The 70858-nt window shown below is 46.3% G+C and overlaps 2 protein-coding genes across 4 annotated transcripts; one reads left to right on the forward strand and one right to left on the reverse strand.

The window, feature by feature from the left end:
- The first annotated feature begins 997 nt into the window (after positions 1-997).
- On the forward strand, positions 998-22788 carry GNL3L (G protein nucleolar 3 like). The gene is made up of 16 exons (XM_081024316.1): positions 998-1136; positions 2051-2165; positions 2271-2308; positions 2871-2972; positions 3325-3441; positions 4459-4542; positions 4661-4796; positions 5564-5667; positions 6955-7099; positions 8639-8726; positions 13303-13480; positions 15412-15554; positions 16690-16826; positions 17672-17814; positions 21062-21233; positions 22475-22788. Exons 2-16 carry the CDS (start codon positions 2156-2158, stop codon positions 22540-22542), a joined length of 1665 nt encoding a protein of 554 aa, XP_080880442.1. The 5' UTR covers positions 998-1136; positions 2051-2155; the 3' UTR covers positions 22543-22788.
- A 148-nt stretch (positions 22789-22936) lies between these two features.
- On the reverse strand, positions 22937-50446 carry LOC308468992 (uncharacterized protein). 3 transcript variants are annotated; one of them, XM_081024318.1, is made up of 10 exons: positions 50243-50446; positions 47729-47932; positions 46245-46418; positions 43419-43576; positions 38688-38886; positions 36105-36201; positions 32277-32448; positions 30374-30529; positions 25444-25601; positions 22937-23615 (listed from the first exon to the last, which is right to left on the reverse strand). In XM_081024318.1, exons 2-10 carry the CDS (start codon positions 47824-47826, stop codon positions 23550-23552), a joined length of 1278 nt encoding a protein of 425 aa, XP_080880444.1. In that variant the 5' UTR covers positions 47827-47932; positions 50243-50446; the 3' UTR covers positions 22937-23549. The 3 variants fall into 3 exon arrangements, with proteins under 3 accessions (XP_080880444.1, XP_080880443.1, XP_080880445.1); XM_081024317.1 differs by lacking the exon at positions 50243-50446 and having other exon boundaries at positions 47729-48614; XM_081024319.1 differs by lacking the exons at positions 47729-47932; positions 50243-50446 and adding an exon at positions 47233-47391.
- Between the last annotated feature and the right edge of the window lie 20412 nt (positions 50447-70858).

Genomic DNA, 70858 nt, shown 5'->3' on the forward strand with positions numbered 1-70858 from the left:
CGCTCTCAGGTTAGGGATACAGGACTTGTGCAACTGGCTAGAGACTGCAGGCCTGCCAGAAATGAGTTAGAATATTGTTCAGTATGAACACTACAGAAATACAGTACTGAAGCTATTTTCTGTGTCCTTGCAGAAGCATCTGACACCCTTTGCTCATAGAGTTGAATGCAGGCCATGACTGCCCAGACAACGTTGGGATAAGCCTCACCCCATCAAAGAAGACCCTGGGACCAAATATATTCACACTGGGATTTAACAGGGTCTCCACCGAGCCTTTATTATTCACTCCCACCCATGTACAGGGTATGAATAATTCTCGTTTGAGCCCTTGCCTTTTTCTTGCAATCTGATGCTTAGCATCATCTTTTGCGTTTCCTGCACGGAACTAAAATTCCATTTTTTACATCCCTTCCGCCGTTCTCTCCATCGCCTATAGCGAGCACGGGGGCGATCGCATATCTGGTTTCCAGAATCGCAAAGCTTTCTATTAAACGCAGTTCCTGCAAACCATCGCCGCCTGCCAGTACCGTGCACCACTCAGAAAACCATTTCCTCCGGGCGATTTCACCGCACGTCTTGCAGCTTTGCATCCATGACTTCCTGCAGGTCTGCAACGTGGGGCTGCTCACGTCCTCGAAGGGATTTCTCTGCAATGGGTTCTGCACTGCAAAACTCCCCCCCCCCGTGTCGGCTGGGACAACAACCGAAACCCCCCAGGCCCGCAGTTTTGCAAATCGGGTCGTTCCCCTGGCGGATTTCGCATAGCTCTTTCCGTAAAGCTTTTCCTGCACATTCACACGTGCAAATTTCCCAACGCGCAAGGCGAGGCATTTTTAATACAGGGACAGCCTCAAGGGCTCTCCATGCCTTCGCGCCAGCCTCCCCATCTTTCCCTTCCTCCCTTCCCTGTTTGCTTTGTTCCGATCCCAAGAAATCCCAACCCACAGGCGTGCAAACTCAGCAAAGGGAAGGGAGGGGCGTCCCGGGGTCGCGCGCGCGCGCCGAGCTCCGCCCTCCTCGGGAACGCGCAGGAAACCACGTGCCCCATCCAGGAAGCCGCGTGCGTGGTAGAAAGCAGACGACGCCGCCGCCGCCGCCGCCGCCGCCGCCCTGGAAGGGGAGCTTCGACCTGGAGGGTAAGAAGGAGGATCGGGGCCGGAGTGGGCGGAAGGGCCGGGCATGGGGCACCGCGGCATGCAAGTAGATTGACATGCGCGTGCTGGTTACGCGGGCAGCTTTCAAGCGCGCGACCCCAAGCTGCAGGCTGAAGTTCAGCAGGGGAGGCGGCACATGGGTCCGGCCGATGGAATCAAACAGTTGTGAGATCTAGCATCCTGCTTCGTGAACGATCAAGGGGATCTTTCAGAAGGGTTTCATGGCAAATCTGAAGAATCATGAACTGTGCAGGCTGTTTATGCCAGCCAGATTTAATATGTTTCCCTCGATGACAGTAAGAGGAAGATATTTAGCTCTCCCAGAAGCGTCTCTGCAAGTGTGGTAGGCAGGAACCTGAGACGTTGGAGCCTATTTTCTTTTCTTGTGAGTTTGGCATTTATGCCAGAAGACAATTGTTAGAGGCCTTACAACTTAACAGGCTCGGCTCTATGCTGCCAGTGGTTCAGGACCTGCTCTCGGATGGGAATGATCAAATTACTTTAATAGTGGTTAAATTTTTGAGTGTTGTCCATGTGGAAAGACTGGGCCATTATAGAGAGATTTAGTGGTTCTTGATTGGTCGGTGATGTGGTAGTGTTAGACTGTATTATTTATGCAAATTGTTATGCCGAATTTGTATTTTCCACAATCTGTATACTGTGTTTGTTTTATAATGTGTGGTTTGCTATGCCTAATAAAGGATTGTTTGAATAAGATAAAGGGGATCAAGGAGGTGTGAGTGTCCTGTCCAAGGTTTGTGGGCGCTCTCCGCCTTGTTTGGTTATCGCTGTTCTGTTTCTCCAGCAACAAGAGATCACAAGGTTTCGGTTCTCCTCCGCTCAGATCTTTGGTTCTGAAATAGGGGTGCTGGTGGCACCTTTCCTTCCTTTTCCAGTTGCTGTTAATCAGAAAAGAGAGCAACATAGAAGTTTATCCAGAGGTCACAGAAGCTCTCATCGGACAGAGAAACAAACCTCCGCCTCTCTCAGCTTTTGACGCCATGTCAAAAAGTAAGTCATTTTGCCAGGTTTATGGGTCAAACGTTGCATTCCTACAAACTGGGGAACCCAAATGTAAAATGGTGCTCACCTTTGATTTCATTCCCCCCTCTGCAGAGCAGAAAAAATCCGGGAAGAGACAGAAACATGGCAAGGTGAGCAGAGACTGGCAGCACCAACCGTTCCCACTCTTCATAAGTCCTTTTGAAAAGTGAAATTTAGCAGGTGGAAGCATGAAGGGAGCCAACAAGGAAAAGAAGGGCCAGTTGCACTGAAGGCAGCAGAGGTCAAAAAGTGGAAAGGCAAAGAGACATCTTTGGATTTGGCAGTGCCATAGCTGCCAGTAATTTTAGGGAGCTGAGTTTCATTGGAGGAGAGGACGCAGATTCTGTCTGGGTCAAAATAAGAGTTGCAAAAGACAAAGTAAGTAAGCTTCACTTAAGTTAAAATCCAGAGTACAGTTTGCAGATGTGAAACATAACAAGATTCATGGGCTCAGCAAGGGAGTGGAAAATAACAGGCTGGGAACTGGGAGAACTTTATTCCTAAGTTTTGAGGGGAAGGGAATGAAGCTTCTGACTGTAGCACTAGCTGGAAGAACAAGGGTCTTTTAATTTTTACTTTCAGTGAAGCTAAGGTGAATTTCTAGGGTTTTCTATCTCTGATGTCTCGTCCAGTTCATTGCCTTTACCAGTGTGTCTCCTTTGGCTTTCATAGAGAAGGGATGCAAAGCCTCATGGGAAAAAGGACCCAGGAGTGCCTCAGCTGTCACATTTCAAAGAACATGTCAAGAAAGGAGCAGCACTAAAAGAGAAAAGGGTGAGATTAAGCAGTGGGAAGCCCTGCATGGGGAAATGAAGACTGGCTTCTTCGAGTTCCTGGTTTCATTTCCCAGTTTGGGATCAGTGTTTGGGTACCAAACCTTGGCTCTAGAGCAGCTTTTCTCAACCTGTGGGTCCCCAGATGTTGTTGAACTACAACTCCCATCACCCCTAGCTAGCAAGGCCAGAGCCCAGGGATGATGGGAGTTGTAGTCCAACATCATCTGGGGACCCGCAGGTTGAGAACCGCTGCTGTAGAGTCTTAGGTTTCAAAGAGCCTGAAAAATGGGTCTCTTTTCAATGGGGCTCGTGGCAACCTCTTTGAGTTACGGCTTTGCACATCCTCTCAGGCTACAGAACTGCAGGAGCGGCAGCGAACGGCACGGCAGAAGGAAATCAGCCGGTTCCGGAGTTTAGAAGGGCTGCAGAAGGATGCCTTGGACAGACAGCAGAATTTTGAGCAGAAGGTACTGAAGTTTCAAAGACATCAAAGCCGACTGCAGTGGGACCCTGTTCATTTAGCTGTTTAGAGACTACTTGTCTGCCTCCTTTTTTGGAGACCCTGTAAGGCAGAGCTGGGGAACCTTTTTCAAAACCGAGGGCCATGTTCCCTTCTCTCTGTGGCGCCTTCCAGGGCCATGTGCCAGTGATGTGCGGGGACAGAAGCAGAAGCAACAAATGTGGAGCAACAAATGCACATTTCCCCTATGTACTGTAAACTAGTTTTTACATTCTCAGGCCTCTCTATCCTGTGTTCCATCCACAAACACAGATCATCATCAGCTCCATGTTTTCCCTGTCTTAACAACTTGCTGGTTGTGCCCAGGCATAATAATAATAATAATAATAATTTATTTATACCCCGCCCATCTGGTTGGGTTTCCCCAGCCACTCTGGGCAGCTTCCAACAAAATATTAAAATACAATAATCTGTTAAACATTAAACTTTGGAACAGCCTCCTGAGAGAGGCCCCATCACTGCCTTTGTTTAGACAGCCATTCTCAAAATGTGGATTTACTCCCCAATGTGAATATTCCTGTTGCTCTAAAGTGGCTTGTTTTTAGGTTTTGGTCATATTTTACATTTTGTGTCATGTCGTCTAAACCGCAAGCTCCCTTGTGTATGGTTGTAGATAGGTAGGATAGAAATTATTGTCCTAAACCCAACCCATGGGCTTCTTGGTTTCCAGACAGTGGCTCATAGTGGCAGTCCTTGTAATTCTGCTTATGCTACAAGCAAAATTGCAATTCACTTTCCATGCTGTTCGAAGCATTGGACTTGTTCCTTTATGTATGTCCCACTGGGTTCCATTCGCCCTGCCTTATTTTTTTAATTTATCCTTTACTTAGTGTTAAAATGCTTTCCCAGCTGTAATTATTATTAATAATATCTGTTGTTTATTAAATTTGTATACCAGGGATAATGCTGTAAGGTTATTTAATTTATTTTTAAGCTAAAATATGAACTCTTTCTCTCCCTGCAGGAGATGGATCTGAAGCAACTGGCGAAACATGCCATGCTGGAGAAAGACAGTTCCTGCAAGGCCTATTATAGGGAGTTCAGGAAGGTCAGTGGGACTGTTGTCACTTAGTGTGGGGAAAGATGCATCTGCTCTGAGCGCGACTGTCCTCAGGGGCTGAGCCAGTTGTCAGGTGGCAAACTCTCTTGGCCTTCTCTCCCTTTAGGTGGTGGAAGCAGCTGATGTGATCCTGGAAGTCCTCGACGCACGAGATCCACAAGGCTGCCGCTGTCCCCAGGTTGAGCAGGCCGTGGTGCAAGCTGGAGCTAACAAGAGGCTAGTCCTAGTGTTAAATAAAATAGGCAAGTGTGAAGGCCAGCCATGAACGGCTCTCTGGGAAGGAAAGGGGGTCTGGCACTGGTATGCTATGATTCTAGTCCTCTCTGCTGTGTTACTCAAGGATAGCAGAGTGTTAGACGCTCTCATAGTCAGTGTTCAGCAAGTGTTAACCAGAATCCTGCACTGTTATATTCAGGATCTATGCTTCTCTCCCAAAATTCAAATTCTGGCAGGGCAGTCCAAAGAAGTACATAGAATAAACAGATGAATTACAATAGCTGCTTTTCCATATTGTGATTTCAGGCTTCTTGCATTCAAATAATTTGGAAACATAAGCTTTGGGGAAGCAGAGAAGGGCAAATGAGGGAGTGGTAGAGGCTCATCGACTGATTTTCTGCAACCATAAGCTTAAGAAGCTGAGTTGCAGCCACACAAGCCCTTTGTTCCTTCCCTTGCAGGTGTGAGTGATTGAACAGGCAAGGAAGCCTTCAGTTAACTATGATTTCCCATTTTCACTCAGCTGAGCAACTGTGATTAACAGCTTCAGAACCAGCCATGCTAGGAAGCTTGTTGGGCTACTGCAAAGAGAGGAGGAAAGGGGCTGCGTTCACACCCAGAATGTATTTTTATATCTCAGCTTATTAAACTCAGAGATTACTCAAAGCAGTCCAGAGGGGTTTGGCAAGGCTTGGCAGTTGATGCAGAGATGCTTTGTCCCTGGAGACGTGCTTGGTATTCAAGCTTTGCTGAGGATCCTAAAGTTAACTCTTCTCTTCTGTTCCTGGCCCAGATCTGGTATCTAAGGAAATTGTAGCAAAGTGGCTGAAGTACCTGAGGAACGAATTCCCCACAGTGGCCTTTAAAGCTTCCACTCAGCAGCAGAGCAAAAACCTGGTAAGTGGTGCTGGGATTTTGCAGTGGGGCAAGTGAGTGACAGTTTTGGCCAGTTATTAGTTTTCATTGAAAGCCATTTCGGGAAGAGCGGGCTTCAGCCCTCTCCTCTTAAAGGGCTCTGTCAGCCGGTTCTGTTTCCACTGATTCCTCTTACTCCTTATTACTGTTAACGCAAAGTTAGCAACTCTGAGGCCAAGTGGTGCCTTTCAAGAGGTATCAAGGTGCTGATTCCTCATGGATGAAGGAGCGTCTCCACCCCCAATCATTCTGCCCAGACACTGAGGTCCAACTCCAAGGGCCTTCTGGCGGTTCCCTCACTGTGAGAAGCCAAGTTACAGGGAACCAGGCAGAGGGCCTTCTTGGTAGTGGCACCTGCCCTGTGAAACGCCCTCCCACCAGATGTCAAAGGGAAAAACAACTACCAGACTTTTAGATGACATCTGAAGGCAGCCCTGTTTAGGGAAGCTTTTAATGGTTGATTAATTACTGTATTTTAATATTGTGTTGGAAGCTGCCCAGAGTGGCTGGGGAAACCCAGCCAGATGGGCGGGGTATAAATAAATTATTGTTGTTGTTGTTGTTGTTGTTGTTGTTAAACCACTGAGCCTCTTGGGCTTGCTGAAGGTTGGTAGTTCGAATCCCCGTGACAGGGTCAGCTCCTGTTGCTCGGTCCCAGCTCCTGCCAACCTAGCAGTTTGAAAGCGTGCCAAAAAGTGCAAGTAGATAAATAGGTACCGCTCCAGCGGGAAAGTAAACGGCGTTTCCGTGCACTGCTCTGGTTTTGCCAGAAGTGGCTTAGTCATGACCCGGAAACTGTACGCCGGCTCCCTGTTGGCTTAACTGGACTTAACTGTCAGGGTCCTTTACCTTTACCTTTTTTTAACTGTATGTGAGACTCCAGATTACCAGAGGTGCCAACTTGAATAAAATATTGAGGACAGGTAAGCCCCACCTGGCACAATCAACCGCATGACATGGTGCATGCATACCATTTGAATGGCAATGCCTATTAACTTTGGGGGGACCCGGCCCCCCAAATACTTTATGGGGAGGGGCGAAACCCTGTTGGCCCCTAGGAGTTGGCTCTTATGCAGATTACTATGATCCATGGCCAATATTTCCTTTCTCTTTTATTGTTTATATTCCTTCATTGTATTGATTGTTGGGGGAGGGGGGAAACAGTAAAACAGTAAAGAAGAAAAACAAGCCATTTTTTAAAGCGGCAGAACTTCTGGCTGCAGGTGTGCCTCACCCCCTTTGCCTGCTTCTCTTTTCCCCCACCTCCAGCAACAGAGCCGAGTCCCCGTATCCCAGGCTTCGGGGGAGCTGCTCAGCGGGGGAGCCTGTGTTGGGGCAGACTGCCTCATGAAGGTGCTGGCCAACTACTGCCGGAACCAGGATGTCAGGACGGCCATCAGTGTTGGGGTTGTGGGTGAGTAGGGAGCCCCTCTTGGAGGGAGATGTAAAGCCGGCTGGGGGGGGGGGATCTCTTAAATCCTACCCCCATTGCTCAGAAAGACATTGGGATAATTCGAGGTAATTTAAATATGTTTTGGGACGCGGGTGGCGCTGTGGGTTAAACCACAGAGCCGAAGACTTGCCGATCAGAAGGTCGGCGGTTCGAATCCCTGCAACGGGGTGAGCTCCCGTTGCTTGGTCCCTGCTCCTGGCAACCTAGCAGTTCGAAAGCATGCCAAAGTGCAAGTAGATAAATAGAAACCGCTCTGGTGGGAAGGTAAACGGCATTTCCGTGCACTGCTCTGGTTCGCCAGAAGCGGCTTAGTCATGCTGGCCACACGGCCCGGAAGCTGTACGCCAGCTCCCTCGTCCAGTAAAGCGAGATGAGCATCGCAACCCCAGAGTCGGTCACGACTGGACCTAATGGTCAGGGGTCCCTTTACCTTTAAATACGTTTTAATATTTTAACTTTTGTATGTTTTAAAGCACAGTTGTATTCTTTCTTGACTTTCTCGTGTTATCTTCTTGTAAATGCTTTGAGGGTTTTTTAAAAAAAGTTAAGCGGTGTATAAATTTTGTGAAAATTTATAAAATATGGTAGGAATCAAAGCACTTGGATATCTTTCCTGACCTTGTTAAATATCGGACCTCTTGCCTCTCAGGTCCAGATGACCTGGCAAAGTTGTGCCAAGGCTGCAAGCCCATGATGTGTGGGTACGCACATTGCAAGAATAATATTTATTTATTTATTCCCCACCTTTCCCCCTGGCAGCGATTCAAGGCTGCTTAGAGATAAAAAAAACCAGCTAAAAATGGGGGGGGGGCAGCATTAAAAAATAATTAAGCATTTATAGAATATTATGTATATTCTATTTAAAACATACAATCACAACCAAAACAGTATAGCACCAGCTCCCTCTTTAAAAGCAGCCCATTCCCAAAAGCCTGTTGGAACAAGAAAGTCTTCACCTGCCCATGGAAGGACAGCCAGGAGGGAGCCAGTCTAACTTCTCTAAGGAGGGAGTTCCAAAATTGTCTGGCCACCACCGAAAAGGCCCTCTCCTGCGTCTCCACCTGCGTCTCCCTCAAAGATCTCAAAACCCCGCCGCGGTTGTAGGAGGGAATGCAGCCCTTTAGATAGCTTGGACTTAAGCTGAATAGGGCTTTATAGGTCATAACCAGCACTTTGCGTTGTGCCTGGAAACAGACCGGAGCCGCTGCAATGAGGGAGTCATATGCGGCACATCAGAACGACTTGCTACTGAGCAAGGATCCTGCCTGTTGGTGTTGCTGGACATGAACCTTTGAAGATGCCTTTGTTCTGGCTGCTGGCGCTCATTCATTCAAAGACGAAAGGCGGCTTGTGGGCAGCTGTGCCTTCCTTTTCGGTGCTGCGTTATTTTTGCTATAGGGAGTGGAGAGAAGGAGGTGCTCACATAGGTAGGACTAATCTTGAGTGGGAGCAGGTGCTTTTGCTGATGGCTCTGCCCGCTTCTCCCATATCTCACTGCAGGCTTCCCTAATGTTGGCAAAAGCAGCTTGATCAACAGCTTGAAGAGGAGCCGGGCCTGCGGTGTTGGTGCTACTCCTGGCGTCACCAAGTACGTAGCAGTCCTTCTGTGCATGCTGTAGAAGCCAGGGTTTTGGGGTGGGGGTAGTTCTCCCTTGAGCTTTGTCTATGTATGGCAGCAGTTCTCAACCTGTGGGTCCTCAGATGTCGTTGGACTACAACTCGCATCATCTCTGAGCTCTGGACTTGCTAGCTAGGGGTGATGGGAGTTGTAGTTCAACAACATCCGGGGACCCACAGGTTGAGAAAGGCTGGTGTACGGTGTCTTAAGTTGTTAAGGCCCTTCAGTTCTAGGTTATCTGTAGAACCCGCAACATTTTAGGGTGTTTGTGAGCCAACCAGAGGCGCAGCTGCAGAACAGCATTGGTTGTGCTGGAAAGGAGAGCTTTGGACCTTGTGTGTTCAGGCCAAGTTGGATTTCAGGGCACCGGTATGGAAAGGAAAGGTTGGCTAGACAGTGTGCAAGGAAGGGGAATGATGGAACTGTGGGTGCACTCCAGCTCAGCAGTGGCACATGTGACAAATCCCCAGATGCTGGGAAGGGGCTGTGGGCCTCAGAGACACAGGGAAGAAGATTTGTGCTGTGGGTCTTGAGAGATGAGGCAAGATGCATCCCTCTACCCCCTTTCCTGAGACAGTCTGGACCATAGTTTAGAGGTCCCGGGCCCTAAGGAAGTCAGACTATCCTCCACCAGGGCCAGGGCCTTTTCAGTGATGGCTCCGACCTGGTGGAATGCTCTGTCCCATGAGACTAGGGCCCTTCAGGATTTAACTTCCTTCCGTCGGGCCTGTAAGACAGAGCTATTCCGCCTGGCCTTTAATTTGAATTCAGCCTGATCTTTTATTTCCCTTCTCTTCCCTCCCCCTCCCCTTTTATGAAGATTACCCGCTCTGAGACCCCACAGCTAATTCTCCCTTTGCCTCCTCGCTGGCCCAAGTAGACCAATTCAGCCAGCTAGCCCTGGGGATTATCTAATGCTTATTTCCCCTAAATTGATTTCTGAATTTTATTGTTATGCATGTTTTTATACTTTATTTTATGCTGCTTTTATAATGTAAGTATTAAATTTGTTGTTAGCTGCCCTGAGCCCGGTTTTTGAACCGGGAAGGGTGGGGTAACAACAACAACAACAACAACAACGTAGCTTTGGGGAATTGCAGAGGCCTTTTGAACTTGCACTGCTTTATTATTTACAGCGAGCTCTTTCAAAACAGAAGGATCACTGTGTGGGAGCGCAAGGAATGTTGCAAGATGGAGGAGGTGTTGTGGGGCGGGTATCCTGCCAAAGAGAGATCAAACTGAGTGTTAGGTGGTATCCTATAGTACCTTCGCTATAGGCAGATGGGGGGGGGGATGAATGAGAGACATGCTGGTAACCGTCTTGCTCCTCAGCACTCTGCTTAAACTCCCAATGGAATAAATTAAAACCTCAGAACAATTAAACGGTTAAAATACAGCAGCAAAATAAATAAAAGCCATTTAGTCAGACCAGATAAAGGACTCCTTCAGAGGCACGGACTATTTTGCCTCTAAAGCTCTGTTGAGAAAATGGACTTTGTGCTCTTTTTCTGAAGGCCAGGAGAGATGTCTGGGGGTGGGGATGGTTTTGCAACACTGGGGCTGCAGCTCCGGGTGGACTTTGAACAGAGGCCTGAAATCAGATCCTTCCTCAAATAGTCCACAGATTTGCAGTGAGGATTACAATAGTGGTGGGGGTCCCAGCATATGCACCTCTGAGCTCATTGGATGAAGGGTAGGACAGTTGCGTGTTGAGACCCCGAAGCCACCCCCTTGTTGAGAAAACACACACAAGGACACGGATATTCGGTTAATGTTATTGGGCAAATTTTGGCCACAACTTTATTGATTACAGAATGTGAGTGCTATTGGCTTAGGCACTGAATGGTGATATAATCGTGCTCCGGCAGCGCGGCAGCAGCAGGAGGTCCCATTAGCTAAAGTGGTGCCTCAGGTTAAGAACAGTTTCAGGTTAAGTACGGACCTGTGGAACGAGATACATGACTTTATCTGACTCCTGCCCAATGCGCAGGAAGTCCGGTAAGGGTAAACCACCGGAAGGGGGAGCCCTGTCGATGCAAACCAACTCAAGCTCCCCCTGGTGTTCCCATTGGGGTCGTGTCATGGCCCCAGACCCCAACTTGGGTTTCGGACAAGATCAACACCCCTGGATTCCTTTAACGGAATACCCTTAAGCATGGAGGGGCAGGTGATGGCCACACCTCCCCTCCCCCACACAAGGTCAAACAATGCCTAACCTCAACCCTAACAAAGTTGTGACGATTGCTACGAGGTAGGCGAAAACCAAATGGCCAGCGCCAATTTGCCAAGTGGAAAAATTCCTACCAGGCCCCTTAACGGCGACCAACCGAGGTCCATAGCAAGGCCAGTGCCTAAAACCTGCAAATTAGGGAGGGAGGGTGATTGAGGAATTAAATGGTCCCGGCCACATCCGCCCCCCCCCCCCCCAGCCAGCAGATTGGCTGGCCAGGCTCTGACGTGGCCGGTGTTGTAAACAAAAATTGCCCTTTTCCCCTTATGGGGTATCCAAGAGCCCATATAAAGTCCTTACATAGGTTCCCTATTGGTAGGAGAAAATAACAGAGTCCAACCAGAGAATATTGAGAAGCAAAGCAGTTAGTAAGCTTGATCTTTATTGATCTGTTGCAACAGGCTGCTTCCCTCACCCGCAGGAGAGGAGGAGGAACCCAGAACAATGGCACGCAAGGCCTTATAAAGACTTTTGAAATTGCCACCCTGTAGATCAAGACCCCCCCCCCCGGAAACATCATACATACATCACAGAAGGGGTGTAACCTAAGACCACCCCCCAGATACATCATACCTACATCACAGAAAAGGCGGTCTTAAAACAGAAATTTGAATGTTGTTTATTTCCTGTCTGGCAGGTTACTTGATTGGATTTTCTGGGGAGCCTGGCTAGTCTTTTGTAATGATAAATACTTACTTCCTGGGCCAGGTCACAGGCTCACACCCTATTCATATCTTGAATGTGCCCTTAAGATAGGATTTGTGAGGAAAGAGACAATGGGGAGGTTTCCCACTTTGACCTTGCAGAGAAAACATTTGCTCAGTTTAGGAATCAAAATGGTTCCAGGTTGGTCTTCCTGTGCTGATCTATGTACATGCTTGGTTGGTACGCTTATGAACATTACCATATATCTAAGACCTCAAAATTCCTATCACACCGGGATCCCCCGGGCAATGGGGGACCAAGTCCCCCACCCCCGGAGGGGAGTGGGTGGCCACGCAGTCCAGCGCAACTCCTCCTCACAGGGAAGTGGAGCAGATATGCCTGGAGTACTGTGCCCAGTTCTGCGCTCCACACTTTTAAGATGCGTATTGTAAGAACATAAGAGCCTGGTTGCTGGACCAGTGACCCATCTTGTCCAGCATCCTGTTCCCTCAGTGACTATTCAGATGCCTGTGGGAAACTGACAACCAGGACCTGAACACAAGGGCGGAGCCCCCTCCTGCCTTGTCTGACAAGTGGCCTTCAGAAATACATGGTCTCCAGCCACAGAGGCAGAGCCCTTAGCCATCCAACAGATATGTGTTCAGAGGTGGGTGGCAAAGGTGGTGAGAGGCTGATGCAAGTCCTGTGAGAAAATCTGGGGGTGGCCTGGGGAAGAGACAGTTCAGTGGTGATATGAAAGAAATTTCAGTATTTGAAAGGCTGTTGCACAGCTGACAGAGCAGATTTAATTTCCGTTGCTCTGAAGGGAGAGGAGGGCCAGGCTTAATAGTTGTAGATTCCAGCTAAACACTGGAGTGAGCTTCATTATTTATTCCTACATCATTTTTATTGATTTTCCAAATTTTAATGAATCAACCACAAATTATAACAAATTTAATACATCCCCCCCCCAAAAAATGGCTTTCCACCATCAATGTGTCCATAAATTCCTCTTGTTGCTGCATTTTCTTGGTTATTTCTAATCCACATTCCACTCCCTGTAATTAACCTTACATTACAATATTTTTTGGTTATTTTTAACTTGTCCTTAACCATCAGCTACCCACTTGCCAATTCCTGCAAGGTTTTAACATTTCCAATATCTGCCAGTGAGGTTACTCAACAAATAGATCAGCTGGAGTGAACTTTCTGATGAAAGGAGCTGCTCAGAAATAGGACAGACGATCTCAGAAGATTGTAGGCCAGGCACCCCCAAACTCAGCCCTCCAGATGTGTTGGGACTACAACTCCCATCCCTTGCTAAGAGGAACAGTGGTCAGGGATGATGGGAGTTGTAGTCCCCAAACACTTAGAGGGCTGAGTTTGCCTATGCCTGTCGTAGGTTCTCCTGCACTGGAGAGGGAGCTGTAGGGGGAACATTTCCTGTGTCATCAGGACGTTAAACTAGATGACCTTTGAAGTCCCTGTCAACTCTGATTCCACAATTTATGAAGTGTGGTAAGATATACAGCTGGAGCAATAATGGTTGCTCTGTGCTCTACCTTCATTACAGGAATACAGCACAGTTCTTTAGCAGATGGTGCTAACAGGTGGAGGGGCATTTTTCTTGGAATAAGTTGACTCCCTCCCTCTTGTGCTGTCTCCTTTTAGGTGCCTGCAAGAGGTGCAGCTGGACAAGCACATCAAACTTCTGGACTGTCCAGGGATTGTTGTGGCTTCTCCCACCTCAGATGCCGCCATGATCTTACGAAACTGTGTCAAGATAGAGCAACTGGTTGACCCCGTGAGCCCAGTGGAGGCCATCTTGAAGCGATGCAACAAGCAGCAGGTAGCTGTGGGGCAGGGCAGGGGGAGGCAGACCCTGGTTGTGATGGTGGGCAGACAATTAGGCAGCAGAGAGCCAGGAATTCTGGGCTCCTCTCAAAGCTTTAGGGAGAATTGGGAGAGAAGAGTTGTAGAGTGGCAAACTTCATTCACTTTCACTGATGTTAGCTTCTTAATTCACTTAATTCATTGATGTTAGCTTCTGGGGGAAGGCTTGTTATGGTTTTTCTGGATTAAATCCAAGTTGAAAGGAGCGAGTGTGCCCTCCAGGTTCCATCAGCTCAGATGCAATTTCGGGCAAAGGTCTTAGTTTAGAGCAGGCATCCCCAACCTGCGGTCTCTAGATGTTTTGGCCTACAACTCCCATGATCTCTAGCTAACAGGACCAGTGGTCAGGGTGCTTTTGTTGCAGCAGACTTCGCAGGGCCTTTTCTTTTGGGAAATTAAATTTTAACAGTAGGTAGTAACTGGGTTTCTCAACTGCCCTTGATTTAAATACATTCACAGCACATGTCTTCCTTCCCCAAATCCTGGTAATTGTAGATTTTTACAGGTCTTTGGGACGCGGGTGGCGCTGTGGGTTAAACCACAGAGCCTAGGACTTGCCAATCAGAAGGTCGGCAGTTCGACTCCCCGTGACGGGGTGAGCTCCTGTTGCTCGGTCCCTGCTCCTGCCCACCTAGCGGTTCGAAAGCATGTCAAAGTGCAAGTAGATAAACAGGTACCGCTCCAGCGGGAAGGTAAACAGTGTTTCTGTGTGCTGCTCTGGCTCACCAGAAGCGACTTAGTCCTGCTGGCCACATGACCCGGAAGCTGTACGGTGGCTCCCTCGGCCAGTAAAGCGAGATGAGCGCCGCAACCCCAAAGTCAGTCACGACTGGACCTAATGGTCAGGAGTCCCTTTACCTTTTTGCAGGTCTTTGGAATTGTAGCGCTGTGTGGGATAAACTGCAGTTCCCAGGATTCTTGGGTGTGAGAGAATTTGCTTTAAATTTTTGGTGTGTGCACAGGCATGTGGAGGCTCCCCCCCCCCTTTCAGAGGGCTGAATTCCCTTGAAGCAAACTAATTGGGGGCTGCATATCAGGGGTGAGTGAGAAAGAAGCTGTGCTGAGAAAAGGGAGCCACTTTCTCACGGCACAGAGGCTAGGACCTGAACCCATGGCTTCAAGTTACGAGAAAGGAGATTCTGACCAAATACCAAGAAGAACTTTCTGATGGCAAGAGCTGTTTGACAGTGAAACGGACTCCTGGGAGGTTTTTAAGTAGAGTTTGGATGGCCATCAGTCATGCATGCTTTAGTTGAGATTCCTGCATTGCAGGGGGTTGGACTAGATGACCCTCAGGAACTCTTCCAACCCTACAGTTTTGTGATTCTATTAAAAGTGAGCTGGCAGTGTAGAAAGTGAGTGCAATCTTGCCAGTATTGCACACACCCCTCCCCTGGTTTTCAATGCTGCACAAGTGACTTGAGTGTGCCAGGAAAATTGTGGCTTCTTTGGCTGCCTGAGAAGAAGGGTAGGGGCCAAACTGAGAGGTCTGGCTGGCAGGCTGGACTTAGCCCACTGCTTGGAGATTAATAATAAGAATAATAATAAGAATAATAATAAATTATTTATACCCCGCCCATCTGTCTGGGTTTCCCCAGCCACTCTGGGCGGCTTCCAACATAGCACTAAAATACAATAACAATGGTTTAGGGTATGGTTACCACTATCTTTCCCTCCTCTCTTTCTCCTCAACTCAGTGTTGCATCAGCTTATTTCCCAAGGAGCCAGCAGTACTGTGGCTGAGTGTGCCAGAGGGAAGATTCAAGAGGGGCATTGTGAGCCCCCAGTGCTTGTCAGTCAATCCTGCTCTTTTTGGAGTCATCTGAGGAGGAGGAGGAGGATTACTACTAACTGGGCAATTGGCTTCTCTCTTCTTCTCCCCCCCAGATTATGCAGCACTACCGCGTGCCAGATTTCCAGGACACCATGGAGTTCCTGGCTCATTTGGCCAGGCGGCAGGGAAAGCTGAAGAAAGGAGGGACGCCTGACCACGAGAAGGCAGCCAAAGCCATACTAAGTGACTGGACAAGGTGAGCAAAGAACAGAATTATGTATTATTATTATTATTATTATTATTATTATTATTATTATTAATTGAATTTATATACTGCCCTATACCCAGAGGTCTCAGGGCCGTTCACAGAACAGAATTTCAACAGGATGAAGGAACTTTTGTCTCATGCAGCGGTTGGTGATTATCAAGTGGACCTGGTGGAATGCTCTGTCCCATGTGACCAGGGCCCTGCAGGATTTAACTTTCTTCTGCAGGGCCTATAAGACACAGCTATTCCGCCTGGCTTTCAATCTGAACTTAGCCTGATCTTTTATCCCCCTTCCTTCCCTCCCCCTTCCCTTTTATGAAGATTACCCGCTATGGGATCCCACAGCTAATTCTCCCCTGGTCTCCTCACTGGCCCAAATAGGACTTATTTAGCAAGCTAGCCCTGGTGCTCATCTAATATTGGTTGGATTTTCCCCCTAAATTGATTTTTGAATTCTGAATGTATTGTTATTCACATTTTATACTGTATTTTATGCTGTTTTTTGTTGCATCAATTAAGTGTTTTAAATTTGTTGTTAACCGCCCTGAGCCCAGTTTTCTGAACCGGGAAGGGCGGGGCATAAATAAAAAAAATAATTATTTTGTTTGTGTGTGTGTGTGTGTGTGTGTGTGTTTGCTTGCCATTGTTAGGGCAGTAGTGGGGAATTTCTTCCAGACCGCCTTCCCTTGAGGGCAGCCAGGTAGGCGGGGCCAGAGGCAAAGTGGGCGGAGCAATGAATGTAAATTTTACCTTTTTGCAGTAGGCAGGTTTACACACACACACACACACACACACACTCCTCTGAATCCTCCATAACAGGAAGCAAGAAGCATTATCCGAGTTCAAGAACACATTCCAGCTGGGCAGAAACACTTGAGGGGATGTAAAGCAGGGCTGGTGCCAGATGTGGCCTAGGGAGAGCAGGCAAGGCCAGTGTAAGGTTCTGAGGACTAGATGGAGCAGTCCCAGGCCTGAGTGTTTTGTGGCCCCCAGTTCTAATCTAGTCTCAAGTGAGCAAGGACCAACCATGGGGGGGAAATAGATCTGAAGGGATACTGCCTCCTTCCCTGTAATGCATGCTGCTGATATCAGTGTTCAATGCTTTCCTTTTTGTCCCTGCTAGTGGGAGGATCAGCTATTTTACACACCCGCCTGAGACTCACACGCTCCCCACTCACATCAGCGCCGAGATCGTTGCGGAGATGGGCAAGGCCTTTGATTTTGAGGCACTGGAGCAAGAGAACGAGAAAGTCTTGGCAAGTAAGTGACAGGCAGAGAGAGAAGCCGAGGCACTGTGATTCCGCTTCCAGCCATTCCAGCTATTATTATTAAAATTTCTATACAACCTTTCATCTGAAGATCAGAGGGCAGCTTTCAGTATACAGTGGCACCTTGGTTTAAGAACAGCTTAGTTTATGAACAACTTGGATTAAGAACGTGGCAAACCTGGAAGTAGGTGTTTTGGTTTGTGATCTTTGCCTTGGAATAAGAGCACATTTTGCTTCCTGTTGAGTGTGTCCCATTTGTAAATTGAGTCCCCTGCTGCTATAGAAAAGCATGCCTTGGTTTAAGAACAGATTTTTGTAACGGATTAGGATCATAAACCAAGGTACCACGGTACAAATTACATACCATAGTATCAAACAAAACAATAACACACACACACCCCAGTTTAAAAGGCCATAGATTGTATACTCAAGCAAGGGCCTGAGAGAAAAGGAATGTATTTGCCTGGTGCCTAAAGAGACGTAGGCAAGCCTTGGCCACCCCTACAGTGGTTTCTTGGTGAATAAGAGGCACTGCTCTTCATCCCTTCTTCCCTGGCTGGAGGAAAGGCACCAGTTGTGGTTTGCCTCAGGTGCCTTGGCTGGCCCTGCTCCTGGGTAGCGTGCAAGCTGGCCTTGCCACTGTTTCCTTGGGACGAGGGAGATGGCGATCTATGAAGGTGCCCAGTAGATGGATGACCAGATTTTGCTCCTGTTCTCCTTTGGTCAGAGATGAGTCGCCACCTCAGCGTGTCCTCCTTCCCCACACCGCTGTCCCTTTTCATCAATTCAATCTGTTGCAATTCAAGAGAGGTGTTTCACGGACCTTACCTGTTGCAGACTTGCCCTCGGGCCCTGCTGGCATCACCTTGGAGGGCTCTGGCCTCACCACTGGAGAAGAAGCTGGCATGGAGGAGGAGGAGGAGGAACTCTGTCCTCAGGACCAAGGAGAGGTTAAGATGGAGGAAACTGGGAGTGAGGAGGTAGGCATGAACATAAACACGACCCAGTGACAGGAGCAAGCCTGCAGTAAATCACAGATGCAAAGGAGTCAATTTAAAGGAACAAACTATGTTACTATTGTTATTTACAGATACATGTCTTATATTTATGTTAATTTTCTTCTTCTCTCGTCTTATTACCATGCATTCGACTGCAACATACTACGCATTGATGAAACAGAAAAGCAATTTAAAAAAAAAAGCCTGTAGTAAATCACACTGAGCAAGTTAGCCTTTTATTAGCAAAAACAGGATCTACATCAGAGTGTCAGGTCTATAGTGAATAGCAATTCATTCCCGGGGGTCTTGCCCCCACAAAGCAGTTGTTGAGACTGAAGGCCCCCCCCCCAGCTGCTTAAGTCCCCCTCCTTACCAGGGCTTTCCCCAAGCAATCAGAGACTGCTTGTGTGAAGCTAACGTCTCTTCCGCTCTCTTCCTGCCTTTCCTGGTTCTGGGAGATGTGGGGAGAGGGGGCAGGAGGAGGGGGAATCACCCATGGCTCTTCACCAGCCAGACTCATCTCTGCCTCTTGGCCTCCCTCCTCTCCCGTTTCAGCTTCTGATTCTGCACTTCTCTCTGCCACAGAGTCTCCCAGCTCACTAAGCCCTGTTGCCTCTTCAGCTGCTGCCACTTCCTCCTCCAAGTCTTCTCCCTCTGACCCCTCTTCTCCATCCCACCACCAATCCCTGGGCTCTGAGCCTTCTTCCCTTGGAGGTTCCCAAGCTGGTTCCTCACACCACTCCTCTGTGTCCAATCCGTTTGTGACATCCAACTTCAAGATCCTGGCAGCAGTTAGGGCTTTGGCTTGTCATGGTGCTGTTTTAGGAACTTTATCCTGAGTCAGGGCACTGATCTGCCTGTCAGTCTTGCCTACAACAGGCATGGGGAACCTCTATCCCAGGCATCCCCAAACTCTGCCTTCCAGATGTTTTGGGACTACAATTCCTATCATCCCTGACCACTGGTCCTGTTAGCTAAGGATGATGCCTGCTGTAGCCCATGGGTTGTTTTGGGGAAGCCACACCTGATGTCAGAGGTGGGTAAGGGTAGGGCTTCAGGTTGAGAGCTTGATTGCTAGAACAAGGTGTGTGCTAAACAGCTGATGAAAACGGACACTGCCATAGAGTCCACTTCTCCCTGCCAGGGCTTTTTGTAAATTTCAGAGCCCTTTCTAAGCCTTCCCGCGCTCCTCCTTTACACCTCCAACAATGGAGGCGGAATAGAAAAACACAGGGAGGATTGCTGTTGCAATAGGAAACGAGAGAAAATGCAGGATTCCTTTTCTTGCTTAACAGAGGGTGGTGGTTGTAGGAAAGGACCTAAGGGGAGAAAGACATTCACAGTAGTGGGAAGCTTCTCTCGCTACCTTCTCTCTCTTCCCAGCTGGGGTGGGCAGTAAAAGGGCAAAAGATTCCCCTTGTCATCCTGGCCCCCCCTTCTGCAGCAGGAACCCCACAATATCATGTGATAGGTGGACAGCCCTGCTCACCTGTTAAATTTGGCCCACAAGGCTGACCCTGATAAGGATTTGACGACTTCTTCTTTTATTGGGTTTTATAAACAAGAATAATGTAAAACATTCCCTTTTCCAGTCAGACAGAGGTCTCTCTCAGCCCTCCCTGAAGATTCCAGGGACTGGACCTGGGACGTTCTGCATGCAAAACAAATGTTCTGACACAGAGTTGTCAGGTATCATGTTATGGAATATTTGAAACTTCCCCCCAAAATTCCCAGGTTTTTAAGAATTCCCTTTGTGGTTCAAATTAAATTTTGAACTAACTTGGTGTGTAAAAAGAATACTTGGGTGAATTCAGAATTGTGTGTCTGATATTTGAAGTAGCCATTAGAAGAGCGCAAAAGTGGAAGTGTTGTGGAGTGAGAAAAGGGGCTGCTGGGTCCCCCCCCCCCCAGATGTCCTGCAGCCACAAAAAGTTTTTGTAGGCCGTTTCCTCTCTCTCTCCCCCGCCCCCGGCCAGGTTTTGTCAGGAATCTTGTGACTGTCAGATAGCCAAATCCACAGGCTTGTGGTTTTACCTTCTTGCGATGCCACAGCATAGAAAACACTCAAGGTCTGTTTGGATTTTGGCTAGAAACAGAGGGGCAAACTGGAAGACGGAGGTGCCTGCAATGAGAGAGAGAGAGAGACTCCTTCCTCATACAAATTAGGAACAGCACTGGCAGCTAATGCCAGAATGAGAAAGGAAGAGAATGAGAACTCTCTGCTGCCTAAAAGACAAGATTCCTTTTATTTAACTCCTAGAGTAATGTTCCAAAAAGCACAGGGCAAGATGAAATATATGTCATGTCAGCAGGAACAGTCCCTTGCCAGCTATGGATTGAAACAGAGAGGCAATGTGGTTTAAGGTGAATGCATGCTGGACTTTGAGCAGGGAGGTGGTGAAAAACTCTGGGTGGTCGTGTCTAAGGCTCAGTCTTGCCCATCTTCATTTGGCAAATGATAACCTTTCATGTAGTACTTGTAGCCCTGGATCCACAGTAGGACATATGACAGTAGTGTTACAGACAAGTAGTCGTGATCATAAGCACATGTATGATCTTTGATCTGAATGGCTCCCATTTTGCACTAACTAGCTCAAAGATCTGGGTAAAATTGGATGGGCTATCCATCAAGTTCAGTGCCAGCTCTCCAAATAAATACTTGTAGCCACGGCTGTATGTACTGAAATGTCACAATTCTGCGTCAAGAAAATGTGGGATCTCCAACCTCTATAAATTGGGTCACTCCGTGCTGTTTGCCCAATCCGATCTGTAATTTTATGGGATGTTAAGACCCCGAAGTTGTGGACTTTTGGCAATCTGCTACCACTACTTTTCAACTTTTTTTTTTTTTTTTGCAACCAACAGGGCTAGAAACTTGCTTTCTCTTTTTAAAATGAAAGTTAAGATCAGATTTCTGCATACTGTCCTTCTTTGAAATTGCACAGCATGCACAGTCAAGGTCATAGCACCCAGGATAAGGCCACTTTAAGAGTATTCCAATGAGTGTTTTTTGTTCTTAAATATTTATAGTGCAGTTGTGGCTGCAGTAACTGGGCCATGGCAGTATAACAGTGACTGGGCTCTAACTTGAGTTTAGGCATTGCAACTAATTCCAACCCAGCAGCCTCAAGAACTTAAGCCAACTGCTAGAGGCTGGAATCTTCCTTGTTTTATACATGCTAGAGAATGAAGCTTAAGATGAAGGAGATCTTCCTTTTGCCCTCCCTAGTTTGGCGCAATGACTGTAGAGCTGAAAGCCAAGAACAAGACCCTAGTGGAAGCAGAGAAGTCTGTGCCAAGGGCTCCTAACCTAGCAGAGATCTCCGCCTTGGACCCTCTGCACCAGGGGCAAGGCCTGAAAGCTGCAAGCAAGAGACGCAAAAAACAGCAGAAACGAGCAGGTAAAGGATGCCCAGAGTGGGCTTGCTGAATATCTGCAAATGTTTTTTTCCTCAGTTACTTCCTGGGAATCATCCTTCGAGTAAATTAAGGAACCAGAGCAAGCAAGGCTGTCCTCATGGAAAGATTTAAGAGCTGTCATTTGGTCATATTCCTTTTCCTTGTTGTGGGGGTAGAGTGGGGGTGGGAAGAGTGAAAAGATAAAATTCAAGATCCCCCATTTGGAATCCCCATCCCCAGTAGATGGGGACAGAGCCTTGCCCTCTGTAGCTTCTTCCCGGATCGGGTTCCAGAAGCCCGTGAATGTCCCACAACATAAGATTTCTGTGACAGAGCCTCCACTCTTCATTTTCAGTAGTTCCCAGGCCTCAGGCACCCTTTCCTTGATACCCTTCAGTCCGTACACGGGAATCAGTTATTATGTCCCATTCGTGGAAACGATGTGCAAGGATTTCTGCTTGCACAGCAGGACTCTCCCGCAAATCCTCCCACCATTTGTTCATGGGGTATGGAAGGACCCCCAAAACAGTAAAAAAGGTAAAGGGACCCCTGACCATTAGGTCCAGTCGTGGCTGACTCTGGGGTTGCGGCGCTCATCTCGCTTTATTGGCCGCTTCTGGGTCATGTGACCAGCATGACTAAGCCACTTCTGGCGAACCAGAGCAGCACACGGAAATGCCGTTTACCTTCCCGCCGGAAGTATTTATCTACTTGCACTCTGACATGCTTTTGAACTGCTAGGTTGGCAGGAGCTGGGACCGAGCAACGGGAGCTCACCCCGTCGTGGGGGTTCAAACTGCTGACCTTCTGATTGGCAAGTCCTAGGCTCTGGTTTAACCCACAGCGCCACCCATCCCAAAACAGTATGTGGAGGCATATTGTTTTATTTGGCCAGCCAAAACGATCAGAAAAGCACAACATTGAATTCCTCCCTGTATGATTTTTACTGTCATCTAATCTTCTCCTTCACAGCCAGGAGAAAGGATGAAACATTTGCATGTACATCATTCACCTTTCCTCCCTCTCTTCAAATGCCGAGGGGACAAGACTGTCCTTCCCCAACAGTTTGTTCCATAGCGGCTGTCTGAATCTGATTAGGCTTCTTCCCCGCAAACCTAAAATGGCCAGCCAGCTGCAGCTCCTCCTCCTTTGCTTGCAGCAGCACATTTTAGAAAAGAGACAAGAGGTTTCCAAGGATGCCATTCAGACATCTAACCCCTTTTTATCTTCTCCTCTTCTGCAGAGAAGATCGCCACCAAGCTCTCTGCAACGTTGACGGCAGCCATGAATTTCAGCTTGTCAGATGACTAGGAAAGGGTATTGTGCAGAAGAAGACGGTCGCAGGGAATTTGTTTACCTACCTCAGAAAGGCTGCTATCTGTGGCCTGCCACACTTGGCAGGAGGAGAAATCCCTTGCCTCCTACGATACTCACATAACATTGTGGGAATCGACAGCCTGAAGCCTATGCAAAACGCAGAGTTGTTTCTGTAAGAAACTATTTATTAACAGGTTAAAAATTTGAAAGCGTGAATAAATAAATCATGTCTCTAAAAGACCCTTTCCTCAGCTTTATATATGCTGCAGCAGACTAACTTTCAAGGCATAGCAAAGACTAACTCTGGTCCATATCATCGGTTGTTCTTGGGCTACTGCATCTCTTTGCTTGCAGCTGGGAATGTGTCTCTCTTAAAGGGGCAGGCCTGAGAAGGTGACTCAAGGCACATGTCCATGTTACTTGCCAAAGCTCCACTGAGATGGGGATGGTAGAGGGGAAATGACATTTCTTCTATATTAAGAGTGGAAGTGGTCTTGCTTTCAGTTCTTTCCCTTGAACAGATAAAAATTAAGATTAGCTGGGTTAAATAAAAGGGGGGCACTTCTAGACCCTAGACGCAGTGGTTCTCAACCTGTGGGTCCCCAGATGTTGTTGGACTACAACTCCCATCATCCCCGAGCTCTGGCCTTGCTAGCTGGGGGTGATGGGAGTTGTAGTTCAACAACATCTGGGGGCCCACAGGTTGAGAAAGGCTGCCCTAGAGTGTAATGTCACTGCCTGCTGCAGGTAGTTCAGGATCTTACGGAGAGGAGTCACTTCTATGCTAAGGTCCAGCAAAAGTCATTCCTGCTCTCATCATTGTCCCAATTCAGGGCATGGAATTCCACCAAAACACGCCCCAGAGTATTGTTCCTTTCCAAACTATTCCCACTCTGGCTGGAACTGAGGCTGCTAAGGTCCAGAGCTGGAAGCCGTAAGAGAAATCTCCCCTTCAGCCGCATAGGTGTATCCCTGGAGTCTTCTCATTCGCAAGCCCAGCTTTAATGATGGATTGGAGGGCGAGGCACTTCCAAGGATCTCTGGCTCCGAAGGCTGCACTGCAGAGCCTGCAACAAGTGAGAGATTTGGCTTTAAGTGCCCTTCTGAGCACCTTTGGTTTTGTGGTCCTGCTTTTTGAACCATTATAAGACAAAAAACAGGATTTTCGAAGCTAGAAAACTACATTACTTCCAGTGCATTGTGAGCAGCATTCGAAAGGCAAATTACACATAGCAGAGATATGCTAAAAGAGTACTGAAAACATGCCTGAGATTCCAGGATTGCTTCCTCTGCTGTTTAATTACCACAGCTACACACTATATTGAAGCCTGGTCATAGAGTAGTCCCTGCCCCAAATGTTTAAGGGTCTCTGAACTGATGCTGCAAGAACCTTGTTTCTCAGAATCTGCACTGGACTCCCAAGTTAGAAGCTGTACCACCGGCTGCAGTAGGACTGCAGCAATGCAGTACTGTGTCAACATTTTTTAAAAGTCATCTTCTCTCAAGAACTTTAAACTGTTAGATAAATCAATTAAGTTTACAAGAAGGTGATTTTGTTTTGTTTTTGTATTGGCTACCAATGCAAAATTATTGCATTGGCATGCATAATTCTAAACCCTAAAACTTAACATTTTAGCCATGAGAGGTCTGTTTGCAACAAAACACTGCATTCCGCACTGTGATGACAGACAGCATGCAGCTGGCCCTAGTCTCATGCCACCATTCCACAAAAATACACAAAAAGTACTTTTCACCCTATGGTTCCTAAGTCCCTGTGGCTTGAAATATACACACACCAGGTGTGTGTGTGTGTGTTGAGTTAAGGTTTCCATGGAGGGAGGGAGATTTCAACCTTGTACATCTCCTTCCTCTCACCCTTCCTAGAAAATCTAAATTATGCAAAGCACTGCACCATTATACTAAGTGAATGAAGCTATGCAAGCTAACAGAAGATGAGTCCTGCTGGACTGAAGGGCTCACCTATTCCCATGCTATAACTGGGACAGGAGCTTTGAACTGTCAGCTCAGATTTGCAAAAGAACACACACGATTCAGTCTTGTTCCTGCTTTCCTTAATTGAATAAAGTGACACATCAAAAAAATTATAGATGTAAGGAGGAATTGGGGTCGGGGGAAGTTTGTCCTCACAAACTAATCTCCCTGATAGAATTCTGTGTGTTCTCCTTGTGTCTTGGGAGCCCAATTCTTTGCCGCTTCAGCTTAACACAGGCATTCCCAAACTCTGCCCTCCAGATGCTTTGGGACTACAATTCCCATCATCCCTGACCACTGGTCCTGTTAACTAGGGATGATGGGAGTTGTAGTCCCAAAGCATCTGGAGGGCTGAGTTTGGGGATGCCAGGCTTAACACCCATTCTGCTGTCAGGGCTCCCTGACACCATGCATGTGCACCCCTGCTGCTTTGGGAAGTTTATAAAGGACAAAGAGCCCTGGACAGTTAAGTCCAGCCAAAGGTGAGCAAAAGCTCATCTCGCTTTTCAGGAAGAGGGAGGATTGCTCCAGTCTCCAGGATTCTACTGGACTCCTATCCACTATTACTTTTACCCCCCTTTTTTTGGTTCCAGGTCCCCTCGCACATAATACACCCACTCATGTTAGTAATAAGTGATAGAATCAAAAAGGGGTTCCGAGTTCCGATGCTACCACTTTGATTAATTAGAGTCAAAGTAAAAGGGGTTAGGGGCAAATCCTTTGAAAACCAATTCCTAGTGCTGTGCTTGGAAACAGGAGGCTAATCTTTTCTTGTTCTCTCCCTGCCCGCCTTTGCTCGAGTCTAATCCATAGGGCAGACTTCCTCCAAGTGACCCAAAGTGGAACTTTGGTTTCCAGCTGTTGGGTTTCTGTGCATATCCATAGCAAATGCAGTGAACTCACCTGCTCCAGAGGTACAGGGATTGCCAGTGGCTGGGCAGCAACATTCCTAGTCCGACTGCGCTGGCGGGACCGGGAGCGTCGCGTGCGGGATGGAGAACGTCGCGTGCGGGATGGAGAACGCCCCCTCCGCTTGGGGCAGCTAGCCCACATTTCTTCCACTGAAAGGGAAAAAATGGCAGACTGTTGGTTGCTCCAGAAGTGATATTTAGGCAAGAGAAGCAACTTCACCCCAAAGACAGTTTCAGCGTATCCTCACAGGTGGCTTATGGTTACTATCCCTTTTGAATTACCAAGTCACTACTTTTTCTAGTATCAGCTAGAAGTGGGATTAAAGCAGAAGATCCACAGATCACCTGTTGACAGATCTATATTACCCAGCAATATCCTTCCTTATGGCCAAGAACCTGTTATGGTGCTTACTAAAAAGCTAGTCCCATTCAGCAAAGGTCCTTTGCAACATTCATTAAAAGTTTCCTGCTTGCTGGGGTACTAGTCAACAGGAATAAAAGAAATGGGCAGACCCAGCAAGCAGGAAATTATTTAATGGCACAGGAGCCCTGAAAACACTCAACCACATTTTTGCTGTTGACGTTGGGGGTGGCCGTCATGATGCTGTTCAGATGTTACTGAACTCCCAACTTCCATCAGTCCAAACCAGCATGGTCAAGGGTCAAGGATGATGGGAACTTCACTGGCATCCCTGTACCACACAGCAGTGGTAGGGAGCCTGGTCCCCTCCCCAATTACTGTTGGACCACAACTCCCATCATCCTGATCACTGGGAATGTTGTCTTGTGCTGCTTGAGTTGGGGTCCCAACATCAGGAGGGCCACAGGTTCCCTAGCCCTACTGCAACTGATCTTTTTGAACATGCCACGAACCAGGTGGGTCCAGGACAAGGATACAGAAAACACAAGAGGGAAAGCAGGGATAATGCTGGAATGCAATGTTTTGGAACGGACAGTTTGATGCTCCACAAGAGCAAACAAACAAACAAACAAACAAACAAACAAACGTACAGCAATTCCATAGAAAGGGGCAAGTGTGGATGCAAGCTGTGTCAAAGCCAACTTGTTTTAGCTGGCAGGGTGGGAAAAACAAAAGCCTGCCACAAACCAAAAGTTAAAGCACAACATTTTAGAAATTGATAGGACATGAGTTATTGGATTTCTTCATCTCGCAGGGGGTCGACCTGGCTTGTGTGACGGAGACCTGGGTGTGCGAAGGGGAAACTGTTACCTTACGAGAGATGGCTCCCCCGGGTTTCTCCGTCCTCCACCAGTCGCGGACTGTGGGCCGGGGGGGAGGGGTGGCATTATTAATCCGGGAAGATTGTTCTTTCAGGGCTCTACCATCGCCATCGATCCCCAGCATTGAATGTGTTGGCCTAGTGTGGGGCTCCGAGGTGAGTTTGGCTGTCTGGCTGGTGTACCGGCCACCTAGCGCACCAGCAGCCACCCTGTCAGGCCTATTGGAGGCGGTGGCCGGCTGGGCCTTGGAGTTCCCTAACCTTTTGGTATTGGGGGACTTCAACATCCATGCTGATGCCACTCCCTCCTCACAGGCTCTGGACCTGGTGTCTTCCATGGCAACACTAGGGCTCTCCCAGTTTGTTTCGGGCCCCACACATCAAGCAGGCCACACGCTGGATTTGATCTTTGGCGTCGGTATAGATGTGATCATGTTTCCTTCAATGAAGGTGCCGTGGTCTGATCACTACACTCTGAAAGCCAGGATTGACGTTCCACCCCCACCCTGCTTAGGTGGCAAGCCGATTTGGGCTCGCCCGCAGAAGTTGATGGACCCTGATAGATTCTGTCAAGCCTTGCGGGACCTTTCTCCCCCTGGCGACTCATTGACTGAGCTTGTTGAGGGCTGGAATACCCAGCTCCTGGCAGCCATCAATGAGATTGCACCTAAGCGCCCTCTGCGACCCCGCAGAAACTGGGCTCCCTGGTTTACCGAGGAGCTCCGGAAAATGAAGCGGGACCTCAGACGGCTAGAGCGAGTATGGCGGGGTGCCCGTGACGGAGCCTCAAGAACATCTTATAGGGCTTTTATGAAAACCTACGAGATGGCAGTGAAGGCCGCTAAGAAGTCCTACTTCTCGGCCTCCATTGCATCCGCTAGCTCTTGCCCGGCGCAATTATTTAGTATAATTCGGTCTTTAACATCCCTCGAAGGACAGCCAAATTTAAATAACAATTTGACACACAGCTGTGAGGCATTTGCGAGCTTTTTTGCGGAGAAGGTCCTGTTGCTCCGCCATGACCTCCCTGCCAATTTGGATACAATAAAGGAACTGGAGGCCCCTCGACTGTCCTCGGGTCCAGTATTGGACCACTTTGACCGGATATCCCCAGCCGATGTGGACAGACTCCTCCGAGCTGGAAAGCCCACCACCTGTCCTCTTGACCCGTGCCCGTCCTGGCTGATTAGAGCGTGTCCAGACGAGGTGCGGGCCCCCCTGGGGGGGAATCATCAATTTGTCCCTTGGCACGGGGACATTCCCAGGGGAACTGAAGGAGGCAGTGGTGCGCCCGCTTTTAAAGAAAACATCATTAGATCCCTTAGATCTATCCAATTACCGCCCGGTTTCGAATCTTCCATTCCTGGGTAAGGTGATTGAGAGAGCAGTTGCTGAACAGCTTGGTAGGTTTCTGGATGAAACATCGGCTCTGGATCCATTCCAGTCCGGCTTCCGCGCTGGTCATGGGACCGAGACGGCTCTGGTCGCCCTAACAGATGATCTCCGCAGGCAGCTGGATCGAAGCGAGTCGGGGCTGCTGATTCTTCTAGACCTGTCAGCAGCCTTCGACATGGTCGATCACAAACTCCTGGACCACCGCCTTGCCGACGTGGGGATCCAGGGCACAGTCCTTCAATGGCTGCGCTCGTTTCTCTCTGGTCAGGGACAGAGGGTGGCGCTTGGGGGGGAATTGTCATCCCGCCACTCCTTGGTGTGTGGAGTGCCCCAGGGTGCGATACTCTCCCCGATGCTTTTTAACATCTTTATGCACCCCCTCGCCCAGCTTGTCCGGAGTTTTGGGCTGGGCTGCCACCAGTATGCTGATGACACTCAACTCTATCTGTTGATGGATGGCCATCCTGACTCGGCCCCAGACACACTGATCAGATGCTTGGAAGCTGTGGCTGGATGGTTACGTGGGAGCCGGTTGAAGTTAAATCCTTCGAAGACAGAGGTCCTCTGGCTGGGACGGGACGATATGGGATTGAGGGGGCAACTCCCATCTCTTGCGGGGGTGCAATTAGTGCCAGCACCGTCCGTTAAGAGTTTGGGTGTAATCTTCGATACCTCCCTCTCCATGGAGGCGCAGATTGCAGCTATAACAAAGGCGGCATTTTTTCATCTCCGCCAAGCTAAGTAGTTGGCTCCTTACCTCTCTCGCCCTGACCTAGCCACTGTGATCCACGTGACGGTCACCTCCAGACTGGAGTATTGTAACTCGCTCTATGTGGGGCTGCCCTTGAGACTGACCCAGAAACTCCAGCGGGTGCAGAATGCCGCAGCGAGACTCCTTACGGGGTCTTCGCTGCTAGATCACATTAATCCGGTGCTATACCAGCTGCACTGGCTCCCGGTGGAGTACAGGATCAGGTTTAAGGTGCTGGTTTTAACCTTCAAAGCCCTATACGGCCTAGGACCCTCGTACCTACGGGACCGCCTCTCCTGGTATGCCCCACAGAGGAACTTACGGTCTTCAAATAAAAACATCTTGAAGGTCCCAGGCCACAGAGAGGTTAGGCTGGCCTCAACTAGAGCCAGGGCTTTTTCGACTGCGGCTCCAACCTGGTGGAACGCTCTGTCACAAGAGACAAGGGCCCTGCAGGACTTGACATCTTTCCGCAGGGCCTGCAAGACAGAGCTGTTCCGCCAGGCCTTTGGTCGGGGCGCAGCCTGACTCCCTCCTTTGGCAATCTTTACAGGACTTTAGTTATGGTTGCCATCAATTTTGATTTTAATTAATTTATAATGTTATTATAATGTTGCACTATTTTAGTGTTGTTAGCCGCCCTGAGCCCGGCTTCGGCTGGGGAGGGCGGGATATAAATAAAAATTATTATTACTATTATTATTATTATTATTATTATTATTATTATTGGAACAATCTGGCTGAACAGATAGGTCTTTGCCTGGTACTGAAAAGACCATGGGAATGGTACTAGGTGAATTCTCTCTGGAAAAGCTGTTCCATAACTGGGGGCCACTATTGGAAAGGCCCTTTTCCTGGTGGTTTCATTCGTCAGGGGCAGGATTACATTAACCTGTGGGCCTCCGGATGTTACTAGACTCCAATTTCCAGTAGCCCCAGGCAGCATGGCCAATGGGAGCTGGAGTACCGCACCACCTGGAGACCCCTATGTTCCCCACCTCAGAAGCACAGCAGCAGTAAGAGACAGCTTTCAACACAATTGTGTTTGTGGTCTGTTCTGTCTCCTAAATGCTGCTTCAACCTCCTACAAGGTAGGTTAGGCTGAGAGAGAAAAAGAGAGAATTTGGCTCAAGACCACCCAGTGAGCCTCACTGGGATGTTGGAATTTTAAAGAAAGTTTTTTCTGCTTCAAGACCAGTGCTTCAGCCTCCCCCTTGCCCCAGCACACCAGCTCTCCACCTGCCACCTTCCAGTTCCTTCCTAATACAGTGGACGCTCGGGTTGCGAACATAATGCAAATGTACGGGAGGTACATTTGCAACTCGCAGTGTTTGCAACCCGCAGTGCTGCGTCTGTGCACACGCAGGTTGCAAATTGACGCTTTTGCGCATGCGCAAAGCATGATTTAGCGCTTCTGTGCATGCGCGACCGCCGAAACCCGGAAGTAACCTGTACTTCTGGTTTTGGCGCGTCTGTAACCCGAAAAACGCAACCTGAAGCATCTGTAACCCAAGGTATGACTGTAAGTCACTCACTTTTCTTCTGGTCAGCCCTGCGTTCCTTTACTTCCGTTGCAGTTCTGTGCTGTGAGCAGGGCAGCAGCTTTGGGAATCCTGAGTCCGTGAATTCCTTGTTCTCTGCATTGACCTCAGAGTCCAGAAGCAGGAGCTCTGGTTTCGGCAGTAGCCTCTCTGCAAGCAGAGATCACACACAAGCTGAGCAGAAAACCTCCAAGGTCTGTGGAGTGCAACTGTAAAAGGAAGCTGCAAGCCAAGAGGCTCCTGGGTCAAATATGCTGCATCACTAAGGGAACAATGAGGCTCAACAGTGTGGTGTAGTGGTGAAGAGCAGTGGACTCGTAATCTGGGGAACCGGGTTTGATTCCCTGCTCCTCCACATGCAGCTGCTGGGTGACCTTGGGCCAGTCACACTTCTCTGAAGTCTCTCAGCCCCACTCACCTCACAGAGTGTTTGTTGTGGGGGAAGAAGGGAAAGGAGATTGTGAGCCGCTTTGAGACTCCTCAGGGTAGTGATAAAGCGGGATATCAAATCCAAACTCTTCTTCTATAACTGATCCGAAGGCAACGTGGAGTTTAGGAAAGGCTACTAGAGGGTAACCCATACATAATCCACCCAGACTTGCTCTACTTTCTTCACAGCCCATTTCCTGGTCACTTCTAGAGAGGCAACCTTGCTGTTGCTGGACCTTGAGACCCTGACTCAGCACTTTTGCGAGGCAAGGGGGAAGAGGACATGGGGGGATGCTCTGTGGTGGTTGCTAGGCAACTGCAGCACTCTGTTCTCCAGCCACCCCCACACCTGCTATTTGCAATGAGTTGTGTACATGCATAGGTTCCCTTTCAAAATGGAAAAATGTTCGTCGCGTGAGCACCCAGACTCTTTGAGATGGGGAGGAATCAGTCACTGGGAACGTCAGTGCACACTCAGGAGGAACAGAGTCAGGCCAGGTTGGCCTGGGGTCCCAGTAACAGCTTCTGCCCTTTTCTTAGCTCCCATCTGCTAAGGCACTGCTGTCCAAACTTTTTTCAAAGAGGGCCAGATTTGATGAAGTGAAGCGCTGTGAGGGCCGACCAAACTTGTTGACCTTTTTTGGGGTTGAAATTGTTCAGCTTTTTTAGGGTTGAAGTTGTTGGAGATTTTACTCCAGAAAATAAACTGCCACAGGGGCTGGATTGAACTGACTGGCAGGGTGGATTAGGCCCCCAAAACTGACTTTGGACATGCCTGTGGTAAGGAAAGCCTCACATGCCCTCTCCAGGTCTTATGCGAGGGAATTCAGTGCTGACAGGAGGGCCTACGGGATGGATTTTAATGGCTGGGAGAGGATATATTCATTGCCATTTATCCCTCCAGGCACCCACATGTGTGGGTTGAACAGAGTTTCAAAATCCCACTCTTGGCAGCAAAATTGAAAGCATAGGAATTAGGCTGTAATGCCTTGTTTTGAGCAACTCCAGCTATGAAGGAAGCTGGCACCCTCCTTCTTAAACCACTTAGCAAAGAATCAGGTAAGAACTTGTAAAGCAAGTTTTAAAATAACTTGTACTTACTTTATGATCATGCATTGGTTCACAGCAAAGGCAGCAATAAAAACTATGCAGGCAAAATTATTATATTTACTGTATACCCACTTTAGGAATACACCTTATGCTGGAGCCACCAGAGGCATGTCCACATCCAATAAGAGAGAGAGGAACAGGAAGTACGATACTATATGCTTCTTCCTTTCCAGGAGAGGAGGGGAAATGACATCACACAGAGCCCTCTCTACCAATTGTATTTCTCTGGTCTGAGTGTCTGCCTATCAGCAATACAGCTCTGTGGACTTAGCCCCCTTTCATGCTGACTAGCAAGAATATGCATTTGTTTGGCTTGGTTGCTAATTTCCCAGAGAGCCCTCTCCTAAAACCACCCTACCTGTTTCTTGCAGAAGCCTCTGGATCTCTGTCCGGGTCCGCTGTAGACTTTGCAGTACCTCCTGGTTCTGTTTGGCTGGGTCTTTGTAGATCCAGATAAAATAAGTCACCACAGCGAAGCCCAGACCAGCAAAACCTCGACGGGATAGGCCCACCCAGAAGGAGATTCTCTCCTAAAGTGAAGAGAGACAAGTCAATGCAACCAAAGACACACAGATCATCATATAGTGTAAGAAGGAACACAATCCTTGAGTTCTGCCTAGAACATCAGCCTTCCCAAAGTACCTTTCCAGATCTGGGGCATTCTCATCAGCCAGCTTCATCAGAACCGGCTCTAACCTTAGGGGAGTGAGGCAGCTGCCTCCCTTGCCTCAAGCAAAAGGTGTTGGGGGCAGGCAGTGTGGCAGGAGGGTGTTGTGGAGCAATGCTGTGACAGCCACGTGGCCTGTTCTGCACGTGGCCTGATGCCCTCAGGTACGGTGTTTGGTAGACACGGTCCTGCAGTGTTGCAGTAAGAGTCTACAGCCAGCCCAGTCAACTCTGGTAAAATGGAGGGTGGCGGAAATGCCAGCTTCTCCTTTGCCCCACGAGGCAAAATGTCATGGGTCAGGCCTGGTCCTCATCCTGGTGAGTCAATGTAAAAGAGGACAGGGTTGCTGTGCTTTTTAGTAGTTATAAGGGGTAGAAACCTGACCTACATTATTTCAAGCATCAGCTGGAAAATTAAAATTTAAGCAAATAATAATTAACTTGTAAAATTCACTGGTTGCTAATAGCATGAGTAACTTTTAGCAATAATTAGGCACATGAGCTAGATTCAGGGGTGGCTAACTTGTGGCCCTCAGGTGATGTTGGGACCCCAACTCCCATCAGCCGCAGCTGGCGCAGTCAATAGTGAGGAATTATGGGCGTTTTAGTTCAAGAGCATCTGGAGGGTAACAGGTTGCCCAGCCCCAAGCAAAATGGAACCTACATTTGTGAGTTCCCCAAAGCATCTTGCCTGCCAGTCTAGCCTTGATCCTACTTAGCAAGGTAGTACTTAACAAAAAATATGGTTATTTAAGGCTGCTTAATCTGCATAATTTACACAGGTTGCAAAATCCAGTTTTTCTTGGTGGAAAATGTGGGTCACCTTGGTGCTGAATTTAGATTTTTTTTTTTAAAGAATAACAAAAACAGCACACGCCCAGAACATACACAGCCCTTGGCCCTGTCCTCTGCTGCACTTGCTCAGCTCACCATCATCACAGGCTGCCTTCCACTGATCCAGCCAGATATACAGCTTTAAGAATTCCCTCTCCTTATTTAAACTGCAACATGCAGCCACACCTCTATAGTCCCATTTAATGCAGATTTGGTTGGCAGTGGCGGCAAAACAACTACAGGGACCTAGGAATCTACAACAGCCCAGCCCTTGGAATGCAAGCACAGGGCAGCGCAGGGGTAGGGATGGCCAACTGTGGTCACGTCTAGCTTCCACCTTCAGGAAAACCGGATAAGGTGGGATGGAGAATGGATTTAAGGATATGCTAAACAAAACGCTTATCATCACCAGAGAAGTTTTTACAAAAAACCAACCCAAAACGTTTAAGAGGTTTCTTAAAAGACAGGCTGGTAGTGTTGCCAGATTGTTGAGAAAAAGAAAGATACGAACTGGGCTGCTGTTAATTGGACGGCAGCCTTATTATACAGGTTTTACCACAGAGTTGGTGATTCATGTATATCGGGCATCTTTCAGGAATGCAAACAACAATTAGTGTGTGGGGAACCTCAGGCCCTTCCTCCTCACCTCGCTTCCTCCTCACATGATCAGTGAGCATATTAACCTCAGGACTATTATTGCTCATAGAGATAACAGCACAATTTTCAGCCTGAAAGTACGGTAGATTTGGCTGGGGGCAAAGTCTTGTTGTTGGACTGTAGCCCTGCAGCAGAGGGACCAACAGAGTTGCGATCTGTCCTCCCAACTCCCTCTTCCTCCTCCTCCATCCCTCTTGCTTATTTTTGTTTTGTTCTAACTATAGTGGTTTAAAATCCATTAGCAGCAACCTGAAAGAACAAGGTGAGAGGCAGGAGGGGTGCAATTCAGTGGGACTGCCAGCATTTGGTAGATAATATATTAGCACCTGGACCGGGTCAAGGGGGACACAGCCAGGCCAGATTCGGAGGTGGGGCTAAGAACAAACATGCCTTTGTCCACCCACCCTACATAAGAACCCAGAAGTAACGGAGCGCAGAAGTGGCAAAACGCGACATGCGCAGACGTGCCGTCACGTCTTACGTTCTATTCAGGATGCGAACGGGGCTCAGGAATGGATCCCGTTTGCATCCTGAGGTACCACTGTATATTGTTTTAATTCTAGCTCTTATGGTTACAGAAATGTAACTTGAGAAACAGACTTGGGGAAATAGGATCCAGTCCAAGGGCCAAATCCTTATCTCCCCCATGGGCCAAGTGTCCAAAATGTAACTTGTCATCAGTGTGCAATCAATATTTGTATCCTTGTTTTTCAGAAGAGCTCAGAAGGGGTGTTTTAACCTCACAACAGCCATGTGACATAGATTAGCCAAGAGAGTGTCACCTGCCCAGGACCAAAAATAAAATAAAATAAAATAAAATAAAATAAAATAAAATAAAATAAAAATAAAAAGTAAAAAAGTAAAAAAGTAAAAAAGTAAAAAAGTAAAAAAGCAAAAAAGCAAAAAAGCAAAAAAGTAAAATAAAAGTAAAGTAAAGTAAAGTAAAATAAAATATAAAATAAAATAAAAGTATGGTGTGCCTGGGGCCTGGCTTTTCAGGCCCCATAAGACAAGAATGGACAAACGTCAGTTGTCCCAGATATTGCTGGATTAAAACTCCCATCGCTCCTGGCCACTGGGGCCCCACTGCCTGGGGATGAGGGAGGCTGGGCATCTAAAAGCATCTAGGTAGCACCATGTTTCCCATTCCCTTTGTAACCATTGCGGATGGATAGTACTATCCAGATGCCCTGGAAAAAGTTTCTGCTCAGCACCTGGTGTTCACAAACCTGCCAGTTTTCAGGAACATTGGTAGTGCCAGTGTAATAATTGTTGGCCTGAAACGCTGCATGCACTAAAGCTCTCTGTTGGGTCAGTACTCCAGTCTTTCAAGTCATTGGTGCAGTGGGGAGCGCGATGGGAGATCAGGGTTCAAATCCTCACTCTGCCAAGCAGCTTACTTGGTGACTTTGGGGGCTATTCACTGCCTCTTTGCCTAGCCTACCTCGCAGGGTTGTTACAGGGAATGAACGAAGAGTGGGGAGAACCATGTACACCACCTTGAGATCCTTGGAGGAAGAAGGTGGGACATAAATGCATTAAATAAATACTGTATAAAATAAATACCATGGTTGTTTATCTCCCGCTCTGTTTGGCAAATGTGTCATGTGCAGCAGGGGTCAGGGAGGGAGGGATAGCTTTTATTTAAAAATAAAAATGAAATGAAAAGCCAGTTTTTAGATCTTACGGCATTGAAATAGATGCTTGAAAGTGCCTGCAAAACACTACCTGGCAAAGCTTGACAAGCCAGGAAGGTGGCAGAGAGAGATTTCCCCTCCCCGTCCACCTCCAGTGCGGACGTCTTCCCGTGACAAGTGTGAGGGTGACACCACAGTGCCGTGGGGAAAGAGGGGGGGGGCGAGGCTCCCATCAAGCCACCTACGCTTGAAGGGCGAGACGGGGCCTCACAAGAAATCAGCATCAAATTGTCACTCCAGGGGCAGCTTGTTTGGGGAGATGCACCTTGCCCTGCTCCCTCCCCTGCCCCACACTCCAACTCGGATTCCATTAGTGCAGGAAGAGGGCGTACCGTCAAGTCCTGGCCCCCGTCCCCTTCATCCATCAGAAGGCTGCAGATGACACGCTCTAGGTAAATGTTTGCTCCCACCAATGTCAGCAGAGGAAACCTGGAGACAGAAAGGGGGGGCATTAAGAGAAGGAAGTGCTTTAGGACAGCAGCGAGAATATTGATAGCCAGCTACTGGAAAGGAAATAATATACCAACAAAAAGAGAATGGCTAAATAAACTATGTGAGTACCTGGAGTTAGCTAAATTGACGGACTTAATAAGGCAAAAACCTAAAAACATGGTACAGAAACAGTGGGATTGTTTAAATGAATACTTACATAAACAGGGCTCAACTACGGAAATTTGGTTGTGTTTAGACTAACCTTGTGCGGATCTTAAAGAATGTAAAGAGTTTAATGAATTACAGAAGATCTTAAGGGATGGAAGTAAAGAACAGAGGTAAAGGTGAACTAAATAACAAAAGACGTGTGATTTAGGCGATGGAAGTCTTTTAAAAATATTTTAATTAAGATTTGCATTTTACAATGTGTGTAAGTATAAATTTGGTATTGTTGTTTATGGAAAGTAGCTTTCTTTTTTCTTTTCTTTTTCTTTCTTTTCTCTTTTCGTTTCTTCTTTCTTTTTATCTTTTTTTGCGGTTTTCGTATGCCAAGTATGTAAATAATTGTGTTTTTGCAGATGTGTTTGGAAATTTGATTGTATTATTCAATAAAGTTATTAAAAAAAAAAAGAGGAGGTGGGCATTTTAAGGGCTTGCCCACACTTCTGCTCGTCTCATGCCTAGCAAGCACGGGGCCAAGTGGGTTTTCTTTTCCAAGAGAAAACCCACTCTTTAGCTCTAAGTCAAATGGCAATCCCAAGAAAACGTGATTTGCCCTTTCCTCTAACTAAGCCGTTTCCCCCAATGAAACCCTAAGCTTCACCAGGTCCCTGGCTTGTGCCCAAGCAGGGACTGCTATCTGGTACCCAGGGCCCAATCTTTGCCTTCTGAGAGCCTTAGCTTTCTTTTTAAAGGCAGCTTGTTTCTAGCGCTTATTGTGGGGAAATAAGTTTGGAAATGGGAAACCAGGCTTATGGGACCAGGGGTGCCAACTTGAATAAACTATGGGGGGCTGGAGCAGGTAAGCCCCACCCCACATAACTGATCACAAGACATGGGACATGCACACCATTTGAATGGCAATGCCCATCAACTTGCGGGGGCAGCCCAGTAAAATAATTTATTGGGGAGGACGAAGGGACCTCAGCCCCTAAGAGTTGGCTCCTATGCTAGGGACAATGGACAGTTTAGGTGTGCAAAGTACAGTGGTACATACTGTCTTTCCCCCTCACCCACTGCCACCCACACAAAACTCTAAACACCTAAATATTAGAATCAGAATCTTGCAGTGTTTATCTATGCATAATTTATTGGTCTTGCAAGAATGTATTTAGAATCATGGGCTTTTACTAAGAGCTAGAGCTACTTAACTGCTGAACCACGGTGGGCCAGGCAAGAAATTTCAGGAAAACAGAAATCTGTGTTCTGCACAGTCAGGCCAGCGTTCCTGAACCTGTGGCTCTCCAGATGATGCCAGACTCCAGCTTCCATCACCCATGACCACCACCCATGCAAGTTGGGGATGATGTGATCTAACAACATATGCAGGGCCACAGGCTCCCCATCCCTCCTCGACTGGGTCTTGAATCTATGCTGGCGACCAAAAATGCATCACAAACAAAAGGAGCACATCTCACCAGAGTGGGCAACACTGACCTGTGTGCCTTCTCAGTCTGCTACCCAATTGCTAACTGTTTATTGGCGACTTCAAGGCCCCCTCCTGCTCTCCATTCTTAAGGTTCTTGATCTTTAAAGTGGACCTTCAAGTAGAATAAGGGATCGCCAGGGGTTCATCCTGCTCCTTCCTCTACTGCAATTAGGCTTGAAAAAAAGCCAACTCTTGTTGGTCACAGCTGAAAAGAGGTTCACCCTCCCCTCCCTGGCTGTGGCTCCACCCACCAAACACACCCACCTGGCCTGCAGCAAGTAGGCTCCCCAGAAGCCTTGCAGTGGCATCAAAAGCTTTTTTCAAAGTTAATTGGGAGGGGCATTAGGGGAGAGGAGTGATATTCCTGGGGGAGGATCAACTCTCCTCCCCCTGCTAAAAATATTGGGCTTGGAAAAGTGAAAACACCTTTCTTACACCTAATTGCTGGGAGAACGGAAGAATCAATGCTTTTTTCCAGCCGGAAATCACCTGAACTCAGTTCCGGCACCTCTCAGGTGGGCACCATTTCCATTCTAAGAGAACATGCTGAATTCTGGCACCTCTTTTTCTAGAAAAATAGCACTGAGAAGAATATGTGTGTTTTAGTGGGATATGTTGCCAATGGCAGCTTCTCGGATTTCCATTTGTACACATAGTCCTAATAAGGTGGCCAATGCTGGGAATAAGAGGACTGTTTAAAAAATGAGGTACGCAGCAGCCCTGCCGGGAATCCTCCCATCCCATCTCTCAAGCCAGCCTCCGTGTTTTGATCAGGCTGGAGTGTCTGTCCGCCAGGGGGATCTTTTGCATCTTCCATCCACACCCATTTCCTTACCGTGCTCCTGCAGTCCGTTGGCTAGAGGTCAGCACCAGGCTGGCAGCCCCACTTAGGAGATGGAAGAAGACCGAGTAGAGAGCGCTGGATTCCCCAACGACAAAGCGGTGCAGAAATGTAACCCGGTTGAAGATCTCAGCAAAGGCTACTCGCTGCTCAAAAGCCGAATCCTGCAGTTCTTGGAAGGCCTGGCGCACCCCTGCAGAGGAGAGAGGCAAGCCAGCAAGGTGCCATCCACATTCCTCTCCCAGCTAAAACCAGAAACTAGGTGGAAACAGAACATAAGCATCCCATTTCCATTTGTTCCACTTATTATCTCCCCTCTGTAAGCCATATGTTTTGTCCCACACAGATGATACAGAGCATAGGGCATGCTGATATGTATTTATTTTAAAGTATCACTTCTTTCTCCTGCTTGCTGCAACTCTGAAAAGAAACTCTCTCACATTTTACAGTACTACCAGAGGCAGAGGCAGTGTGTTGTCAGGTGATCTTTGGTAATCTTTCGTAATACAGTGGTACCTTGGGTTACAGACGCTTCAGGTTACAGACTCTGCTAACCCAGAAATAGTACCTCGGGTTAAGAACTTTGTTCTTTTCCCAAAAAAAATTATGAATTTTCCAACAAAATTTAGACAAACAAACAAACAAACAAACATATATCTTAACTGTACTTAATCCAATCTTAATAACATTGCTGAGTGACTTCCTCGAATCCCCATGGCTGAGTTTCAGTGTATATCATTGTAACAATTTTCCAAAACCAATTTTCTCATAAAATTAATTTAATCACTTAACATCTTTCTTTCTTTCCATTTTATCTTTAAACATATTATTCTCTAACATTACATATCTAAATCCTAAGCCTATCTGGTATTTGCAAGTTTTTCCAATTAAGTTATCTTAACATATTTAGCTTCAGGATATTTGCTTCAGGGTGAGAACAGAAATCGTGCAGCAGTGGCATGGCGGCAGTGGGAGGCCCCAGTAGCTAAAGTGGTGCTTCAGGTGCCACGCCCCCCGTCTTGCCCAATATCGTTGCCCCCTTCTACTCTACGCAGACGACGCAGTGATCCTATCCTTTTCAAGAGTCGGCCTTAGGAGGGCATTAAAAATTTTCGATGTTTACTGTAAATCAAATTTTCTTACAATTAACCATGTTAAGTCCAAAGTTCTAATTTTCACCAAGAGTCGAAAAACCTATAATTGGAGAATAGACGGAAAAGCTATTGACCAAGTCTTTAAATTTCAGTACTTGGGAGTCTTCCTCCAACACAACATGGGCTGGAAGGTCCATGTTGCATATGTATTAAACAGAGCTAAAGCCCTTTCCTATGCGCTATTGCGTTTTTTCTTTTCAGATGGGGCTTTCCATATTCCATCAGTGTTAAAAGTTTTCAAGGCAAAGGTGATTGCAACAATAGCATATGCAGTCCCATTATGGGGGTCCTTTGCTAATCTAACCCATTTGGAGGTAATCCAAAACCAGCTTTTAAGAAGATTGTTAAAATTACCCAGGTGTGTAAGCAATACTGCTATACGACTGGAACTAAATGTTACATCTCTAGAAACCACATTATGGAAATGCATCCTCTGTTACTGGTTGGCTTTAAGGCATAAACTTCCAAATCTCCACCTGATACAGTGCCTCTGGAGAGATGACTTCCCTAGCCCCTGGGCAAAAATAATACATGGGAAACTTGTGTCCCTAGGACTATCTCCATCCGAACTATTAAAATTGGATTTAACTTCGGCCAAAAGAATTATAACTCACAAATTAGAGGAGATGGATTTACAATTTAATATTGCGACAGGTGGAGGCACCTGTTCGCCGATAAACCTTGGCTTAACTCCACCAACGAAACTTCCATCTTACTTAACTACCTTATCTGTGGTGACGCACAGGTATGCCTTTATAATGGCTAGATTCAATGTTTTCCCATCAAACGTGTTGGGTAACAGACTCTCCAACGGACAGATCTCACTCCTCTGTGACTGTAAAAGCGGATCTATAGAATCGTTATATCATATAATCTTCTGTTGTCCATTACATTCGGCTTCACGGTCCAAGTTTCTGGCCCCATATTTATCGAGAATTGCTGACAGTCCTCAGGAAGCCCAAATAATATACTTATTAAACGACGAAGATACAAGTAGATCCCTTGCAATCGCTAGATACCTGATTAATGTTTTATTTCAAAAGAGGAGAAATGGATCACTGTATGTTTCTGACAGCTTAGCTAAACTTAAGAACCATCAATAAGTGCCAGAACTAAGACGTATACCCCCCAAAATCTGATGGATCGGAATTGCGGTTTACATAGAGGGAGCTTATTGTGTATAGTGTTTACTTAACTAAAGTAAAATTGGTTTTATAAGGGTGTTTTAACTTGGAACTGTTTAAATTGTATTGTTTATGGATAAATTCTGATGTATTGTTTTTGATATGGGCCAATGGCCGTAATAAATCTAAATCTGAAATCTGAAATGGTGCTTCAGGTTAAGAACAGTTTCAGGTTAAGTATGGACCTCCAGAACAAATTAAGTACTTAACCCGAGGTACCACTGTATAATGCCCTTTGTGAGGCCAAAATTTGGCACCCTCCAAATGGATTTTCTCAGTTATGGCTGCAGTACACATTACTGTACAAAGGTAAGACCTGCATCCTTTGCTTTGCCCACTTTTGATTCTGGCCTCATCCACCCCTGGTATGTGGCCCCACAAAGGTTAGCATGAGGGGAGAAAGGTTCCCAACCCCTGAGATAATTCCCCCAGTATCTGCATATATGAAAGGAGGGTTTTGTTTTTAATACTAGTGCAGCACTGGGGAATGGGTTCTGTTTCAGGAAAAGGGGGTACTAGGGCAGGGATGTCTGTGTAATGCAATAATAATAATAATAATAATAATAATAATAATATATTTATAATAATAATATATAACTCAGGGCGGCTCCCAACCGAATATTAAAAACACAATACAGCATTAAACATTAAAAACTTCCCTAAACAGGGCTGCCTTCAGATGTCTTTTAAAAGTTAAGATAGTTGCTTATTTCCTTGACATCTGATGGGAAGGCGTTCCACAGGGCGTGCGCCACCACCGAGAAGGCCCTCCGAATGGTTCCCTGTAACCTCACTTCTCGTAGTGAAGGAATCGCCAGAAGACCCTCTACGCTGGACCTCAGCTGGACGATGGGAGTGGAGACGCTCCTTCAGGTATACAGGACCGAGGCCATTTAAGGCTTTAAAGGTCAGCACCAACACTTTGAATTGTGCTCGAAACGTACTGGGAGCCGATGTAGGACTCTCAGGACCAGTGTTATATGGTCTCAGCGGCCACTCCCAGTCACAAGTCTAGCTGCCACATTCTGGATTAATTGCAGTTTCCGAGCACCTTCAAAGGTAGCCCCATGTAGAGCACGTTGCAGTAGTCCAAGCGGAAGATAACTAGAGCATGCACCACTCTGGCGAGACAGTCCATGGGCAGATAGGGTCTCAGCCTGCGTACTAGATGAAGCTGGTAAACAGCTGCCCTGGACACAGAATTGACCTGCGCCTCCATGGACAGCTGTGAGTCCAAAATGACTCCTGGTCCTTCAGGGGCACAGTTACCCCATTCAGGACCACACCTGCCCACCCCCTGTCCCCCAAGAACAGTACTTCTGTCTTGTCAGGATTCAACCTCAATCTGTTAGCCACCATCCATCCTCCAACTGCCTCTAGACACTCACACAGGACCTTCACTGCCCTCACTGGTTCTGATTTGAAAGAGAGGTAGAGCTGGGTATCATCCGCATATTGATGAACACCCAGGCCAAACCCCCTGATGATCTCTCCCAGAGGCTTCATGTAGATGATAAAAAGCATGGGGGAGAGGATGGAACCCTGAAGCACCCCATAAGTGAGAGCCCAGGGGCCTGAACACTCATCCCCCAACACCACTTTCTGGACATGGCCCAGGAGAAGGATGAGAACGCAAATAATCTAGCACAGGACTCTGGAAGTCCCTCCCCAAGCTGCTGGACTCCAATTCCCATCACCCTCTTTTAAAAAAAAAAAAAAAATTATTACTTTTCCAAAAAGTTTAAACACTAAAAGAAAAGAAAAAACACATACAATACAATACAATACATTAAACTAACAAAACAATGCAACAACAATAAAATAAATCAAATTTCATTATCCCATCTTTCATTCACTTATTTCCTCGACCTCCTCACACCTCCCTTTTTGTATTCCACTTCTGTTAATTATTTCAGCAATTCCTTTCCATCTACCTCTGTTTTCTATCCTATAATTATCTTAACTCATTCTAACCTTATTTTTCCTTTAATACTCTATTAATCTATTTATACTTAATTCCTTATAACATTTCTACTAAAGCCATGTAACTTCATTCCAACATTTTTCTAACATTCATTAATTTTACAATATTTCTGTAAATACAATTCCTCATCCCCCCAACACCACTTTCTGGACATGGCCCAGGAGAAGGATGAGAACTCAAATAATCTAGCATAGGACTCTGGAAGCCCCTCCTTATGCTGCTGGACTCCAGCTCCCATCACCCTCATCCAGCATGACCAACAGTCAGGGAGGATGTGAGCTGTAGTTCAACAGTGTCTTCAGGGCCCTGGCACATTGTTGTACAACAACTTTTCATTTTAAAATGCAGCTTTGTTTGTTTCTGAGACCATAATCCCTACCCAACCACCCAACTCCCAGCCTACCTTGGGAAGAGTCACGCAGCATCTGATGTAGCAGCTCCCCATCTTGCAGGATCTGCTCCTGAGAGCGCAAGGTGGCATCCTGTGCCCGGGCGATCTCTCCAGCAAGCTGATGGGTGGATTCCAGCTGGCGGGCCACAGTCTCTGAAGAGGACGTCAGCCTGGAACGGGCAGAGATGGCAGGAACCAATTCATTATGACCAGGAACACCTTAACCCCACAACATATCCACCGTGCCAGGAAGGTGCTGAAGCCCAGATATTCTGCTCCGCGGGCAGCCTCCTCGGGTGAAGTCATTACATCCCTTGAAGGAATCTGGCTGCAACTCTATGCGCTCTGACTTGGGAATAAGACCCACTGAACTCAGTACGACTTAATGTCTAGTTAAGCATGCATAGGATCAGAGCATTAATTTCAGAAAGGAGATTAAAAGGGTTCAAGGCCACCTGGAAGTTACAACTTCTAACCTGCCAGCCCTTCAAGGGCTAGATACTTTATTTTTAGATTACAATGGAGGGTTAGGGCGCACAGACCCTAGTTTTCACTTCCAGATACCACACAATAGGTTCCCTATAGTGCCTGCACCATACTGTGTTGGCCAACCATACAGGTTCCAAGTCCATCACACCTCCCCACCCCCCACGTTATAAAAACCCAAAAATATACTTGAGTCTTTTTGGGCAAGCCCAGAGGGCTTCAATGCCACAACCACAATATTTTGGGCAACTTAAGGAAGCAGGAACTGTCATATGCAGGCAGCATCCATTATATCAGTGGCGGGGAACCTGTGCCCCCCTCCCATAAGTTGCTGGACTGCAGCTCCCATCCTTCACTGACCATGGGTTCTGCTGGCTGGGGATGGTGGGAGTTGGCATCCAAGGGTGTATGGAGGGCCACAGGTTCCCCAGCCCTGCTTTGTGCTTCCTTATTTTGGTGAGCTGCAATTACTCCCTAGGGGAAAAGTCAAAATACAGCACACGGCTTTGCTCTTCCCCTCCCTGCTCCAAGTCGCTTGTTCTAGATTTCCACCAAGTGTCAACCAGACAAATGTTGATGTTAAGCGGATCTGATGGTCCACGCTTCCCAAATTAGACTATCCTGTCACACTGAAGCTAGTCTGCTCTGGGAAATGCTGGAATTAAGAGTGTCACTCTGGGGTAGCTCTCCCCATGTAGAACAAGTGCCCTACTTTTTGGTGCTGCCAGTTCCAGTGGCTCAGATGGAAACCCAACGCTTAGCTTGCCTGCTGTCCAGCCCAGCTGCTAGTCAAGGAGCTGTCTTTGAGGAGGGAGCAGACAGGAAAGAGCACTTCATTCATACTGAGAATTGGCAACTTCTTTGCCCTAACAAAGGGTTGGGAAGAGAACAAAATTAGACATACCAAAGACCTCCACCCAACCTCCTTCCCCTCCTATCCTGGTTGTCAGTCCAGGGATAGTGGTAGGGTCAGGCAGCTGCCAATGCTCCAGTTAGGGCCCCCAACACTGAAGCTTCTCCTGGCTCTCCTCCTCTCTGCTGCTGAGCAATGAAAGAAGCAAGCAGAAAGAGCAGGAAACTCCCTACACATTGTCCTCTTGCATGAGTGCTGGTGCTGATTGGATGGGCATCTTTACCTGTTGAGACTGCAGTGTGGTTTTAAAAAGGAGGGGGTTGGAGGAGATTTTTTTTTTTTTTGCTATGGGCATCTGGAAAAGTTCCCCCCCAAAACCCCCACTTGACCCACTCTCTTTTCATCGGTTTCCTCCCACGGTAACAACTCACTCTTCCTTTCTATCTTCTTCCTTGATGTCTGGGGATGCTTCCAAAGGAGCTGTTATTGAGCTTTCATCCTGATTTGTTTGCAGGAGGTTAAATGACAAGACATCAAAGCAAGTCTTATCCCATGCTTCGCTGTGCACTTTCCCACCCCTTTGTATCTCACAAAAAGCCCAATCTTTTGGGGAGGTGAGTTTGCAATGCAATACCTCCCAATCAACTACAGTTATGCAATCTGAGTTTGCCGGTATGTGATTGAATCCATCCTAAAGATAGTCACACTCAGGAAGTGCACTGAATGATATTGATTGAGAGAGAGAGAGAGAGAGAGAGAGAGAGAGAGAGAGAGAGAGAGTAATCCTGTGTAGGTCTGCTTAGTGCACTGAGATCAGAGGTACAGTATAAGCGTGCATAGGATTAGCATCTTTCTAAGGGAAGAGGATAGTGAGAAAACCAGTTAGTTGGCTCTGCCAGCTGTGATCTCTGATTCCACCTACTGAACTCAACCTATTATTAGTTGCTCTTCTGGTGCTTCACTAGGCCCAAAGGGCATCAACCACCACTGGAAGATCAAAGGACTGCATGCAAATTATGCTATGTGGACCTTCCCATACAAGTGCCTGGAAGCAGTCAAGGGAACCCCCACTAACATGCTTAGTGGTTCCAAAAGGCTCTCACCAGGCCTTAATTCTCTCTGCCCTCCCATGCTGTTTCATAGGAACTTGCCTTATACAGTGGTACCTTGGGTTACAAACACTTCAGGTTACAGACTCCGCTAACCCAGAAATAGTACCTTGGGTTAAGAACTTTGCTCCAGGATGAGAACAGAAATTGCGCGGCGGCAGCAGTGGGAGGCCCCATTAGCTAAAGTGGTACCTCAGGTTAAGAACAGTTTCAGGTTAAGAACGGCCCTCCAGCACAAATTAAGTTCTTAACCCAAGGTACCACTGCATGGGATATTCCCAGCCTTCCCTGGAGACTGAAACTGGGAACTTCTGCATGCAAAGCATGAGCTAGAATTACCCTTCCAGGCTAGTTGCTCTCTAGAGGAAGAAAGAGCCCCATTTTCCTTACCTGTGCATGGTATCTTGGGCTCGTTGTTGCCAGGCCTCATTGTGCAGGAAATAACAGATGCTTTGAGCATGGGTGAAGAACTCTGTGTACACCCCAAAGGCCACTGGGTCCATGTCCTGTGTGCAACCAAGGATGGAGCTGCTAGGCTCACAGGGGGGGAACTTCCTCCCAGACCTGCCCAGGAGAAGACACAGAATAAGCTGAAGTTACTGGTCAGATAAAACAATGAGAACCAGTACAGCCAGCCTTGAATTATGTTGACTTGACATCCCAGACAAAACAAAAGCAAGATCCACACCATACATTGAAAGCATATGGCTTCCCACAAAGAATCCCACAAGGAACAGTAGTTTTGTAAGGGTGCTGGGAACTGTAGTTCTGGGGGGGGGGGACTACACTTCTCCAGATTCTTTCAGGGTAGTCAGGACTGTCAAAGTGATATAGATGCACTTTAAATGTATATTGTGGGTGTGAGCAAAAGGAAAGGGAAAAGCTCCTCCTTCATGAAGCTTTAGGTCAGGGATCAGCAACCTAAGGCCCATGGGAAGTGGCCCGCGGAGGTCGTTTGACCAGCCCCCAAGTCGCGCTGCCTGCTCGCAAGGTGTGCTAAACCGGCGCGGGGCAGCACAGGAACTCGCTTCCCCGGTGCCGGAAATCATGTCTGCACACGCGCAGACACCAAAAATCACGGGCGCGGGTGTGATCCGGCCCACGGAGGGATCTCCGCGGGACCGATCCGGCCCAGGCAAGATAAACCTTGCCAACCCCTGCTTTAGGTTCAAGCAATGTCTCTCTTCCACTGTCACCTCCAATGAGCTACTGAAAATGTTAAGAACTACAAATGTTACAAAAAACCCCCTAATAAAAGCCATTAATACAAATTACTAAAAATAAAATACTGCTGTAAATGCTGAAATCCTTCCCCACCCAACACTTCTTCCAATTCTGAGCTCCACCCTGCTCTCACTCAGGGCCTAAACAAACTCACAGATCACCCCTCAAATCCCACACCACAGAGGGTTTGTGGAGCCTGCAGACATCACCCTAGACTGTCCTACTAGGGTTGATGGACAGACACCAATGTCGATGGGGCTTCCTCAGGCTGCCCACAGCTGTGCCCCGTTCAGTACACAAATCAGCTGCGCATTGTGCAGTTCCAGGCTGCAACAGGTTGGGCTGCGTGAGTTTGTTGAAGTAGGTTAAGCTGAGAGGCTTTGGCTAGCCAAATTTCACCTAGTGGCAGGGTTAGGATCTGCTTCCTGATACCTCAAGTTCTAGGGTGGGGTTTCCAAAACTGGCGTTTCCAGCTGTTTTTGGACGACACTTCCAATCATCCCTGACCACTGGTCCTGCTAGCTAGGGATGAAAGGAGTTGTTGTCCAAAAACAGCTGGGAACTCGTGTCCTAGGACAACACTCTAGTGATCACTCTATTACACTGGCTGTCACCAGCCCATCCCCCAAGACCCAGGTATCTGGACTCACCGCTGGAGGTGGCAATGGGCAAATCTGATTGCAATGCGGCTTTGCTGCTCCTCATCCAGCTCCCTGCACCCAGCGTCTAGCTGCCCTAAGGCTCCCATCCAACAAGTGCCATAGCGGGGGTGTCGAGCCAGTTCACGGGCCTGTTGCAGGCGGGTCCTTCCTTGAGACAGAAGCTCAGGATCGGGAGATACCAGCGCCCCAAAACTGGGACAGATATAAGCTAGACAAAGAACAACTGAAAAGCCCAGCATGACTATGCTTACGGAATGTAACTGGTGGGATGGGAAGAGATTGCCTGCCGTAAGCCCAGAGGATAAAAGTTCAGGTGATAGGTTAACTTCCCAAGGTGGAAGTATGGAAGCATTTAAATGTCCTGTAGATTTGTCCTTGTGGGGTGGAGGAAACAGTAAATCATGTGGTGTGGGATTGGCTGCGATACAGAGATGAAAAGGGACCTCTCCCTTGTAAACTTACATTTAAAGCAGTATCATACCACTTTAAACAGTCATGGCTTCCCCCAAGGAATCATGGGTGCTGAGACGGGTTTGTTTGTTTGTTGTATAATATTTCATTGTTGTCAAGATCAAGTACAGCATTTTATTTTATTTTTACAATAGCAAGAATACATTAAATTATAACTCAATTTAAAACTGGTGAGAACAAAAACTAAAAACTAAAAACTGGTAAGAACAAACATTATAAGGTAAAGGACCCTGACAGTTAAGTCCAGTTGTGAATGATTCTGGGGTTGTGGCGCTCATCTCGCTTTACTGGCTGAGGGAGCCAATGTTTGTCCACAGACAGTTTTTTCGGGTCACGTGGCCAGCATGACTAAGCCACTTCTGGCAAACCACAGCAGTGCACGGAAACACCATTTAGCTTCCTGCCGGAGCGGTACCTATTTATCTACTTGCACTTTTGGGGCATGCTTTTGAACTGCTAGGTTGGCAGGAGCAGGGACCGAGCAATGGGAGCTCACCCCGTCGCGGGGATTCAAACTGCGACCTTCCAATTGATCGGCAAGCCCAAGGCTCAGTGGTTTACACCACAGCGCCACCCGCGTCCCGAGAGAACAAACATACCCCCCCCAAAACCCCCCAAAATCCAAGTGGCTCAAATCCAGGTGAAAAAGACCAATAGCAAACCAAAATAAATGAGACCACATAGAGGAGGGGAATTGAGATGGGAAAGCAAATTATCTCTGCAATATGCTAGAAACAAATAGAATAATGAGGGGCTTTTTTTATATATTCTTGTTGGCATTTGTGATGCAGGTATTCAAAGTTGAAATACATTTGTCAGTTTTTGAAACACCATGAAGAACTCTTAATTTGTGTGTCATTTCCTGCCATAAAAGCTAAGTACAACACCTTGTGAAACCAGTATTATAAGGTTTCACCTTGCAACTTTCAATCTTTTCTCATTCTCTACTGGATTGCTATTAATAGATGGACAATCAGAAATTTGTCCTTGATGCCTTCTTCAGAGAAAGGTGCTGAGCATTGTTAGGGGACTTCTAGGCCCTCACAGGGAATTCCCAGAGCTTGCTGTTAAACCACTCTGAGAATTGTAGCTCTATGAGGGGACCAAAGGTTTCCTAACTTTAAACGAATTAAAATCTCCAAGGCCTGATGAGCTGCATCCAGTGATACTAAAGGAGCTTGTGGGTATAATCTTAGAGCCTCTGCCTATAATCTCTGAGAGGCCCTGGAGAACAGGTGAGGTTCCTGCGTACGGGGAAGAAAGAAGACCCAGGCAACTACTTACCAGTGAGCTTGATATCAATACCAGGAAAGGTCTTGCAACAGATAATTAAACAGAGTCTGTGAGCACTTAGAAAAGGATGCTGTGATTACTAAGACCTAGCATGGGTTTCTCAAAAACAAGTGGCCACCTGTCACGGATGTTTTAACAGAGAATCCTGCATTGCTGCAGGTTGGAGTAAATGGTCCTTGGGGTCCCTTCCAACCCTACATTTTTTGATTCTAACAGTGCTCAACACGCTTAACCAAGCTACATTTTCCAGGATTTTATGGTGGAAGATGTGCTTGCTTAAAGTGGTATGCTACTGCTTTAAATGTATAGTGCAAATGGAGTCTTAGTGACTTGAGCATTATAAACTCGTATTTTGGAGCTGCCCTCTGGGACAAAACTCTCTGTGGTCTGGTGTTTTTGTGAGACACTACCTTCATTAATAATTACAGTTGTGGAGTAACAACATTATAAGAGTAGGTATGGTGGAAACAGGGCTCTCCTATGGCCTTGCAATGCCATGATGCTCTGAGATTTTTCTGTGTTTCACTCACTCACTGATTTGGGTCACAGAATATTTGCAAGTAGTGTCTCCGAATTACATGGGGCTCATACCCACCCCCGGGTCATAATGCAATGACATCTGCATTCATGGGTCTCTGAATATCATAATCTCTTTATATGAGATATTATACTGTTGATATTGTATTAATAAAACACCCAACTTCAAACAGTTGACAGACTGTTCAATCCTATACATACATTTTCAGAAGTTAAGTCCCATTTTAATCAATGGAGCTTACTTCTAGGAGAGTAGATACAAGATTCACAGCCTGGTTCACCTCTGCAATGGTGCATGTAAATACATTTGCTGTTTCTTGGTCCCTTCACACACTCGTCCTAAAACACAAAATACTGTTTAAGTGCATACAGGATAGAGAAGGGAAAGGATGCTCACATTTTGTAGTTCCCTGATTCAGATGGTGTCTGTTGCCCCCTACTGGCCCGAGGTGAGATATTGTAACCCCCAGCCCAGCCCCCTCTTTTTAAAAGCAGCTCCCACAAGCCAAGTAGGGCCAGGCATTGTATGGTATTAATTAGGATGGGTGGTGGCAAGACCTCATTGGATCTTGTGAACTCTTCAGCTCCCGCACAGATGCAACGCTTGGGGCAAGTGGTAGAACATAGGAGGTGTGCTCTGCTTTTTCCTGGCATGAACGGCAGAAAGGTAAAAAGTACAGTGATACCTTGGTTTACAACCATAATCTGTTCCGGAGATCCGGTTGTAAACCAAAACAGGTTGTAACACAAGATGCGCTTTCGCCAATGGGGTCTCCAAAAAAAATGGGTTGCAATCCAAAAATAAAGGTTTGTAATCCAAAAAAAGGGACACACACTTCAGGGTTTGACATGGTTGTAATCCAAAACGTTTGCAAACCAAGGTATCACTGTAATGCCATTCCCAACACCCCACCCCACTGCATCACACCAAAGGTACAATTTAGAGAGCTTGGAGAAGGAAGATTCTTTGCCTTCTGCGTTAGCTTCAAGGGGTTATTCAGAAGCAACTATATCTGGGGCCTCTTCACGGCTTCTACATATGAACGGATCACTCTTTGCCCTTGAGCTTGCTCTTTCCCTCCTCCCTTCCAGTATCTCTTTACTTTTGTGCCCGTCTTTTAGGTTGTACACCAGAGGGCAGAGGCTGTCATATCACTGATGCCATATCACTGTTGCTTCTGGAGACTTTTCTGCTGAACATCAGGTTAAGAAAAAGCTTTAAATTAATGTAGCAAATTGTGCACTTCCAGTGAACACCATCAGATTTTCCTTCTGAACAAACATGAATGGGATGAAGTTAGGGTACGGAATACTGCATTTGGCAGCAGTGTCTGGGTGGAAATCGTAGAAATGTCCAGGAAAATCTGGATGTATGGCAACCCATGTCAGCAGTGCCGTTTTTGGCGATTTCCCATAAAAATAGCTCAAAAACGCCAATTTATTTTTTTTTAGTGTTTTTGCCCCCCAAAAGCTCAACTTTGGGCAAAACTAAAAAAGCTTAACAACTTTTCTGTCCAGATTTTCACTGTTTGAAATATGGCAACCCATGGCATGTCTGTTGAAGGCACAAATCCCTTTTCTTTAACACCGGGAGGGTTGCTTTACCAGTGTTTGTAGCTTGGCTACATAGCTGGAGTTTTTTAGTTGCTGAGAGGTCAGTGGTGCAGCTGGGTGTTTTTCCACTCTGGACTCAAAGGTGCTTTAGATGGCAATGTATTACTTCAAAATGTGGTAAGCCAGTCCTCCTGTGGGCAGGAGTTCTTCCTCTCATCCTGTTGAGCAGAGCCCTGGACTTCCGCCCCAAAGTGTAACCTTGACAGCACCACAATCCTGACAGTGAATGCCTATGTGCATCTGCTCAGAAGTTAAGTCTCCTTGAGTTCAGTGGGACTTTCTCCTGTGTAGGTTTGTATAGAATTGCAACTTTAAGCATGCATAAGCGCAATATTTATAGCCTGCCATACCCCAAAGGATCAAGGCAAGTCAAAAGAACAAAACTGCACAGAATCAGGCTTGATTAAAGGAACTAGGAAAACTAGAATATTTTCCTGTTCCGTTTAATTAGATGGAAGGCTTCCATTCTGTCCTGGAAATAGAAATAACTTTTGGTATCTTTTTCAGAAATGGTGCCCCTAACCTCAGACAGAAATTGAACTACTCCTATGCAAGGCAAATTACTCTGACACAGTTTGCATTCATTTTCATGGGTCTTGTGCAAGAGAACTTCCTGACAGATTGTGCTCCACGATTCCACCACTGCCTACAGGCCTCATATGGTTGCATATATTGCCTCTGGCTCCTGAAGCTCCACAAATAGTCACTTTTTTTTTTTACTCTTCTGAATTAAAAGGGAATTTCACAAGTATACTGTATACTTAAAATAATTCCACAGAAGAGGAACAGCTTGTTTATTGGTTTTTCTGCAAAGATTATTCTCACAAAAGTTATTCTCATTTCTATAACTGGTGTATTTAGTTGATGTTAAAGTAACAGGCAGCTCTGCATTAAGGAGCTACGTAATTTAGGCATGTCTAAAGTCTTGGGCATGGCCAGTGGGGTTTTAACATGATAATCACCATCATCATTTTATTTGTACCACGTCTATCTGACTGGGTTGACCCAGCCATTTTGGTGGCTTCCAACATATATGAAAACATGATAAAGCATTACACATTAAAACTCTCCCCCGCCTTCAAACAGCACACCCTCCCATCATGTTATTTCACAATCTGCTTTAGAAATGCCCAGTTTCCGAGCATATTTGCCAAGTGAAGTGGGGAGGCTGTTTTCAACAAATCAAACCCTCCGGGGTGGGTTGAACTAATTGTGTGGGTTTTTAGATCTCAGCCAATATGTATAATCAGACTCCTCTGTATAAGAATGCAAGACACACCTATATTTTGCATTGCTTCTCCTCTGGACTCACTTTAACACACTGTTTCTCCCTCCAGCCCCATGTACTGATGTATATTTGGATATATATATCTTGCTATTTTTGTTTCATTTTAAAAATATTGATACATAAAATTATCAATCAATAATACAAACAAAAGAATCCCAACAAAGAGAAAATGGATTTGGGCTTTCCCCCCCAGACAGTACTTCAGATACCATTTAGTATGTTTTTTACAGGTTTATTTGAGGGTGTCTAAAATAATCCGGTTACAGAGCATGCTACACAATCCATAAAATTTCTACGCAGAAATGTTATTGTCCAATTCATTCATGGGTAAATTTACACCAGTTTGCTGAGAACATGTCTTTTTTTGGCCTTTGTCTATATGTAATTTAGACTGCACGTGATGTGTAATCTGGCTAAGCAAGTTTTCATACTGTTTGAAAAACCTATAAAACCTGTTTTATAGGAAAGGAGGTGTATGTTGACCATGGGAAACAAAGCGTCTCTCAAATTACCTACAGTTCATGTCTGTCTGCAGCCTTAAAAACAACCAGGAAACAGCCGCCACCCCCCATGAGATGAGTAAATTTAATAACCTATTGGATCATCATTCTAAATTCATGTGTGCTCTTCTCTCTTCCCTCCATCACACTAACCATCTAATTGACACGGGGAAAATCAGCATGGCCTCTTCCATCCAAAGGCTGGTCAGATGCAAAAGAGGGGCTGGGATATTGCATTTTCACAGTTGTTTAGAAGGAGTTTCGGCAGATGCAGCTTTTTCTCTTTTGTCTAAAATAGGTAGTGAGCCTGCAGGTACAACCTGTCTTATCTTTTAATCTCTGTACAGTTCTTAGAACATTTTAGGTGCTTCTATTATGCTGCACATGAGGCTGCAACCTCATGTGCAATTAATTGCAAGGAAGTGGGACTTACTATTATAATAATGAAAGGAATTAAACATTGCACTAACATGATCACCCTCATAAACTTGCATTTCGGCTTGCCAGACAGAATGGAGGATGTGGGAATGCAAGGGGGGGAAGAGGCCTTCTGAGTGGAAATAATTGAATAGGGCTTCTGCTGACAGGCCTCATCAGGTGAATCCTGCCCTATATCCCACATTTCAGGATATAAAAATACTGAAGCTCACACTGAAAATAAAGAAGCCAAGGGAAACGCACACACTCGTGGCAGATACATTTCTGGATCACATCATTAAGCAACAGTATGAAGTGTATCCAAAGAATAATGATAATTAGATATTTATTTATACCTTGCCTTTTTCCCTAATAAGCACTACAAATAAAGGTTGTTGTTGTTGTTGTTTAGTCGTTTAGTCGTGTCCGACTCTTCGTGACCCCATGGACCAGAGCACGCCAGGCACTTCTGTATTCCACTGCCTCCCGCAGTTTGGTCAGACTCATGTTTGTAGCTTCGAAGACGCTATCCAGCCATCTCATCCTCGGTCGTCCCCTTCTCCTTGTGCCCTCCATCTTAATAAGGATGGAACAACTAAAAGCATAGGAGGGGGTGATAATCAAAAACAATTAAATATTATTAGAATTAAAACTGTATATAAATATAAAAGATCTATTAAAACACAAAAGGAGGAGTGAGGCCTTGTCAGAAGGTAACATCTGTGCTCAGAGATCTGCTCTGGTTGCTGATTTGCTGCCGGGCCAAGTTCAAAGTGTTATCGTTAGCATAAAGGTAAAGGTACCCCTGACAGTTAGGTCCAGTTGTGGCCGACTCTGGGGTTGCAGCACTCATCTCGCTCTATAGGCCGAGGGAGCCGGTGTACAGCTTCCGGGTCATGTGGCCAGCATGACTAAGCCGCTTCTGGCGAACCAGAGCAGCGCACAGAAACGCCGTTTACCTTCCCGCCGGAGCGGTACCTATTTATCTACTTGCACTTTGACGTGCTTTCAAACTCCTAGGTTGGCAGGAGAAGGAACCGAGCAACAGGAGATCACCCCGTTGTGGGGATTCAAACCGCCGACCTTCCAATTGGCAAGCCCTAGGCTCTGTGGTTTAACCCACAGCGCCACCCGCATCCCAGATAACCCCAATTGCAGAAATTGGACACGTGTTTGCTTAGAGTGGCCATTGACACTTGGCCAAAGGAATGGACTCCAATTTGCATATGCTGTGTGTAGATGCACATTAAAAAATAATAGTTGTTTGTATCCTACTAAGTCATAGTCACTAGACCCACTGATTTCAATGATTCTGAGTATGACTTAGCTGGATATATGATATTACCTTGAGTATGACTGATGTGTTAGGTCACCCTATAATTCTACAGGGGAATATTCTCACTGTAGTGGAGAAGACTGTGGCCTAGGTGGTTGTGCTTAGTCTGCTGCCAAGGTGCTATCTGTTGATGGGCAACTTCAGTGCCCCTGCTCTTCCTTCCTGCTCTTCCTTCAGTATCTTTCAGCCAGACCTGGAATGCCCGGCCATTCAAATAGAGGACACCTTCATACAGAGAACTGTCACCTGTCCACATCTTAAGCCTCTGAAAGCCCTGACAACTGCCTTCTGTAAAATAGGACCCCTGAGCATCTTATATTTGCTCTTCTTCTTCTGCTAATGACTGAACGTCATGCCATTTCCTCTTTCAACCCGGCCTTTTCCACATTCTGAATAATCTAAATAGGATCCGTTTGTTTGTATATTTAGGTTACTTTCTAAACAATGCAAAAATAAGAGACAGTCTTTTATATATATAAAGTATATATAAAAGAAGTAAGTATTTTGTTCCCTATGGCAAGGAGTGCTAGAATGGGAAGCATCCATGTAATCCACCTTGTGACACACCAGTGACGCATTAGAGGAGCACCTTGCTTCATTTAGTTCTTAAGGGGGGGGAGAGAGAGAGAGGGGGGGGGTTGCATTGGAAGTAAGCAGGGACACCGCAGGGGCTTGAACCCCGTCCTGGAAACCAGGAGCGCCAACCACCAGCGTCTTTTGCTTTTTTTTGGCCAATGCAACAAGGTGAAAAGCAAAACCTGAGAGAACACTCCGAACACAGAATGTTCTCTCAGGAAAAAAGAAAACCCTTAAGAATTATGAAGTTGCAGACAGAACACAATCGAGGTTTTATCCCTTGCCATTAGCAAGGGATATTCACCTAGATGTGTTTACGTCACAGAGTGCCATGTTGACTGCCATTAATTTGCAGGGCAGAACAGAGAGACTGGTTCCAGTCTTCAAACTCTGCCTTTATGCTCACCTTTTTGTTTGTCCCTCCGAAATGTGAATTCATGGGCCTAGAAGTTCCTTCTAGTCTGTGAAAAGAAATTTGGACTCATTAGTTTGTCCCCGGCTTTCCCGCCAATTCCAGAGAAATGTTTTTGGAACACAGCTGGTCTTACTGTCCTGACTTCTGCAGGAAGAGCTGGCTTCACCTGAGTGTGGTGGGCTCTGGGACAGAACTGTGAAGAGATCAAGCGGGGGGGGGGGGGAATGGAGAAGCCAGCACAAAAGGATTGTACTGAAAAAGATCACTGACTTGTGGAGTGTGAAGTTCACTTGCCGTTAAGTTTCCTGAAGGCTTGCAAAATTCTATTTCTTGCGTCCCTGAGATGCACCTGGAAGAGACTAGGGTCTTCAGCAGCCCTCCCCTCCAGACAGGAGCAAAAACCGCCGGTTACCTAAAGCAGCGCAGTCAAGACGCAGGTGTCTGTCAATCCTGCACTGTGAATGTTCATTTGATGTATCAAGAGCTCTGAAACTGCCTCTTACTTGCCAATGGAGCAGATCTGCTTCCGGCACCGGTAGCTCTGTGAAGTCTGTAAAAATAAGAGCTGGAACAAAAGAAGGCTGGCTGTCCCACCAAAAGATGTACCTTATTGTGTGGTGATGGCACAGGAAAGGGCCTCCCCTGCAGTGGTGTCCCGACAAGAGAAGTCCCTCCAGGTAGAAGCACGCAGAGCGACTGCATCAGGCTTCTGAGTTCGCAGCTCTTCTGAAACAGGGATTGAATAACCAATGTTGCTCAATACAAGGTCTTTGGAATATTTAGTTTTCATATTTGATGGATGATTCCATTTAGAGCCTACCTTTTCTCCAACAGGCTCAGGGTGCTTGAATGGTCCCCCTCACTGCGACCTGAAAGAATCTTTGTACAAAGAGTTGCAGGCAGAACACAACAGAGATTTTCTCCTCAGCCAAGCACAAGATACTCACCTAGTTGACCTTCAGCCAGAAGACACACAACTGTATTGCTGCTATAATTACGATAGAGCATTTAGAGATTACTTGTTAGTTATTAGTGACTATCGCCACCTCTGAGAATTCAAAAGTATTTTTAATAGAAGCTACAATTGCAGTTGAAGGTAAATAAGTGAGAGGTAACAGGCAAAGTAAGCAGTTTGCTACACCAGGTTATATTACCTTAGGAACAGAAGTACTGGCGAGGATCCTGATTTTAGCGTTTGTTGAAAACCCAGCAACTATCAACCCTATCGTGCAAGTTTTCACCAAAAAGTCAGCAATACAATTTGGGTCAAATTAAATTTTGAATAGTCTCAGCATTTATGGATCACGTTCCCTGCATTAAACAATCATACATGTACGCCAGTCAAAGAAAATTAGGAGCCACATGCCTCCTTTATCTACAGGATTGAAGGGTACAGACCCCTATTCCAAAATGTTTGACAAATGTGGGTTATTATGATTTTGTGTGGCCCCGCTCTGGTCATTAGTGGAACAATCAGCCACCCCCTTATGTATGAGTAAAAATGGCCAGAGAGTTGGGATTCATAAGATTTCAAATATTTTCTCAGTCATTTAAGCCTTACCATTAACAGAAAAGAATTCTGCCCTTTATGTACAGGAAAAAATGGTCACGGCTCATCCTTCCTAATTGTGAATATGTTTGTGCTTAAATGTTTGCTGGACTTTTTTGCTTAGAAATGGCCGGCAACATGGTGAAAACCTCTACTCACTCCAAGGCCTCTACCAGGCCGCCTCTACCAATGCCATCAGTAGATTCACCCTCAAAATGCCTTATTTGCTTTTTCACACTGAAATCAGCAAGGCAACTGTTACAGACAAAGGAAGCAGTTTGATGCATCAGCTTTTAAAATGGGTATTCTAAATACCTAAATACACTTAGGAACAGAATTACTGGCAAGGATGCAAAATGCTGGCATGTTTGGAACCTTCTGGATTTATACATGTCTGAAGGAACAAAAACTCAACAATATTTTGGTGACCCTCTTCTGCAGTAAGTACAATTTGTTTGGCTTCATGTGCCAAATGCCACCACTTTTAAGCAGCTGTTCAAGAGGGTTTGTTATTCTTCTCCTTGGAAACCACATTATAAATGAAAGGAAGTTCTTCCCATTAGCAAAGGAGCTTTTCTATAGTCCCCTAGAAGCTATCACAAAATGGCTGCAAAGCATTTTTGTCAACAGGGCAGCCTGAGCTAACATGAAATTAAATGGTGTTAGGATATCTGAACCTAAGGGGTCCGGATCCAGTCACCTCGTGCCCTCGCCGTGAGCGTGAAGGAGTCAAGCAAACACCAGGGTGGGTTTCACAGAGAAAAAGGTTTATTGCAGAATCTGCGCAGAGACAGCCAGCGGAATAGCTTCCAAAGACTGGCCACCCCCCCTATTGTCTTGCGAGCATTCTTATACTGAAGCTGCAAGCTTGGCTCCCCAGTTGCTCCCCAATCAACAGGCAGAGATACACTTCATTACCTTATTAGGCTAGCTAAGCCCCCCCCCCTTTTGCAGATATTATTTGCTTTGCATTGTAAATGTTTGCATCTTTAGCACAGCTGAGGCAGGAAGCTAGACAGGAAAACCACTGCCGGCCTACATAGCTGGGCATCTTCAGCTCAGCTAAAGCAGGAAGCCAGACAGGAAAACCACTGCCGGCCTGCATAGCTAGCCTGCATAGCTGAAGCAATTGTAATTGTTAGCTGGAGCGCTAATACACGGTGGAGTTTTACCCCCCCGCTCTCCCTTCAATGGAACAATGTTGTCTTCTCCCCCTGGATCCCCCTACCCTTCTCACTTCTAAGTCTTACCTGTGTTAAAATCTTACCCGTCTTGGCTTTTCCAACTTCTGTAGCGAGGTTCTGGAGCTAGTGGTCGCAGACCAGATCCAGGTGCTCTTGGAAGAAGCTGCTTTTCTGGATCCATTTCCATCAGGGTTTAGGCCTTGGTCGCCCTGCACCTCTGTCGAGAGACAAGGGAAGGCGCTCAGTGACCCCCAGTGCCCTCCATCAGCTTCGGCTGGTGGCCCAGCTACGCCCCTCTCTGGACACGGATAGCCTGACTCCTGGTGTCTCTGCTCTGGGAACCCGTTCTTGGGTCGTTCTTTTTGTTTTGATTTGGTGTTTTTGATATTTTATGTGAGCCGCCCTTAGACCTTCGGGTATAGGGTGGCATAGAAATTCAATAAATAATAGCAATAATATGATAATAATCACTTCGGCAACAGAAACGCCAAACTTCTTTTTATGAAATGGCTTCTGCAATTGCCTTTTAAAAGAAAAGCCTTCTATTTTCTGCAATTATTCTTCATATCCACTTACCCTTTCCTCTGCTCCTTTGTACATCCAAAGACTTGTTGGTCAAAAGGGAAATAAACTTGATTTTGCCCCTCACGTTCCTTCAAGTATCTTCGTTTTCCCTTGGCTTTTCTAGTCATCAGGTATATCTGCTTTTCTTGATTCTCTTTAAAATCTTCATCTTGGTGTTTTTTATGAGTTTTCTATCTATCTATCTATCTATCTATCTATCTATCTATCTATCTATCATCTACAAACAACATTTAAAATTACCAACTAGGGAGATCACAAGTGAACATTTGTTGTATCTCTTTTTAAAGTTGTAAAGAACAACTTCAGTGAGACTTCACCTCTGACCCGTGAGAGGGCTAAAACCAGTATTATTGCCAGGGACAGTCTCACTCACTAGACTCTGGCTCGCTCCTCCCACCACCTGTCAGTCATAAGGACACATAAAATAGTCCCTTGGCGCATTAATACAGTGGATACAAATGGGTTTGTTTTCAACATGGGATCGCTGCGCATGGGTGAGAAATTAGTGCCGGCATCACTCCCTAATAACAGGGTTGCTGGGGTGCCATCTTGAATAAAATATGGGGGGTGGGCAGGCGGTAAGCCCTGCCCTACATAGTCACACGACACGGCACACACAATTAAATGGCGATGGCCATCAACTTGGGGGGGGGGGTTCCAGCCCCCTTAAATATTTGGGGGAGGGGGCTTAAGAGAAGTTAGCTCCTAAGCCAGGGTATGTGTCATTCCTGGATCAATGTCTTTGTTTGCTTGGCCATTTGTAGAATGTGCTGTGCCTTTTAATGACATTTTCCCCAAGTATCGCACTGATCTGAACATTAAAGATTTTGGTAGACACTGCAGCCTGAGTTTGAATTCTTCTTTGAGTGACAGCAGGAAACTCTCCTCCACAGGGTGCTTTTTTGGAGATTCTCCTTGTGGGAGGGGTCCCAGGGCCCCCAAAATGGATAGCCTATCGCTTTAAGAAAATGCTTTAAGAAAATGCTAAGAAATTCAAAGCTATCTGCCTCTCTCTCTCTCTCCAAGCAACATTTAAAATTGTCTACTATTGAGATCACAAGTGAAAATTTGTTGTATCTCTTTTTAAAGTTGTAAATAACAACTTCAGCTCTGACCAGTGAGAGGGCTAAAACCAGTATTATAGCCAGGGAGAGTCAGCAGCGGAGGAAGCCGCTCGGGCGCCTGGGGTGCTGCCCATAGGGGCAGGGCAAGGGTGGGGCAAGCCGTCCATGGGGTGGGGTGCACTGTGGGGCCCCCAGAGTTTGCTGCTTCCTCCCACTCAGTCGCCCTACAGCTGGGGGGGGGGGGAGGCAGCGGGCGGACCGTTTGGGCAGCGCAGAGCCTTGGGCCCACTGCAGGCCCCGTGGTGAGTGCCGCCCGGCATTTTGTCACCCCCCGCAGTGGGGACACCCGGGGCAGCCTCACACCTATCGCACCCCCTTCCTCCGCCCCTGGTTGCAGGTGGTGTTGCCAGGGGGTTCGGGGGAGAACTGCCCCCCAATCAAGAAAATAAAAATATACTTAACTGACCAATTTTGTCGCAGGTAACTCAGTTCTGCCCACCCCCCCGGTTGCCATGTGTCTTTTTTTTCCAGGACACATCCTCTTTTTCAGGGGTAGCATTTTTAAAATTTGCCAAAATGTCTCTGGCTATACTTTCTGGATGAGTCCCAGACAAGACTGGTGACCGAAGAGTTGTGTTCCCCATCTCTTCTCCTGCCCCCCTCAGCAGTATATCACAGCTTCAAAAGCATACGTATGGTTTTGTTGTTGTTGTTTAGTTGTTTAGTCATGTCCGACTCTTTGTGACTCCGTGGACCAGAGCACGCCAGGTACTTCTGTCCTCCACTGTCTCCTGCAGTTTGTTCAGACTCATATTGGTAGCTTCGAGAACACTGTCCAACCATCTTGTCCTCTGTCGTCCCCTTCTCCTGTTGCCCTCCATCTTTCCCAACATCAGGGTCTTTTCCAGGGAGTCTTCTCTTCTCATGAGGTGGCCAAAGTATTGGAGCCTCAGCTTCACGATCTGTCCTTCCAGTGAGCACTCAGGGCTGATTTCCTTAAGAACAGAGAGGTTTGATCTTCTTGCAGTCCATGGGACTCTCAAGAGTCTCCTCCAGCACCATAATTCAAAAGCATCCATTCTTCGGCGATCAGCCTTCTTTATGGTCCAGCTCTCACTTCCATACATCACTACTGGGAAAACCATAGCTTTAACTATACGGACCTTTGTTGGCAAGGTGATGTCTCTGCTTTTTAAGATGCTGTCTAGGTTTGTCATTGCTTTCCTCCCAAGAAGCAGGCGTCTTTGAATTTTGTGACTGCTGTCATCATTTGCAGTGATCATGGAGCCCAAGAAAGTATAATCTCTCACTGCCTCCATTTCTTCCCCTTCTATTTGCCAGGAGGTGATGGGACCAGTGACCATGATCTTCGTTTGTTTGCTGTTGATATTTTGTGCTCTCCTCTTTCACCCTCATTAAGAGGTTAATTCCTCCTCACTTTCTGCCATCAAAGTTGTGTCATCTGCATATCTGAGGTTGTTGATATTTCTTCTGGCAATCTTAATTCCGTCTTGGGATTCATCCAGTCTAGCCTTTCGCATGATGAATTCTGCATATAAGTTAAATAAGCAGGGAGACAATATACAGCCTTGTCGTACTCCTTTCCCAATTTTGAACCAATCAGTTGTTCCATATCCAGTTCTAACTGTAGCTTCTTGTCCCACATAGAGATTTCTCAGGAGACAGATGAGGTGATCAGGCACTCCCATTTCTTTACTTTTTACTTAATCAAACTTTGCCATAGTTTGATTAAATCTGCAGTGCAACTGCAGTAGGAATACTGTGTAGAGTTCTGGTCACTGGACCTCAAAAAGGATATTGCGGAGCCCAGAAACATGCTGAAAGGGGCAGTCAAAATGATTGGGGCAGGAGCAGTTCTCCTTGGAAGAAAGTTTACATTGAGCTTTTTAGCTTAGCAAAATGATGCGTAAGGTGGGACATGATAGGGGAATATTAAATTACACATGGGTGATGAAGACAAAGTGGACAGATCCCCCCCCCCATAATAGTATAAGCTGTCTAATGAAACTGATTGCTGATTGAGGAGAGCCAAGAGGAAGACAAACACTTCACACAGTGTGTAGTTAAAATGAGGCATTTATTGCAACAAGATGTGACAGACACTCTGAAGAAAGTCTAGGAATAGACAGAAATACGCAGTGATGGCTACCAACTTAGATGCTTTTTAAACTATCCGCGATGGCTTTGTTCTGCCTCCAGGACAGGCGACACCATGTCTCTGAAGAGCACCGTCTTTCTCATAGGCACCCGTCTGGCCACTGTGGGGAATGATGACCTCTGGTCCTGATCCAGCACGACTCTTACGTTGTTATGGCAAGCAGATAGTCAGCAGGCAAAGCTTTTTGAGCATGCAGGGTTAGCGATGATGGGCAAAAACAGTACCTGGTGAATGTCTGCTTGCCTTGCAGCTTTTAAAAGCATGGGCTCAAGCCCTTTGAGATGGCTCATCCAGGTTCAGTCAAGTCAAGTCTCTCACAAAAAGTTATTTAAAGTGACAGTGTGAATGTAGCCATGGGAGTCTGGCAGCCCCGGTTAGGAGTTCCCAGCCCTGAATTGCCAGCAAGCAGTTCCAGCTAATGACAGAGGTCATCCCATGTTGGACAAATGCCAGGGTCCAGAGGACTGAAGGAACCATCATTTTTTACCTCACATTAGGCCAATCCCAAAGTCAGATGCTATAGTCCTGAGCTTCTGGGGTTAAGAGATGGTCTTCTGTGGGTGTGGGGCTCCTGGGCAGGCTGAGTTAATGCAGGAGGCCTGCTTGACAGATCCCACCCCTCTCACCAATCACCTGCAATGAGCAAAGGAAGAGGAGAGGGTCTGGGATCTTGCCTGTCCTGAAGCCAGGATCAGGAAGGAGGCAGAGAGAGGGATGGATAACTTAAGGCTGGAGACAGGAAATTGATTATCACCTTTATAAAGGTAAAGGGACCCCTGACCATTAGGTCCAGTTGTGGCCGACTCTGGGGTTGCGCCGCTCATCTCGCTCTATAGGCCGAGGGAGCCGGCGTACAGCTTCCGGGTCATGTGGCCAGCATGACTAAGCTGCTTCTGGTGAAACCAGAGCAGCGCACAGAAACACCGTTTACCTTCCCACCGGAGCAGTACCTATTTATCTACTTGCACTTTGACATGCTTTCGAACTGCTAGGTGGGCAGGAGCAGGGACCGAGCAACGGGAGCTCACCCCGTCGTGGGGATTCGAACTGCCGACATTCCAATTGGCAAGCCCTAGGCTCAGTGGTTTAGACCAGGAGTCAGCAAACTTTTTAAGCAGGGAGCCGATCCACTGTCCCTCAGACCTAACAAATTCCTATGCCCCACAAATAACCTAGAGATGCATTTTAAATAAAACGACACATTCTACTCATGTAAAAACACACTGATTCTGGGACCGTCTGCAGGCCAGATTGAGAAGGTGATTGAGCCACATGCCCACTTTGACTGGCGGAATAGCCAGGTACACTCGCCCCAGGCCTTGGGAGGGCTAAACTGGTATGAGTTTTTAACTTTTTTAACTCCCGCCCTGGGCCTCAGAGGAGCTCTGCACAGCCGGACTACAGATGCCACACAACCCCTGTTCCACATTTGTAAGAACACAGCCCTTGAGTGTGGCACCACCTACACTTCGGAACTCCCTGCCTATTGAGATCAAGCAGGCACCTTCACTGTCCTCTTCTCAGTGCCTGCTAAAAGCACATCCCTGCTTAGGCAAGGCCACCCAAAGGCTTAGAAAGCCGAGGAAATTTTAATCTGTTTTGGCATTTTAACTTTTGTACCTTGGTTTGGGTTTTTCGATTTTACTGTTTTATCTTTTTTAAGCTGCTTTGAGGGTTCTTTCTCTTTTTTAAAAAAATATTTAATCATTTTTTCAATACAAACAACAACCGCAAAAGACACATACAACAAAAACCATAATAACACTAACACAATTTGACAATTCAACTTTGAATACTGATATACTTATGACTACAACTTTTCAACATTATTTCCCCACCTCTCCTCCCCCTACTTCCCACCACTGTCCACCTCATCACTTAAATATTCCTTCCAGATTTCTTCATATTTATCCATTTTTAATTTGCGTCGACATGCAATTCATTCATATGTAGCTAGTCTGTCCATATTATCAATCCATGTGCTCAATGGAATCTTTTTGCGGCTCTTCCAATTCATCAGAACAAGTTTTTTTGCTTCCAATTTGGCACAGTACATCCATTATTTTTTTTTACCCCTTGTAATCTCCCACGTTTCCGAAATATAGTTTAGAATTCAATTCAATTCCCCTAAATAACAATTTCTCTTTATTACACTTGCTATACACTTGCCTCACCTCGCACCAAAATGATCTTATCATTGGGCAGTTAATCATCATATGTACTGTTCGCATTTTTACTCCCAGTTCTCTGCACTTGTTATTTTCTTCTGGTATAGTTTTGCTGGAGTCCAGAGGACTCTGAATATTATTTCCTGTTGCCTTAATCTTAGTCTGTTTTATCTTTTTTAAGCCGCTTTGAGGGTTCTTTCTCACAATCAAGCGCTGTGTAAATTTTAAGAAACAGATAAAAATAAATATAGCATTAAAACAGCACGTAAAGGGGAAGCCCACACCAAAAACACCCGCAAAAATTTCCTTTCGGGGCAGCTTTCACAAGCAGAAGCCAACAGTGTAGCAAGCTCTCGCGAGAGTTCAGCCCACCTCCCGCGTGATTACGCGAGCGGAAGAAAACCCGTCGCTCCTTCCCTCGTGCGCAGAATTGCTGAACAATCCGTCACGTTCTTTTAGCTCCCTGTTCCCGCGAGATTTCGTGGCTGGAGCTGCGCGCGCCACTCAGCCCCCTTCCTCGCGGGAGGAGCCACTGCGGACTTCCGCGTGACGTCATTCTCGCGATATTTCTCCTCAGCCGTCCCCATACGCTGAAGCTCAGGGAGGCAGATCTCGTGACCAGATCTGCGAGCTCTCGCGGGAGCTTCCTCGAGATCCCAGTCCCCTCCCCCAACTCCATATCCCTTTATGGCTCCACATCTCAACCATAACCGAAGACATGTATGTATCTTAGGAGTTTCGTCACTAGAAGCAAAGGACGGCTACCCGCGTGATTTTATTCTCCAAATCTCGTGAGGTTTCCAATAAGCAAAAGTAGGAGGAGACCTAGTCCGCCAGGGGGATTGCTCGAACTCTCGCGGCTCTTTGGGTTGTTCTCGCGTGGAATATTTTGCCTCAGTTCTCACGGCAAGTATCGCGATAAACGCTCGTTAACTAGCTCCTTCCCGAGGTTACGGACCTGCGGCAGAATAGGAAAACAACTCTGCCCTGTTTCCCGCCGCCTCATCCCTAGAAGTAACATCCTCCACCAGAGGGGAGACGTCACCGAAATCTCGCGTGATTTCAACTTCCTCTTTTCACGTCTCGCAGGAAGCTGCCTTCTCAGTCATTGTATCGCGAGACTGTACTTTCCGCCATAACTCGCTTCGCCCTCCTCCTCCTCCTCCCGCAATTCTCGTGGGCTCTTGTGTTTCCTCAGATATCGCGTCTCTTCCTCCCTCCCTACCCGGTGGCGAGTTCTCGCGCGACCTGGCTAGGGCTGAGGCTCAGGGGCTGCTGTTAAGATGGCGGCGGCGGGAGGCAACGGGGTACGGCATTGACACCCCCTCCATTTCTTTCCCGGAGCAGGTACCCGCGTTCTGGGGCGGGGAACGGGAGAGCGGCAGCTGCGGAGCAGGGGGCCCGTTGGGGAAAGGCCCGAGGCGGGAGACGCTCTGGCGGTACGGGAAGAGCGGTGTGCGCTGAGGCGGGACAATGGGGCCTGGCTTTTCCCCGTGGGGAAAGGGCGGCGGTGGTTGAAGTCAGGAGGGAGGGTGGGGGGGCGCTTCTGCCTGGGCCTTTCCGTCAACTGGGACCTCGGTTCCAAGTGGGGAAGGAGTACGTCTCTCTTCCGACTAGGAGGCACTTCTCAATTCTCAACACCCCCCCAACCCCCGCCGAAGCAGCTCTGTGGGCCTTATCACCCTTCACGCCCTTCCTACTCGCCTCATGTAGGGCTTCATCCCCCCCGCTCCTCAGTAGACATTTAATCTATAGTCGCATCTCGTGAGGAAAGCCGGTATTTTCCGGTTTGAGACGGGGAGCTTCGTCATTTATGCAAGAAAACAAGTCTGGTCAACATCCCGTTGAATTCATTAGGAAACATTGCAGAGGATGCTCATAGTTGCAGCCTTGACCTGCAGCCTCCTTGTTTTCATTTGGGTCTAATTTCAAAACCTAAGGCTAGATCCACACCATTGATTGAAAGCACATGACTTTTCCCAAAGAACTCTGGGAACGGTAGTTTCTCCCTCACAGAAGTACAATTCCCAGAACCATTAAGGAAACCTTAGTTCCCAGGACTCGGGGGGGGGGGGAGCCATGTGTTTTTAATGTACAATAGTGTGGATCTGGCCTAATTGGCAGGTAATTTCTCTTGTTTCTTCTCTCCTCAAAGGTGTAGGGCTACTTACACCTTTTGTCCTGGTACAGTGGGAGCTTTTGGCACCCATTCCATCTGTTCCTGTAAACTTATGATAAAATCGCCCTTCCATTTCCCAGTGTAGGACAGTACTCAAAAATCTCTCTTTTGCTTGGTCTAGCTCATGTGGCATATTAGTTTATTCTTATAAGAAGTCTGGTAAAGATTGGGGTTCTTCTTTGTCCCTTTACCTGGTAGTTCCAAGCATCTTTGGAGTACCATTTTCTTTGGAGTACAATTTGTATGTGCTATATCAGTCTCCATTCCTATTTTCCTGGATAGAAAAATTATTGGGATATAAGCAAGATGTGTTCACACAGATGATAAAAACTATTATCTGAGTCAGGACAAATGACTCAAATTAAATAGCACATTTCATTTGCATTAAGTAAGCCTTTTATTTTAACTGTATATAGACTATGGTAGTTCTTATACCAGAGAGCCAAAAAAGGCAAGAACAGATTTAACTCTTACCCAGGCATTAGCTAATGTTGCTCCTAGCCTCTGAGGAGTATTAGGATAGTTCTAAGTTCTTTTTAAATATATTTTCCTATGATTCATATGAGTTAATCCATGACACTATGGTCCCATTATAGTTTCATAGGTGCAGTTTACTCATTTTTCAGTAGGAATAGATATTGCTGGCAAGGAAAGTTGGGCACCTTATGGCATGGTTCTGGCAAGATAAGAATCCATGATTAGTTTCACAAATTGATTATTTTTAGTAGATGTAGTTGATATGGCCATATTTGTCTCTGAAAACTTGCTTCCTAAGGATGCACAAGCTGACCATTTAATCTGAAAAAAAGAAAAGAAATCAAGCCTTTGGGGAAATAGTACACAATGTAGAGCAAAAGCTGGTCATCTTAAAATTATTAAAAACTGTTACTTTACCACAGTAGAAGTAAACATCCTGTGAAAGCTTGTTTCTGCTGTCTCCTTCATTGTATGGAAAGCTTGCTAGATGCACAAAATGCCAAAGTAATGTGCTGAGTTTACAGCATTTCTTAGTTCTACTTGGCCAGTTCACTTTGGTATGATTAGGATGTCAAAATGTTCTTCCTATCAGTGAACTGTGCACCTCCTTGCTTGCATTCTAAGTTGTCCTGCATTTAAGACAAATATCCTAGCCAAGGGGAGCTAGATTAGCAAAGTCCAAAGCTATACCAGCCTGAATGTCTTTTCAAAAAATACCTGTCAGTACCTTGAACTCTGCCTGCTTGAAGCCCAGTACTAACTTGTGTGGTTTTGTTGCAGACCCTAAAATAGTCTGACATAAGTGGATTAGAGTGACTGTGAAACCAGAAGGTGTTACCCTTGGCTGACTAGGGTGAGGCAAAGGTGCCAGAACAGTGACTTGGATAGTAGACCAGGCCAAGTATGGATTGGCTGTGATTCCAGGTTAGTATTGAACTTTCTTTGTTTAATCCCGCTTCTCTTCAAATGGTAGCGATTCCCTGAAATTTTCTTTTTCCTAAAAGGTACCCTCTGATCTCAGAACAACACTCGTTTAAGAAAGGCTTCAGAGTCTAACCTTGGTTTGTATGGGATTATGGCTGGTTGTTTATGTGGAGTGAATGTAATTTCTTAGTGGAGTGGTCATGCCCCTTCTTTTTTCTTGTCCAAATGCAAATGGTAGCTTTATTTGCTGCATTTGAACTATTACTGTGCACCAGTTATTCTTTCATTTCAATACTGTAACAGAAACCCGCAACCACATATGGTACAATTCTGCATCTGTTGTTGCTACTTAAGAGTGTAATCTGAGGCTGAAGAGGCAACTTGTCCCAAGCCATCAACAAATAGTTTGTTTGCATACCAAAATCCTGACCACAGAACCAAATTTGGGAATGGGAGTTGATATTGCTTTCTATATTCTTTCTGTGTAGAGGGCTGCAAAACTAGGGATTCAAAAACCCACTTTGATTTTTCAAAGCTTATTGAAAGGAGTGCTCAGTTGGTAGAGCATGAGACTCTTTATCTCAGTTCCATGGGTTCAAGCCCCATGTTGGGCAAAATATTCCTGCATTGCAGTGGGTTGGGCTAGACCCTTATGATCCCCTTCCAACTCTACAATTCTGTGATTCAACTAAGTAGGAGTGGTTAAACTTTTAATGTTTGCTTGATGCTTTTTTATTTTTATTTTAAAAATCTTGTTCACTGCTCATGTCTACAAATATCTTTTCACTAACATTTTCATCAGTTTTAGATCTTAGTTCATTGTGGTTTTGCTGGATTAGACCAAACTTCATTAGTCCAGTATTTTCTATAGAGCCTAGCCAGAGGCCTGTGGAAACTTGCAAACATTGTACAAAAGTGATGACAATGTCTTAATTATCTCAACATCTGTTGTTGGAATGTATATTGCTTCTATGTTGAGGTTCTGTTTAGCTGTTGTGGCAAATAATTTTCTTCCTTGATGCATCCCTTATTGATGTAATACAGAGATTACTTTCTCCCATTGCTGAATGATTTCCCAAATATTTCTATGTTGCAGTAGTATGCATTTGTTACTGTGTAGCTGTGTGTGTAGTTGATAAGCATTTGTACGAGGCTCTTGAGCGTTCAGAGCATTTCACATATTGATATCCTTGCAATAGGTAGATGTTATCCCTTTATTGCTTGAGGCTGAGAATTCATAGCTTGCCTAAAGCTTCATTGGCAGAGGTGAGATTCCAAGCAGGGACTTCCTCACTCATAGGTGTGTCTCGGAATGGTAGTATGTTAGTAAAGGTTAGTAAATATTTTTTGGGGTAAAGTGGATATTTGGTAGCATTTCTGTCCCCCACTGTAATTGTTATACAGTATTAACTTTAAAGTAAGAAAGGCAAAATAGATTGGTTCTGCATGGCAGTTCACACAACTCGTGATCTCCAGTGGCATTTATAACATCTTCTAATCTAACAGGTACAAGGAAATTTTAATTAAATGAGTGCAAGTTAGGGCCTTTGAGTGATGTAGTTCATGCAGGAGAATATCCTAAAGTCCTTGGCTATCCCTAAGGAGAATGAATAATAATAAATATATTAAGCCATAATTCTCCTGCTGTATTGTGTGTGTATCCTCTGGAACATTTGATCCTTGTTTCTTTTTGTAGGCAACAAACTAGGTTAGATATTTCATAATCACCCATGGTGTATTCAGCACTTGGGAATGTGAGTTTTTGCTTAATAGATTTCTTTGGGTCTTTGAAAGGCATTATGATTTGACACCTAGAGATCTAGTGTCCAACTTATCTTGGGCTATCTATCAAATCATTTAACTTTCTGTGTTTGTCAAATTCATCCTGAAACAATTGAACTGGAGCTAGTTCTTCTAGAGAGCACTTGGTGTTTACATATTACTCATTCATAAGCATGAGGGCAGACCAGTTTTTTCTTTTTGCAAGGTCCAGTACTCCTGCTTTGATTCACCATATGCTGACAGACTGGATATATGACCTGAAGGCTTTGTTTAAGGTTCTGGAAGGTAGATGTATGTCAATTACCCTGTGACAGCTAGAAATAAAGTATTTGGGGATGTGTCCCAGGTGTTTTTGAGCATAATAAAATGTGCTATATTTATATATTATCCAGTGCTTTCTTGGGACTTAGGACTGATAATGTATTATAGCTATCAAAAGTTTCCTTTCCTGTATGTACACAGCATAAATTACAGAACTAGTTGCTCCAGTTGTTGATCAGATGATTATCTCAAACGTACAAATAAGTCCACAGATCTTAGCATCTTAAGATTTAACCACCCCTGTCTCTAGCTGATATTT

The sequence above is a fragment of the Podarcis pityusensis genome (assembly GCF_964106645.2).
Source record: "Podarcis pityusensis genome assembly, contig: HAP1_SCAFFOLD_146, whole genome shotgun sequence".
NCBI classification, from domain to species: Eukaryota; Metazoa; Chordata; class Lepidosauria; order Squamata; family Lacertidae; genus Podarcis; species Podarcis pityusensis.

Bases quoted from the DNA above. Each gene is read 5' to 3' on its own strand.
- LOC308468992 (XM_081024317.1), bottom strand. From the start codon at position 47,979: ATGCTGGGCTTTTCAGTTGTTCTTTGTCTAGCTTATATCTGTCCCAGT. The intron at 38,887-43,418 runs GTAGGCTGGGAG...TCTCCTCTGCAG, and splicing joins GCTGCGTGACTCTTCCCAAG to GGGTGCGCCAGGCCTTCCAA. The intron at 32,449-36,104 runs GTACGCCCTCTT...TCTTCACTTTAG, and splicing joins ACGGGGGCCAGGACTTGACG to GAGAGAATCTCCTTCTGGGT.
- GNL3L (XM_081024316.1), top strand. The intron at 2,309-2,870 runs GTGAGCAGAGAC...TGGCTTTCATAG, and splicing joins AGAGACAGAAACATGGCAAG to AGAAGGGATGCAAAGCCTCA. The intron at 13,481-15,411 runs GTAGCTGTGGGG...TCTCCCCCCCAG, and splicing joins AGCGATGCAACAAGCAGCAG to ATTATGCAGCACTACCGCGT.